Below are 67,781 nucleotides of genomic sequence, written 5' to 3' on the forward strand. Positions count from 1 at the left end.
AAATTTTATAAATTTTTACATAAAAAAATATAATTGATAATTTAACTTTTTTAAATTCTAATAAAATAATAATATTAAAACAAATATTCTAATAATATTTTATTCAATTTTTAACTTTCATTTAAAATCATCTCACCTCATCTTACTATATAAACTCCACCTTAATTTAATTATTTTCTAGGCATTGAAATTTCAAAAAAATTCAGGCTGTGAGATACAAAAATATTTCATTTCATCTCAGTTATAATTTTTTATAATATTTTATAATTATTATATAAAATATAATAAATAATTTAATTTTTTCTAATATTAAAATAATATTGTTATTAAAAAATAATATTCTAATAATATTTTATTTAACTTTTAACTTTCATTTCAATTCATCTCATCTTAACTCGACTCATTATTCAAAATACACCTCAATTTCTCTTTTTTTAACGTCTTAAATTTTAAAATAAATAAATGTATGTTTCGAAGAAAATCTTATAAAATAAAATAAATTTGATATAATTAATTGTGATATATTAAATTATCTTGGAACATTGAGTTATAAATTAACATAATTTTATATAATATATTAAATTTATTTTATAATAAAATTAATTTTATTATCTAATATATCATATCAAATTATGTAAATTTATAAATTTTTTTTTATAAAACGGTCAAATCATTTATACGTCAATAAACATACTATACAAGGCAATCTACCCATTAAGGCAAGGGGACATGGCACCAAGTCACCATCCATTTATATAGGTTTCATGTTAATCTGCATTATTCAACTCAAGCACTCACTCGTTGAATATACTTTGGCTAGGGACCTATTCAGCACACGAGCGGTCCACGGACCCATTGATTCCTTTATCTTTCGAGGGAAAAATGCTTTACCTAGTCATGCTATCGAGCTATATTTGACAAAATGGAGTTGAATTGTTCCATGGTTTGAAAAATTGAAGCCATTTGCAAAATGTATGAATGTTGGATGGAGAATTATTTATGTTAATTAAAAAAGAAATATAAAGAACTTCTCCCTCCAAGTGGTGGATAAAATCTTTTACTTTATTGATTATTCATGACGAAATTATTCTCATATCCCTAAGGTGCAGGAATTTTTTCCTTCAACAGCAAGCATTTTTTAATGCGTTATTTATTGAGTTTTTAAATGTAAATAGGAAAATTTGATTATTATTTTAAAATATTGAATAATGGGAAAACTTTATAACTGGTCGGGCTGTTTTTATCCAAAAAAAAGGCCTACCAATCACGTAATAACATATAAGCCTTCTACCACAATTCTTCTGAAGCAGTATTAGAGCATTAGCATTGGATTGGCTATCATATTCTTCAAATTTTGACTAATATATAACTTTTTCACCTTTAGCTAATCATTCAAAACTTGAAGTCTACATTGGATTAGTCATCACACTCTCTATAATAATAAAATATTATTATTTTTTATTATTTATATTTTTTTATTTATTTTTATTTATTTTCATAATCTTTAATAACTTCCAACAAATCATATTCATTTTTATTTTTCCAATCTAACAATCTATAATATAATAATCTCATATATATATATAGTAAAATCTCATATGAATAAAAATATCATATCTATAATATAATAATCTTAAAAAATACTTTTAGACTTGCTATAGTTCTTTTCATATTTAAAAAGAAAAATGGATTTACTGTACCTTATAGTTTGGATGAAAACAATTTAGCTAATTCAATGTGGAGTAAATATGGATGATGTTTGCTAAATTTGAAGATGAAAAGGTATTTGACTAATCCAATGCCAATGCTCTTACACCAGAAAAGGAAAATCCAAATCCTTCTAGGCTATTTCCAGCCCCTTACACCTCACACCCCGTCGAAGTTGATTTCAGCCCCACGAATCACACCCGAAGGAACCCCCCTTGGTCGAAGCTCAACCCGAAGGAACTCCCCCGCTAATTGCACCTGAGCGAACCCCTTTCATCGAAGCTCAACCCATCGATGTCGGCGTCAGCCCCCTTCAAAAACCCTCTTCGTCCAAGCTCAGCCCCTCCATCTTTTTTCTAGTGGAACTTGGACTCACATGCTATATTTCTTAGCAGCATGTTAAGTCATTTGAAAAAGAGCTCGTAATGACCTCAGATTTGGGTAGGCTCTGGTTAGGATAGAGAAATTTCAAAATTGTTGTATATTCATTGAGTAACTGTACAATGGGTGAGGGTTCATTTCGTTTACATGTATCAGAGCATTAGTATTGAATTGATTATTTTATTGTTTAAATTTTGATTAATATGTAACTTTTTTAACTTTAGCTAATCATTCAAAACTTGAACTCTACATTGGATTAGTCATCACACTCTCTATAATAATAAAATATTATTATTTTTATTATTTATATTTTTTTATTAATTTTTATTTTATTTTCATAATCTTCAATAACCTCCAACAAATCATATTCATTTTTATTTTCACAATCTAACAATCTATAATATAATAATCTCATATGTATATAGATGGTAAAATCTCATATGAATAAAAATCTCATATCTATAATATAATAATCTAATAAAATATTTTTAGACATGTTATAGTTCTTTTCATATTTGAAAATAAAAATTTAACTAATTTAATGTGGAATAAATATGGATAATATTTACTAAATTTAAAGATGAAAATATATTTCACTAATCCAATACCAATGCTCTTAAAAGAGCGTGCCTGTCGAAGAGGTGGTATGGAAGCTCTATTGTCTATTCTATGCGAGGGAATTAAAGAAAATCATATCACCTACTGTGTCTACTCAATAAAAGTTGGGTGTATATATTCCTTAAATATGGGATGGCGCTCTGCTACATATTGATTAGTGCATTTGTTTCAAAATGTTACCTTGTGTTTTTAGTTGGTTGATTGACTGCACTTTCTTCGTTTTGCTAACCTTGTTCCAAATATGACAGCTCTCTCTCTCTCTCTCACTCACTCTCACATGCAGGTTGCCATTGCAACTCCAAGAAGCAGATGTTGGGGATAACTTAGAAAGCTGGAGGAGGTATGGTTGTTGCATGTAATAATATATGGGTTGAAAAATGTATGTGGTCAAGGTCCCAAGGATTTCAACTCACTTGTTGCAGTGCAGATGAGGGTGGCTGCAGCGTAAAGGGAGTATGATAATCTAAAAAGGAGGGCCAGAGAAGGGCGGTGCGAGGAAGATGGTGTTGGCGTCGGCTTCGGACTGAGATGCTCGCGTCGGCATCTGGCGGTGCAAAGGGATGCAGCGAGGAAGAGAGGGGCAGAGACGGGCGGGCGGTGCAATTGAGAAGGCAAAAGGGCTAGCACGTGACCGTGATTCTCTGTGGTGGATTGTATTTCTCTTACAGTATATTTGCTTACGTGGAGTTAGCTGAATAGAGGGTTGTTTTTGTGGATTTTTCACCTAGACCGTTGGGAAGTGTTGCTGTTGAATAATAAGGTTAAAGGTGAATAGGTAGAGTTGATAAATTTATTTACTATAAATTTTTAATGGTAGTTATTGTTTTGGTTTTTATAAAAAAATATTTTTTTTTATGTTTTTTATTTTTTTACTTTTCATTCAAAATTATAAAAATAATTCGATGAAAAGTTGAAATAGAAGATTTGTTGAAGATTAAAAAATGTTGGGATTGGAGTTAGAAAACATTTTTGAAAAAGGATGTCAATGAAACATGGCCTTAGAATTTGACTCTTCACATAAGTAACATTAGTGGTGTTTGTGTGTTGGGTTTATGGAGCCTAATTTATTTTTATGGTGGTCTGATTTGATGACCTAACTTGACAATGGTTTGTTACTGCTTTTTAGTAGAGTTTCAATGAGGCTTGAGCTATGGAGTGCAGACTTGGGCTGATCCTCGTGCTCCCAGGAAAAACTTTTGACCTAATTTGTGATTCAAGAAACGAAAGACAAAAAATTGCTCAATGTTCGTTGGACAAATCGCTCAATCAAATTTTAGGTAAAGAGTTTGCTCGACATTCGCTTGAGCAAATAATCCATGAATCGTGAAATTGAGGTTTCCGCCGTACAATTATATAAAATATGTCATTATGAACAGCATGACTAGTTCTAGAAAAATGTATTTCGCCTCAAAGTATACTTTGACATTTCTTAAAATAATAAAATCTTTTACAATTTTGTGAATGTAAACATGTTGTCCAACCACGAAAATATTTTATGTCGTGTAATTGATCTCTTGTTTGACTTTACTTTCTTACATCGTTTTTCACACCAACGTGAACTAATCAAATTGACTATGAACATGTTAGAATTGCTCGGTGGATCATCAATCTAATAATTTAAGGTCCTTGTTATAAGTAACTCAATATTAAATTATATTTTATTTATTTAGATGTTTTTAGTTTTATTAAAAAAATGATTAAACGTTTATTTTTATCTTGTTTATAATTTAGATCAGGGTCACCCTTTTTTCTTGACTTATCGTTAATCCCACTTATTATAATGTTTCAGTATTTAGGATTTTTTTTGTAACAAAATTAGAGTAATATCCGTTTCTCAATCACCACTGCATTAAAAATAAATTAAGAATGCAGGAGGAGAGAGTGGGAATCCTGGTGTAAGATTTCTTTATAACATTTATTTATTGAAATTTAGGTGTATATAGTGAATTGGAATTAGATAAATTATGATGAAAGTTGAAAATTGACTAAAATATTATTTTTTAATATTATTATTATTATTTTAAAATTTAAAAAAGTTAAATTATTTATTATATTTTATGTAAAAATTTTAAAAATATGTAATAATAAGATGAGATGAGATAATTTCAAGTCTCGTTTGGTTACACAATTAAGATGAGATGAAATAAAATGTTTTGTTGAAAGTTGAATAAAATATTGTTATAATATAATTTTTATTTTGAAACTTGAAAAATTGAATTGTTTATTATATTTTATGTAAATATTTAAAAAATTATAATAATAAAATGAGATAAAATGATATAAGATGAGATAGTTTGATTTTGTAATAATTTTTTAATATTATTGCTGATTCTTAAAAAGAGAAATTCTACGTGGCAATTAGAAAATGAGGCCAACTGCGATTGAGTTGATGTGTGGGACTCACGTCCATGCAGGTGATGGAGTTAAGTGTTAGGTTACAACAGATTTAAGAGATTTGAGGTCAATGAAATCAATGGAACTATGCGTATTAATTGAGTAATTCTATATATAATCGTGTAATGTATAAATATCATATAATTATTTAAAAAAAAATAGAATCTATTATTAAAAAATTAATTTTTTTTATATAGATCCGATATTTTATTTATTTATTTTTAAATAATTAAGTAGCGGTTGCATAATTTACAGTTGTAAATCCTTTTTCTCATATTAATTAGGCTTGATTTGAACAGTCAATTGAGATGAGATAAATTTAAATGATTTATGAATAGTTGTGAGATATTTGAGTTTAGATGAGATGAGTAGAAATTGTTTAAATTAAAATGTTTTATGAGATTTTGAAAAAAAAAAGAGAGAAAATTGAATAAAGATATTATTTTTAATATTATTTTTATCTTGAGATTTGAAAATGTTGAATTGATTTTTGTGTTTTATTTGAAAGTTTTTAAAAGTTGTAATAGTCAGGTAATGATTATACGAAAAAGTTGAAAATTTGAAATTGAAAAGTGTATTTATGGTGTTTGGATATTTAGATTAAATGTGATATGATGAGATGAGATGGAAACATCTATCTATTCAAACTATGCCTTAGAAATTCATGGAAGCCTAACCACAACATGAGTCCCTAGTTTTGTGCTTAAGAGCAATGATATCATATTAGAATAATGTTAGATATAAGTTCTAAATATATAAATCTTGTCAAGTTTTTTTTATAAAAATGTGAATTCCATCAAGAAAAAAAAAAGATTTTGTACGAGATTTGTGCATTTGTGATATAATATATACAATAATACAAGTTTTAAATATATAAATTTCGTATAATTTTTTTATAAAAAAAGTGAATGTCATAATAAAAAAGTATAAAAAACTTTTTTTTTTTTTTATTGATGAGGCTAACATTTTTACAAAATATTTATACATTTAAAACTTATTACTTAGGATGACTCGTACAAGCATCTGCAGTCAAAGACGTTTACTGGTTCTGGCTTGTACGATCCGGACCGAATCGCAAGCTATCCATAGAAAATCCATAAACCTTATCAAAAGTATCTGCATGTTTTATTTTTATTTATTTAAGATATTCGCGATCAAAGTGGATATTGATTTGATGTCTAACAACCGGCCATTCGATTCAAAGGCAAAGCGTTGCAGAGATGACTGACCCGTTCACATGATTAGAGGGGGGCACCACGAAAATTGAAGTCCCCCTGCCCGAAGTAATTGAAATCGTAAATCCCAATGAAAGTTTCTGCGAATGTGAACGTCAATTAAAAAAGAAGAAGCGGTCGTATTGGCTTTTGTATGTAGTCGGAGGAGTTGATGGGGCAGGGGGTAGTTGCAAGCTAGGGGAGGGGGTATGTGGTAGAGGCTCAATGCCTTCTCCTTTTTTGCCCCTTTTTTTCTGAGCTTTTTTCAACTAGTCTTGTGAGTTGGATGGGTCAATTCCAGGGGTTGCATGATTCCTGTGGAGGTTTGGGGGGAGGTATGGTCAGGATTTGTCTGGTTTGGGGGGAGGTGGCTACTATTTCTTGGATTTGTAAATTAATTTTTTATTTATAAACAAAATGGGTGTGGTGGGATTACTTCCAAGATTGGTGGAGATTAGAAATTTTCATTTTGAGTTAGTTTAAAATTAGATATGAGATGAAATGATTTTAAATAAAATATAAAAATTAAAAAAAAATATTATTAGAATATTATTTTTTAATATTATTATTGTTTTAAAATTTAAAAAATTGAATTAAAATTTTAAAAAATTAAATTATTTATTATATTTTATATAAATTTAAGAAATTTATAATAATATGATAAGATAAAATAAAATAAATCAAACAACTTAACTTACAGTACTCCCTTAGATGTATGAAATAAATAAATAAGAGCATTGGCAATGGTCTAGTCATTGTCAAGTCTAAAGTTTAGCTAGAATCTTAATTTTTAGCTATAATATCAATTTTTGACTAGGTGAGTCCACATTGGACTAGCCATTATAAAGTTAAAATCATAATATAATATTATATTTTTTACTTTTTTTTATTTTTTTATTTGCAAATACAATTTATATATTTCTTAAATCTTCATGCTTTGTAGAAATAATGTGTCTACTCTATCAATCAGTAGAAATAATGTGCATGTCATGCATGTTTTACCATTCAAAGAGAGAGGGAAGTGATAAAATAATTAAATATTACTTTCCATTGTGAATAGTAGCTAGCCATATTTGAAGAGGACTTAAGATTTACTATTCATCAAGTCTTAAGCTTTGGACTATTGGCTAGTCCAATGTGGAGGCTTTTTCTCACATCTAGCTAAAGTTTGGACTTGCATTGGTATTTGGCTAGTCCATTGCCAATGCTCTAAAAGGGTGGCATCGTTCTCGAGCCTGGGGACAGGCATTGAAAGATGTAAATTTTGCTCAAATATTAAAAAATAAAATAAATTTTTTTCTCTCTAGTCTCACGTTGTTTTTTTTTTTTTTTTATATATATATATATAAAATTTTATTTTTAATGATGGATTCCATTGATTTTCAACGAGTGAGTATACAAAAGTTACATATTTAATAATTGTATCTAGTATTATTTATTAAAAAAAAAAGATAAATACAGCATATAAATCTTGAAGTATTAAAGGAAAACTGGAAATGGTATATATCCTAATATTAAAAAATATAAGATCTATATGCTATATATATCCAATCCAAAAGGCCTTGTATTTTTTTTTTTGCGGGTGGTTGGATGAAGTTAGTGTGTTTGGTATGCTGGCTTCATATTTTATATGAATGTGTAAAGAAAATGATTTATTTTTCTATCCTTCTTCTGCTGTGATTTGTTTGTGGGTAAATCATAATGTCAGATTTTATACTTTTTGGAACGGTTGTGTAGAGAAGATAAGCCGACCTGCATCTTTTTTCGCCCGTGGCCGGGTTTCACGTCAGTCTATATGAAAAGTTGAGATAAGACGAAGTCAGATAAAAATTAAAAATAAAATAAAATATTATTTTTTAATATTAATATTATTTTAAATTTTATTTAATGGTCTGAAAATGGTCAAATTCCGTGAGCTTTTAATAAATTCACCACGTTGAATGTTGACGTGGAAGATCTTTTGTTAAAAGGAAAAAAAAAAAAAAAAAAATCAAAATTGGAGACTTGGGATGTTACAAAAGAAGCTGTTCAAACTTCAATGTCAATGGGCGGTACTTGGGACTTGGGCTTCCATAACGTGCAAGAAGCTCATTGATGTAAGTAGTTCCCCTTTCAATTCCCATGACCAAACCCATCCTACAGGACCTCCCTTCCTCTGTTGTTACCTCTTTTTGTGGTGTTGATTCATGTGGTTACGAAGTTTCTCGCTGGTGTCCAATGTCCATCCACCTCAACCTACCATTTTTAGTTGTCGTTTAGAGCCGTATGTGAGTCTTGTTTGAACATTACTTAATATTTATATCCATCATTATTTGACAAAAAGAAATATTACATATAGTCATTGAGCGTACAAATACCGTACAATCATTTAAAAAAAAAAGAGTTTATTATTAAAAAATTAATTTTTTTTTATGTAAATCACGTATTTATTCACTTTTTTTAAATGATTGTACGGCACTTACATACTCATGACTGCAACTATAATTTCTTCCATGGATACGCATATGATCCAAAAAGAGTTGTAATCAAGTTTATTGCAGCCATGCACATATGGGTCTGGGAATTATGAAATGATATGCTAAACGACAGGGTGATTGATCTCACAGATCAATATGGAAGAGGGTTGTCCTGTACGATAGAAAAGAGAATTTCCAGGGTGGGAGTTCGGGGACCAACAGGAGGATGGCCGATGGTGTAGCGTCCGATTAATCTCAGTCTCACACGTGGAAAAGTGCTTACCATATTCATTCATGAATACGATATTTTGGTGGGGTTAGATTACGACTTTGATTTGTTTCAAAGGAGTAAGTTTGTGGATTTCCGCAGTGGTGGTACTGGGGACCAAATTTTTTTTACCTTATGACATATTTATATAAATAATAAAATATTTAAAATTATTTTTGTAATAACATATTTAAAATTTATTTTTTTATATAAACTATCAAGTGGTCTTTTAGAAGGTCATTTTATATTTTAGTATGTAATTTAGTTTATTAAATTTTATGTAAAATTTATATATTTTCGTGTTACGTTAAACATATAATTTTATAATTGAGACATTAAATAAATTCTTTATTGTTCAATAAAATCTAGAAAATAAAGTCTTTTAACTATTTTTCATACTTATCATTAACCTTAAATGACTTATAATGTTTTTTCATTTTGGATTTCATATTAAAAACTTAACATTGTGTAACAAAAAACTTTAAGATCCATATTAATAAGTTTATTATTTCTATTATTTAGTTTTAATTTAATTTTAGTGAGACTACATTCTTAAAAAGAGAAATTTTTTTTTTTTACTTCTATCATATTTAGTTGTACAAAATTTTAAAACTATAGAAAAAAAAAAATAGAGAGGGCCATTTTTAAGTATATTGAAATTTTAGGAAATCTTAGAAAGCATGTGAGGTTATAAATTTCTTAGGGCTAAGGCTAACGTGGGTCCGCCACTAGACTTCATTGGGTTAAATCTCTAGTTTGATTTTTATTTGATCATGAGTCAAACTTCAATTTACTGAATTATAGTTTATGCTTACGAATATATATAAACAATTTTAAACTTGTTTATAAATCACTTAATTTATAAAAAATATTAATTATATATATTACATATTTTAAAATTTTATTTACAAATTTTGATAAATCAACTTTGGAATTTTATAAGTATATTTCTATAGTTTATGTATATTATCAACTGTATTCATAAAAATATAGACATGTATCATATTAGGAACATAATTTCCTATCCTATATTTAATACTTGCAATATTCTCATAGTAAAGTTGATAATAATATTATAAAATCTATGAATAGGAACTAATTTAGACAAGTTGAATTGTGTTTTATAGGAGTTGCATTATTTAATAATGAGTAATTCTATATATAATCGTGAAATGTGTAAACGCCGCATAATCATTTTGAAAAAGAGTGGAGTTTACTATTAAAAAAATAATTTTTTTTATGTGAATCTCATGTTTTATTCATTTTTTTCAAAACGATTATGCGACGATTATATAATTCACGGTTGAAAATATATTTTTTCTTTAATAATTGAGCACAATTTTAGAGTCAAATTTCATCCTTCCCGAGGATTTATATTTTATCTAGTAGTCTTATTAATTTATCATTTTTAGTACAAGAGTTGGGCTTGGGTGTTTCTTTTGTCACCACTTTGCTTAAAACGTGGGTTGGGCTGGGTAACGTAATGGCTTAATTGGGCTGGGTAACCTAAGTCCAGCCCACTGTTTCCCCCGACAATCTTGATCAGCCAGTAGTGGCAATTTCCATGCTAAACACGGACTCCTCCAAACTGGTCAAACCCGGGTCTTCGATCTGAGCTGCCTGCCCGGCGAAGATGGAGTACGAGAACAAGCTCGTCCTCGCTCCCATGGTTCGCGTTGTGAGTTTCTAAACTCTTGGAGTTGTACTTTGTCGAAACTTTTGTTCAAATCAATTTCTTCATTTATTGCCTTCATCATGGTTTTATTGTTCACAATTACTCTTTCTCTTTGTCCTGTTACGGAGAAAACCTAGGAAACAGTTAGAGAAAGAAAATCTTGGAGTTCCAATTTTGAATGAGGAACTAATTGGGTTTGGTGGGATTTTTTTCCTAGGGAACGCTACCGTTCAGATTACTAGCCGCTCAGTATGGTGCTGATATCACATACGGGGAAGAGATTATTGACCATAAATTAGTCAAATGCGAGCGAAGAGTGAATGGTACGGCACCATTCTTACAGTTAATATATTCGTGGCTTTGGTTTCAAGTAACCCTGATCCTGCTGCCCGCAAAATATAGCTGTTAAACAATACAAGCTTTGTTTCTGGTTGTTTGCTTTGACTGATTTTGTTCTACTTCATTCCTTTGATTGTAGTTTTGTGATTATACTCGTACCATTAGAAGTAAAATTCATAATTTGCGGGTGTTTGATAGTGTAAGTTCAATAGTTTTGTGATTCAAATTTATTGCTTTTACATCTTAGGGCAGATATAAGGACAGTTGATCTGTAAAGAGCTGAGAATCATTTGTTTGTTGTTTGAGCCTAAGTATCTTCCTTTTTTATCCAAGAATGTTTCATTGAGATGTTATTAAAGACCTAACCATTGATCCAAAAGCCTTAGGACTGTTGGATACTAATTTGGTTAAGCTTTTAACCCTCAAGCTCATAACATTCCACCACGCTTCCGAATCCGACATCCACAGCAGCCCACTCTATCGACACTGACTCGGTGGTAGCCTTTTCCCTTTTGGCGGCTTTACTTATCTATCAATATTAAATGACTTAACACCATGCCCATACATAGTACCAAGATATTTTAATCCAGCCTATAGGTCTCCCCCTTCGTGACGTGAACTCGTGACGTAATCCCTGCTCCGATATCAATTGTTAAGATTTTGTAAGGAGCTTCTTTACCCAATAGACTATGGAGGATGAAGATGCAATAAAAATGGAAGATCAAAACATCATAAATTGCATAGAAAAGGAAATTACAGGATAAAGGATTGTTCGAGGCAATCCATCTCCAGGAAGTTCCAATGTTTACAAGATTCCAGAATGAATTCCTCTCTCACCTCACGCCCCCTTTTGGATTTCGCTCAACACCCACAACGTATAACCTCAACAGACCAAGACAACGATAAAATGACTAACGACAACAAAAGGAAAACAACAGACAAGTAAATAAAAGGCTTGCACAAAACGCACAGCTTGACCCAAACGAACCGTTTCAATAACATAAAACGCTGCATCTGATTAAACCTTCCCAAACGACATCTTCACGTTCCCAGCTTCAAACGACACTGTACTGAGATTTGACTTCATCTTCAGTTCAACTCTTCTCATTTCAACTTTTGCACATCTTCCATTCAACCTAGTTAGGTGCCTAATATTCTCCCCCCCTTAGAGCACCTTGCCCACAAGGTGCCGTTATTTCAACACTGCTTTTGTAGCTGAGATAAGTTTCTTGTCTTTAATGTTCTTGAATTGACCAACAACATAGTCATCGATAGCAGCACACTTCTTGATCCAACTCTTGTAGATAACACTGAAGACTTTGTTTTGGGGCAGCATTTCCTTGGAAATTTTCCATTGAACCACATGGTTATGGAGGTGCTTACACTTCTTGGTTTCCATGACCTTACTTTCTGCAGCAGTTGAGTGAAAGCCAACCAAGAGTTTGGCACAATCCATTATCTGCTCAGCAGAGTAGCCTGAGTAGTGCTTCAAAGTTTCATTCCAAAAAGATTCTTGTTGAGAGTGCAACGTGCAGCATAGACAGCTGCAACGACAATCATTGATGGGCAGTACAAAGCGGTTGTTGGATAATGCATTAGACCCAATTTAGCTAGAAAAAAGACCATATTCTCCATCTCTTGATCAGGTGCAATAGAAGCTTTGAGGTAATGAACCAGAAAAACATATGGTGTAGTAACTGTCAAATACCACTCCAAATTCTCCAAAATTGATTTCTCCATGACAAGTTTCTAATTACTTGTATAAGCATAGTTTGTTATGCAAACCAGGTTATAAACCTGTAGACAGTAACTTTCTTTGTAGTTGTAGGCTAAGAGCATGGAACTTAGGCCAACTAATTGAAGTTCTCTCTTCGATATAATCTTCATGGAAAGATACCGGTCAATTAAATTTATGGTGAGGTAGAGGGTTTCAGGCATGAGTTCAAATCTTCTATGAACCTCAATCAGCCAGACAAGGAGAATAGCCCGCATCTTGAAATTGATTTCAGGCTGTGAGCCCATGTAATCGTGCACTCGACTGTCATCTTTTGTGAGCTTGTAAAACTTGTAGATGTCATCTACATATTCGATTGTTGCCAAATCGTTATTTTCATCTCCTGCACTGATATTCACAATCAAACTTTCCGGCTTAAGCACAACTCCACAAGCAGCCTTGCTTCGAGCAATGAGGCTTGCAGTAAGGGTCTTGATTTCCTTCCTTGAGGACCTTTCTCTTGACTTTCTTCCATTGAGAGGTTTAACCTTTTCATCTTCATTGAAACTAACCACAACTTTAGTCTCAAGTTTGGGCCTATCAATTGCTTGCTTTTGAGCTTCCTCAACATTTTTAGGGCCGCTCTTTCTTTGAATAGCTACCTTATCGTCCATAACTGGTACAACTGGGTTTTTGTTCTTCTCAGCTTTGGCTTGTGCATTTTTCAATAGTTGTGCGTGGAAACTCCTTGTAATGGGGCCTGAAATTTGCTTGCCATCCGCAATAGGAAACACATCTAGATTACCAATGTCTCCAAGAACTCTCTAATTCCTTCTTTGTCCTTGCCCATTATTCACATCAAACCCACTCTTCACTCCACACTCCAAATTCTTTTCCAGCACATCCTTCTCCCATTCATTTATAGGCATAACATCCTTGCCACGGATACTAATTATAACAGCAATAACAGTACCATTCAAAATCAATTTGCAATCCTTGTGATTCCGAACCCACTTGAACACACCCAATGCCAAGTCACATATCTTGCAAAATTCTAAACCCTTAAGTCCCGGTTTGGATTGGAAACTTACACCAACTCATCTCATCTCATCATTACAAATTTTTCAAATTCTCACACAAAATATAATAAACAATTCAACTTTTTCAAATTTCAAAACAATAATAATATTAAAAAATAATATTCTAACAATATTTTATTCAACTCATTTTTGAATATAAAGACAATAATTCTGAGCTAGAACTCCTTTTTATTTCTAGGCATGGTTCACACTCTTGAAGCAAGAGTTCAACCATTTCAGCAAAATCAAACTGTGTAAATAAGAGATGGGAGAGTTCGCTGACCTTTGACACCACTTCTAATGGACATTTTCACAAACAACTAAGGCGCAATTGCAGCCCCTTTTGAGATGGTGAAGTGGTATGAGGGGAAGTGCCATATTACCCCTCCCATCTTTGAGAGCATGCCGAGCAACGATGGCATCAAGGACTGGTCATTGACTGTGGGTTGCTGGGATTTCTTGGCCTCAAAAGATTTCTGAACAATGTTGAAAGCATCCATTGGCAGCACCGACGCCACCTCAAGCTTGAGCATTGTTGCATTTGCTGCAAGCAGCCCATCCGAGGCGCCAAGAAATTCCTTCCTGGGATTCCAATGAACCAGAACGCCGATGTTGGAGAGCCTTTCTGACTCTGACTTTTACACCAAGAAATTTATGTACCGGTCGGAATCAAAGGAGGAGACAGTTAGGTCTTCCCAAGTGGTTCGGATGACGGGGACGTTGCATCGGAGGAGGAGAATCTCAAGAGCAGATCTCCCATCAGCTCGCCTTCAGAAGGTCATCATCGACCCCTATCGGGCATTTGGTTTGGAGGGACTTAAGACGATGTCGTTTGCCTATTATTTGGGTTGGTTTGGATATCAAAGGAGGCATATGGTGGTGATGAAGGATTCTCGGGTTAGGAATCAGAGGTTCGGCTGAGGTTCTAAGGTGATGGAGTCAGTTTTGGTGGGTGTTGGGATCATCCTCGGCTGCTCATTCTTCATTTTGCTTCACACTAACCTTGTCTTGTAGATGAATCTTCTATTCATCTTCTAAGTTCTCCTCTGCAACCTGGTCTTTAGACACCATGAAGGATTCCTTTACTTGTTGCATGAAACCCTTGTAATTTTCTTATGTTCGGTTGACTAAATCCTTGAGTTGCAGCATTGTGTCAAGAATCTTTTCCATCAACAACAAATTTTCTTGCTGTTTCTTGAAGCTTGTCCTGTCGGCCATGAAGGATCATAGGGCTCTAGTACCAATTGTTAAAGACCTAACCATTGATCCAAAAGCCCTTGAAACCCTTGTAATTTTCTTATGTTCGGTTGACTAAATCCTTGAGTTGCAGCATTGCGTCAAGAATCTTTTCCATCAACAACAAATTTTCTTGCTGTTTCTTGAAGCTTGTCCTGTCGGCCATGAAGGATCATAGGGCTCTAGTACTAATTGTTAAAGACCTAACCATTGATCCTAAAGCCCTAGGACTGTTGGATACTAATTTGGTTAAACTTTTAACCCACAAGATCATAACAAATGTTTAGGCTCCTTCTTTACTGCAGCTTGCTCCGAGTCTGGTTCTCCTTCTTTTAATACCATAAATGATAAAATAATAAGCTTCCAAGAGGATGATTTGTTACTTTTTTAGGTTCTGTGCTTTTCAGTTAGAAGAAACCCTAGTTTCTGGTTGAACAGTTTTCAGTTAGAAGAAACCCTAGATCTGATTCAACCAAAAGGATCAAGGCTTGTAACGGTATAAAAACCATTAAGATAACACAAAGTAGCATCTGCTTCCCCCTTTTTTCTTTTTTCTTTTTCCTCTCTTTTCTCTTTTACTTTTCTTTCAGTGGTTAATCTGAAGTTTATCTAGAAATTACTCATTTGTAGCAGAGCCAAATGTTAATTTTCTATTATGGGTTTCCTAGTTTGTTTTTGGCACTGAGCTCATTCAGGATTTAAATATTGAACCTAGTTTCATTTAGTCAACAAGTTAGCAGACTAGCAGGTTGATTGCAGATCTAGGCTCCTTAGCGGTTTCTTTTTTAAAAAAAAAAAAAACTTTTGATGATAAGCAACTTGCATGTAGAATTTGAGGTACTCTTCCATAGTGATTCAGTGTTGTTTTCATGCTCGCTGAATTTAATAATGTTGTTTTCATGTTTGATGAATTTAGGCCTCGTTTATTTTTAGAGATGAGATGAGATGAGTTGAGATTAAAGTTAAAAAGTTGAATAAAATATTGTTAGAATATATTTTTTAATATTATTTTTGTTTTGAGATTTGAAAAAATTGAATTGTTTATTTTATTTTGTATGGGGATTTGAGAAAGTTGTAATGATGAGATGGGAGGTTTTCAAAGTTTTGGGTTTTAGTTTTGAAAGCAAACCAGGCCTTAATGAAGTTCCAAAGTATTTTATTTGTAGGGCTAATGATGGATTTTTAGGTTACCTGCTCAATAAGGTGCCAATATTGTAGACGAGGAGTAGAGTATTGATCAGGGACTAGTCAAGTCGTGAGTGCAGATTATATGGTAAATTTGTCCTCTTATGTTTAAGATCAGTACAAAAATGCTGTGGGCACAGCTGATTGTACTGAATAGATGATGTATGTCATACGCTAGGTGACGATTGACATAAAGATTTATACAAACTTTCTGGGGAAGGAGAAATGAGGACCTTTTTTTTTATTGGCACCGGGTTTCTAATAACAAAGTCCAGACTATTTCCAGGGGTGCATAGGGCCTTGACAAGGAGTTTTTTGCAAGTGCACGTCTAGTAATTCAAGGGCAAATTCCCCCAATCCGATGGCCCGGGAAATTGTTTGCACCCAAGAAGTTTTGAACCTTAAATCTGGAGGAAGCATACCACCAAGACTACAGTTCTTACCACTTGAGCCGACTCCTAGGGGTTGAAGTGAGGGTTTTTTTTATTTTTTATTTGGCATCGGGTATTCGAGAACAAAGTTTTGACTAATCCTGGGGGTGTACAGACCCTCAGCTAGGAGTTTCTTACAAGTGCACTTTGGGTACTTTACACAAGCAACATTAATATTTTTATAAAAGTATTATTTTCTTAGGTACGCTAAATAATGCATGTGAGGTGAGGATTTGGAACTTTTTAAAAAGGCACTTTACACATTCTTTAGTTGGTCTTACATCCATAACTTCACCTTCCATCCAATTCTTATGGAGAGAGGAAGTATTATTTGAGTTAGAATTCATTAAAATGAGGATTTGAGGTTTTTCTTTTGAAGAGTGAATAAGAAAATCAGCTTTTTGTATATTTTCTTTGGTAAGCCTAACATAGGGGCGAGGTTTATGACTTAATTTTCTTATTGAGATAAGAAAACATGAATTTACAGGACTTTGGTTTAGAAGTTTTATTTTGCACATTTTTTACCTTTCAAAAAAAAAAAAAAAAAGAAAATAAAGAAAAAACTGCATCATTTGCCACACAAGGGTGAGCGTTACATTGGGATTTTTTTTTTTTTTTTTTAAACTTTGGAGATTGCACCTGTACCCCTGTGCTGTGTATTAGCAATTTGGTTCAACCTACATTGCTTATCAATGGTCTTTGTGTAAGCAATTTTTTCTCTTTACGTTTTCAACAGAAAAACAATACATAGAAAAAGTGTTTTTTTTTTTCCTTTTCGCTTTCATATTATTATAGCCTCTTGTCTTTTGATTGATGATTTGAATTTAAGGTGATTGGAGTATTATGCTGTTATTGGTCAACAAAAAGAATAAGTTTTTGATGGCAATTGTGGAAGGACATGATTTTTTTCTATAAACAAATGGGAGTACGTCTTGGAAGGAAATGATTCAGCCTATTTGTTGCGAACTTTTTTTTTTTGTTGCTTTGGGAAACTCATTTGTCTCAATCTTGGTCAGAATGTGTTGGGTGTATTGATTTTGTCGAGAAGGGGACAGAGAATGTTGTTTTCCGTACATGCAACCAAGAAAGAAACCGGGTGGTATTTCAGATTGGCACTTCCGATGCTGTGAGAGCTCTCACTGCTGCTCAAATAGTGTAAGTTAATTGTGCCTTGCCGTTCTTTATCATGAGATTAGGATAATTTAACTGGAATAATTACTCGCTTCTATGCTTTTGTTTTTATAATTTTCGATAGAAAGTATTACTTGTATAACAATGAACTTTTGGATAAAATTGTAAGATTTTAGTTCCATTTACATTTCTGCTATCTACCCTTTTGTTTCTTTAGATTCTCTATGTTTTACAAAGTACCTCTCCCCACTTTTAGTAGGTTCTCCAATTTTTTTTTCTGGGTCTGTACAATGTATCTGTTGAAAAATAAGTCTGGTTTGGCTTATAACTTTACCTTCATTCGCTGCGATGAGTGAACTACTGACACAGTATTCCTTCTTGTAGCTGTAAAGATGTAGCAGCAGTGGATATCAATATGGGTTGCCCTAAGTCATTTTCCATTAGTGGGGGCATGGGTGCTGCACTATTGACTAAACCAGAGCTAATTCATGATGTATGCAATGATTATCCTCTCAAAATGCTTTATTTCTCTTTTCTGTCTTTTCCCTCCCTTTCCCGTGAGCAACTTTTGTGGTTTTTCCTTGACCCTTGATTGCTTTAAAAACCAGATTCTGACGACATTAAGGAGGAACTTGGAGATACCAGTTACATGTAAGATTAGACTTTTAAGATCACCTCAGGATACCGTCGAACTAGCGAGGCGAATTGAGAAAACTGGTGTTTCTGCTCTTGCTGTCCATGGCAGGCAAGTCTTTAATTTTCACTTTTCTTTTTTGTCCTAGATCTCTATAATTTTCAGTAACCCTTCAAGGAGCATCCTAGGAGTTGAAGCACAGGCTTAGGATAATCTGTAAACTCAAACATCCTGAGTCTTTTTCCCTGCTAGGAGTTCCCCTGGACTACCCGATATATGGTTGTAGCAGATAGGGTTGTGTATTCACGGCGTTACTCTCTAGGAGTGGGTCCAAAGGGCCATGCCTTGGGGAGAGGTTCCACATCTTCGAAAAAAAAAAAAAAAGGTAGAAACCATTGGCTTTTACAGTCATGAAGGCTTTTATTATCATATCAACTTCCATGGTGCATCTTAACACTTCTATTTTTCAACACTAAAAGAAAGTAATAGAAACATGTCATCATATTCCTACTGGTATGTTTAGTTTGAAGGGGGAAGAAAACGGAAGTGAGGGAGGGAGGAAATAGATCCATTCATCTTTGCCCCACCATTTTGATTCCTGGAAAAGGAGAGAAATGGTGCATGAGAGCTTCTTGTTTCTTATTTTTCCCCCTTGAATTTTTGTTCCAGTGGTGTCCACTGGATAGTTCCCTTCCTTCTTTCTTATAGTTTGACAGCATGGAAAAGCAAAGTACAGAACAGAGGATACATATAGCCAACATTTTGGTCTAACTAGACAGAATGGGTCTTAACTGTGAATCGGGGAATGAGATGGACTAAGAGTGATCATGGAAGCTAAAAATGCTATGGGAAAAGGCTAGCAGTGGAAAAAAAGATGGTTTTGACGGCAGAAATTGTAAGTGTCTTAGGCCATGTCAAAGTTGCATTGAATGCCTCTCTCCAGAGTTTTCCGTGTATTATATATCAATATTCAATCCCTAATTACATCCCAGGAATTATATGTCCAGCTGTCCAACAGGAAAGAATATATGAATACCAATAAGGAAACTAAATATCGCCTATATATATCTACAGCTACTGCTATATTTACAGCCATCTATATATTTTCATATATGAATATCGTTGACATCCCCCCTCAAATTGATGCTGGTCGATCAAGAAGTATTAATTTTTCAAACATGAATTGATGACGGTGGCGAGACCTAGCCTTGGTAAAGACATCATGGTCTTCGGTGGAAATGTGAGGAAGTGTAATCACATGTTGATCAAGTGCTTCACGAATGGAATGACAATCTACTTCAATATGCTTGATGTGCTCATGAAACACTGGATCAGCAGCAATCTGAATAGCATTGGTGTTATCTGCATGAAGAGGAGTAGGAGTAAGTTGTGGAATACCAAGTTCACTCATCAAACCTTGAAGCCACACAATCTCTGAAGATGCGGAGGACATAGTACGATACTCAGATTCGGTAGAAGATTTTGATACTCAATCCTGCTTCTTACTTTTCCAAGAAATGAGAGCATTACCAAGAAACATACACCAACCAGTAACTGAACGATGAGTATCCATACAACCAGCCCAATCAACATCACTATAACCCACCCGTTAACTATAAGGAATTCCTAGTAGAGAAGAATAAACCTCTACCAGATGTACCTTTGAGATAACGAATGATCCGTCGTATTGCTGCTAGATGAGATTGACGTGGAGCCTGCATAAACTGCAAAGGAAATATCAGGTCGAGTAATAGTCAAGTAATTTAAGCTCCCTACTAACTGCCAATATAGAGATGGATCAGATAAGAGTACTCCCTCATCTCGACAAAGCTTTAAATTGACCTCCTAAGGTGTAAGTACAGAGTTCCTTGATTGGAGACCAGCCAAGGTGAGAATCTCTTGGATATACTTGTGCTGATGCAAAAGCATACCTTTGGGACAAGAATGTACCTCGAGACCAAGAAAATACTGAAGTGGGCTAAGGTCTTTCATATGAAAGGTAGTCTTGAGATGCTGTTGTAGACGCTCAATCAAGTAAGAACCAGAACCTGTGATAACTATGTCATCGACATATACTAAAAGAACAACAAGTCTAGTGGTAGTTCTCTGAAGAAAGAGAGAAGAATCAAACCGACTCTGAGTAAAATGAAAATCAGGAAGAGTGGTGCGAAACTTCTCAAACCATGTAGGTGGTGCCTGCTTTAATCCATATAAAGATCGCTTCAACTGACAAACCTCAGTGGACGATGAATGTCTCGTGTGCCTTCTAAAGTAGTTTTTTTTATTTGGAGTGTTGCTCTTGGGAAGATATTGACCCCGAATAAATTGAGGAAGAGAGGATGTGTAGTATTGGATTAGTGCTACATGTGCAAGAAGAATGGAGAATCTGTGGACCATCTCTTACTACACTGTGAGGTAACAAGAGAGTTGTGAGATGAAATCTTTCTAAGGGTTGATGTTGCTTGGGTTATGCCTATGAGGGTGGTGGATTTGTTGGGTTGTTGGTCAAAGATGCAAGGCTGCCATTAAGTGGCAGCAGTGTGGAAGATGATTATGTTGTGTATTATATAGTGTATTTGGACGGAAAGGAATGCGCATTGTTTTGAAGATAAGGAACGCACAATGACCGAGTTGAAGAATTTTTTTCTCCACACTCTAATGTGTTGGTTTTCCACTACTGTATTACATGGGGATAATGTTAAGGATTTCTTGTCTTTAATTTATCGCTTTTAGAATATATTTAAGAGTTCTTATGTATACTTCTTGTGTATAAGAGCTATGCCTATTTCATTCATATATATAATATCTATCTTTTACTGATAAAAAAAAAAAAAAAAACCAGGAAGAGGAGACATATTTCTTCCTTCAAGTCTCCATGTAAGAACGCATTCTTCACATCCATCTGTCTAAGAGACCAACCTTTGGAAGCAGCAATGGCCATAAGAGTACATACAGTAATCATCTTGGTGACGGGTGCAAAGGTTTCCTCATAATCAAGGCCATACTCCTGACAATTTTCAAGAGCCACTAAACGGGCCTTATATCTCTCAATAGTACCATCAGGTCGTAGCTTGATAGTATATACCCATTTGCAGCCAATGAGTTTGACTTCATTAGGACAGGGAACGATGTCCCAAGTGTGGTTATCCTAAAGAGCCTGAAGTTCATCTTGCATTGCTTGCCTCCAACAAGCTTGAGCAGCAACTTGAGAATAAAATTTGGGCACAGAAGTAGTATCAAGAGTAGCCTGATGGGCAGTATGTACGAACCCATACCTGTCTGGGGGATGTGAAACTCGAGATGATCATCGAGGTTTAGTTGGGATGGGATTAGATGTTGGTTCTATGATAGGAAGGGGCAGCGGAGACTGTGGGCGACGTCTTTGATACACAAGCCCTGGCTTAAAACGTTCAAGAGTACAAGACACATCATCAAAAATTGGCAGCTGAACAAAAGTAGAATCATGTGAAACGCAAGACTAGAAGAAATATTGGTTTTCAAAGAAAACCACATTTCGAGAGACACAGAGTTTGTTAGCATCCGCATCATAACACACAAACCCTTTATGAACATTACTATACCCAAGAAAGCACACTTAGCTGCCTGAGCAATAAGCTTGTGACATTCAGTAGATGGCCAGTAAACAAAACAAACACAACCAAATATATGAAGAGAATTATGCTCAGGAACAACACCAAATAGACGAGATTATGGAGAGTCAAAATGTAAATTTGGAGATGGTAAACTGTTAATCAAATACACAGCTGTAGATAAGGCTTCGATCCCAAAACCGAGGAGGCACAAAAGATTCAATCAACAACGTACGAACAACATCCAAAAGATGACTATTCTTACGCTCAACAACCCAATCTGTTGAGGGGTGTAAGGACATGATCGTTGGGAGAGAATACCCCGAGTTTTGAGATAATCTTGAAACTCATGGGACATATTCTCCCCGCCCCCCCCCAAAAAAAAAAAAAAAAGAGTCAGAAAGAAGGGTTTTAATATTTTAATACAAGCAGAAAATTGAGTCTCAACAAACACAACAAAAGCTTGAAAAATAGAAAATGCATCAGCTTTTGATTGAAGGAAATACACCCAAGTGAAACGACTATAGTCATCAATGAAAGTCACGGAATATTTGTATTGAGCATGAGACAGTACGAGACTCACTCCCCAGAAATCAGTATGAATAATCGCAAAACATGTGGAAGTGCGACTGCCATGTAAAGGAAAATGTAACGATTTGCTTTTACCAAGTTTACAAGAACTACAATCAGAAGACACATTAGAAACTGAATTTTTATTTCCCAAATAACCTTGTTTCATAAGATAATTCAAAACAAAAGAATTGGGATGTCCCAAATTTTTATGCCAAACATCACTATTATTAGTAACAGCAATACAAACAAAGGAATCAAAACTGGAAATGGAAAACTGAAGAGGAAATAGACGAACCACTTTAGGCCCTTTCGCGATCAGGTTCCCCGACACTCGATATTGCACACAACAACCATTACAATCAAAATGAATCTCACAATTATTATCTACAAGGTATCCAATTGAAATTAAATTCGTAGATAATTCTGGTGATACAAATACATTGTTGAAAGAGGATCCCAGAGTTCCAATTGCAGTGATAGGAAGAGTATTACCATTGGTGATTTGAATGTGCTGGTCACCCTTATATTTATGAACATTAGGGGTGATTAACGGTCCGGTCGGACCGAACGGACCGACCGGACCGGACCGAGACTTAGACCGGTCCGGTCCGGTCCATATTTTAGAGGACCGAAATCATTCGGTCCGGTCCACGGTCCACAGTTTTTTCGGACCGGACCGGACCGAATGAAAAATTAAAAAAAAAATATTTTTTATATATATTTTATATATAATAATTGTACAATTAACAATATAAATTTTTAAATATATTATTAATACTTGTTAATATTCTATAAATTAACAATATTTTATATATATCTTCATTTAACCTATCACTATTAACAATATAAAATTTTAAATATACTATTAACACTTGTTAATATTCTATGAATTAATAAATATATAATATCAATTAGTTAATTATATAGTAATTATATAAATTAATAATATAATTTTCATCTAATTTATTATCATTGACCATATAAAATATTTTTTTATTGAGTTTGTTACATAATCCACATTAATAAGTCACCTAATTTAATTTAGTATTTTAAATAAATTTTTTTATTAATTATTTAAAAAAAAAAGAAAAAAAAAAGGGCGGACCGACTGGACCGGACCAGTCCCTTTGGGTGTTCGGTCCGGTCCGGTCCGGAAAAATAATGGACCGAAAATTTTTGGTCCATCGCCGGACCGGACCGGACCGGACCGGCCCGTTTGTAGCCCTAATGAACATCATGTAAAGCATTGGCATTTCCAGTCATATGATTGGAAGCCGCAGAGTCAATCAACCAAGTAGAGGTGAGAAAAGTTCCCTTACCTTGAAGACCAAAAGCAGAGAAAGCGGAAACAATCATCTGTTGAACCATCTCGGGTGTAAGAGTGGACGAAGAACCAGCTGTAGGCTGCTGTCCCGGAGCAGAAACAAAGGGAACAACAGCTAAATTAGCCTGTGCAGCAGTGTGAAATACTTGGCCTTGTCGGTTTTGAGGTCGCACACGACAGTCTTTAATGATATCTCCCTCCTTGCAATAATTGCAAAATTTCCTGCTGTAATGTTTCGCAATATGCCCAAATTCTTTGCAACTATAGCACTGTATTTGTGTCTTGGATCTTCCTTTCCCTTGCGCAGCATATGCTACATTAACCATCTCAGTTGTCACAATTTCTTGCGTGAGACCATGTTGAGTAGCAAGACGCTGTTCTTCTCTCAATAATTCCCCCAAGCACACATCCAGGGAAGGAACAAGATTACGGTTTATGAAACTGGCTTGCGTAGTCTCAAATTCTGGTCTCAGTTTCATCAAAAATTGGCCTCTTTGACTCTTAGTATGAACAACTTGCAGTGCTTCCTTAGGAACTTTAGAATACACTATCCCAGAATATTCACTCCATAAATTCAGAAATCCAGCATATAACTGTTCAATAGAGAGATTACCTTGTCTGTAGTTGGAAATCTCTAACTCAAGTTGAAACTTGAGTGCAGTATTGTCCTGATAATATACTCGTCTAAAGTAGTCCCACATCTCCTTACCAGTAGTAAATGATCTAAAGATTGTCGACCATATGTGGTTCAACAGAATTTAATAGCCAAGAAACAATCTTGGCATCCTTGTTGGACCAAGAACTAAATTCTTTTGAGAGCAGTAGGGGTAACAGAAGACCCATCCAAGTGACCCCATAATTCCTTTCCTTTCACAAACATTCGAAACTGAAATTCCCAGTTTACATAATTCTTTCCATTAAATCGAATGATTGAATTTTCACCCGACATAATGACCACAAAATCAAAATGAGTGAAAAAAAATTCATTGTTGATAGACAACCCAAAGAACACTGACCTGAAAATGCCAAAATACCACTGCCAGAAAATACCGCCAGAAAATGCACCGAAAACCTGAGAAAATCTCTTTGCAAAAGCCTACACAGAGAGCCCGAGAAGAGTGCACCGAAAGAGCCCAAAAAAACACCTCTCTAATGAAATAGAAACTGCCGAAATTTCTAGTAGCCACTGACCCACTAACTGAAAGCTCAAAAAAAAAAGGCCAAAAAAACACTGCTCTGAAAAACAGAGAGTGCTGACAACTGTGTAGAAAGAATTGCCCAGAAAAAAATTAACCCTGAAAGTGAAGGCAGAGAGTGCCGACACAAGCCAAAGAACCAAGATAAAACACTAGTCTGTGCCAATGGACCCAGAAAGTACTAGTCTGAAAACAGACAGTGCTGACACAAGCAAAGGAAGTAATCTGCCGAAAAAATTGCCCAGAAAATTCTAGGGCTCTGGTACCATGTCAAAGTTGCATTGAATGCCTCTCTCCAGAGTTTTCCGTGTATCATATATCAATATTCAATCCCTAATTACATCCCAGGAATTATATGTCCAGCTGTCCAACAGGAAAGAATAAATGAATACCAATAAGGAAACTAAATATTGCCTATATATATCTACAGCTACTGCTATATTTACAGCCATTTATATATTGCCATATATGAATATCGTTGACAGGCCAGAGATAGACAAGGAGAGCTTAGTAGAATCCAGTAGTAGGTGAGGTAGCAGACCCTCAACTGTTGACTTGTTTAGCAGAACTCAAAATGAGGACACACTGAAGCTTCTAAAGTACTTTTGATAATCATGAATGGTTGAGGGAAAAAGTTTTACTCAATAAAGTGAGTTTAAAGATAAGGCTTTTGAAGTGTCATCAATTGTAAAGGCAATTCTTGACGGAGCACCAACGTATGTATAATGCTAAAGAGAGAAACATCATGATAAACAAAAAGAACAATAATAAACTGTAGGATTGTAATTGCAATGTCAAGTGGGATTGTAAGCTTACCATTCTTTTAGAGTTTGGGACCTCTAGTAAACTTAAATATACAAAATTATCTTAATTGTTTAGTAAAAGAACTTATGTTTTCCTGTTCAATTACTTGCAGAAGAGTTGCTGATAGGCCCAGGGATCCAGCCAAGTGGGATGAAATTGCTGATGTTGTAGCAGCCTTATCCATTCCAGTTATAGCAAATGGCGATGTCTTCAAGTATGATGATTTTCAATGCATAAAAGATGCTACAGGTAGTTAAGAGATTCTCTAATTTATTGTAAATGATGTTACTTTATACTTATGTGAGGTGATGCCTTTGAGTATGATCATTTTCAGTGCATCAAAGATGCTACATGTAGTTGAGAGATTCTCAATTTTATTATTGAAAAGGATTTTTACTATCAGTTGTAAACTCTAGTTAGGTATTTCTCACGTATACTCCTTGTGTACTTGGCTTTGCCTATTCTTATGAATAAAAAAAATGCCTTGATTACCGATCAAAAATTTTTTTTATTGAAAAGGATGTTACTTGAAACCTAACTGATGCTGTTACAATCTTTTTTTTGTAAGGAAATATTTTATTAATGATATCTGGTGCTGTTACCATCAGGCATTTAATGGACATATTTCTGATGGATTGGAGCTTATCTGAATAGGATCTCAAGAGACTATCTGAATCTAATCAATCCATTGTACATGGTGCAGAGATGCTGTTGTTGCCTTTTTGTCTTATTTTCATATAACTTTTTATCTGAAAGTGTAGGGAGGGCTACTTCATCTTGTCTGAGTTTGGTGTTTGGAGAATGTTGCCTCTGTTCAATTTGCAAGCATTGTTCCAATCTTTTAAGTAGACAGATTCTTAAAGTCAATGGCCACCTCAACTTAGTGTTGTTTTATGTCTTCTCATATTAAGTGAGGAGGAACGAGTTGCAGCAAAAGGGCACATTTGAAACAGGCCAAGAAGATAGTAGAGAAATTCCGGAGGAATTAAAACTGAGATTGGCATATAGAGAAGCAGCAGTTGCTGTTCTTGCATGCTACTTCCCAGATTCCTATCGGCCTTTCACTGAGGTCATTTTCATGTCATCTCATTTGGTCAAAGGTTCCCCATCTTGATAGAGTTTAAAATAAAGTTTGCAAATGGCTTTTGCAGACAGATATAAAATCCATCCGTAACAACTTTCAGATGACCATTTTTTAGATTCTACATTTAAGGATGTGGTATAGAAAGGCAGTCCTCATAGAAACGAAGTTATTTGAGATAGTGCATGCAAGAAGTAGAGCATTACGTATCATAGAGAGGGGAAGGAAGGTGACTAAAGAGTTGGTAATCAGTTTCACCACTGCGAGATGGGTTGTGCAGTCTCTTGAAGGATTTGGTCAAGCGGATGCCAAGAAGGATTACATTAAAACCTTTAGTTATGGCAATAGTGCCTATATTGCTCAGAGGTCCTCTAAGGCTTTCGGTCATTTGGCCATTGTGGAGTATAGAGGTGGTGGCAGGAGAAGCATCATCATTGTCTCAGAAGATGTTGGAGGCCTAGGCTGGAAAAGGCTGGCGTTGGAGCTTCGTGAGATGAGTGGTGGTGGGGTGAATGCTACAGGGGAGAAGTATGGGAGGGAGGTTCCCAGCCATCTTTCTGTGCAGACTACCACCTCTGCCAAGACCTATGCTAAGGCCGTAGTTGGAGTTGTTCCAGCCATGAGAGGAGCTGCCAGTAGTCCAAATTTTGATTTAGAGGGCAATGATGGAATTTTGAAGGAGAAGGGCAGAGAGGAAAGCCAAGGCAAAGGTGTTTACACAAGAAGGGATGAAGGCTCTCTGATCAAGGGGAGAGTAGCTGAGAAGGTTTCCTTACTTAGAATAAAGGAGGAACTTATAGATGAGAGGGAGAGGCTCACGAGGTTAATTGACAGTATTGACTTGGATCTGGGCATGGATTAGGGACTTGAAATAGCCTGTGGTGCCCATGAGGTTTTGAGCACACAAGTGGCTGGGCCTAAGCCTTTGGGCCCATAGAAAGACACGAGGGGAGATGGTGTATTAGACAAGATACGGGGAGGGCCAAGCTTTCAGGCCCATCAATGTATGAGTTTATGAGTTTGGGTCCTCGTCCGACGTTTCTCTATCGGAGACTGACACCCACCTGACCCCCTCACCACAGACTTGGTCAACGGGGGTAGGCGAACAGGTGGCTGGCCTCCCGGACGGGCGGAGGGGGGGCGACGGCTCCGTCGCTGTTAGACACTAGGGAAACTGGTGTGGCTTTTGAGGCAGTAAATGCCGGCAACTCTGGTCCAACAATCACGGAATCACCCCAGACCGAGCTATTAGCTGAAATGATGGCCCTCTCGAGTTTGGAAAAGGACCCTACAAAGGTGAGGGGTGGTGAGGCTGACACAGAGGCAACATGAAGACCTTTGGCGTTGGTTCCTTTTGATTCTTTTAGGATTGAAGGAGAATTTGATAGTGTGGGGATGGCAGATACAGTCCCCTTGGCATGTGAAGATGTCTGCTGCTGGGAAGACCCATTCCCACTGGTATCCCTACATTCGTTCAAGAACAGTAATCCTCAGGCTTCAAACTGGGTCCTGAACAAGGCAAAGGAGATGCAATTCAGTGTAGGGATTTTATGTGATGGTTTTAAGGACCAGCTCATTGCCCTCCTTGCAACTATAGAAGCTAGAAAGAACAGTTCGGGATCACTTAGGGAGCTCGCATCAACTAAAAAGCGAGCAAGAGAACTCCAAAGACTTGACTGGATGGTAAATGATGGAGCAAGTGGAAAGAGCTCTAACTGGGGAAAAGTGAGGGGAAGGGCAAAGGATGTGGTTTTATGAAACCAAAAATTGTTTCTTGGAACGTAAGGAGGTTGAATGAGAAAGATAAATGCCTTATAGTTAGAAATCAGCTTCGTAAATGGAAGGTTGACGTTGTATGTTTGCAAGAAACAAAACTTGCAGTTATTTCCCTTCGTATCATTAGAAGTTTGTGGGGTTGTAGTCAAGTGGGATGGCATTATTTACTGTCCATTGGAGCATCCGGGGGCATACTAGTAATGTGGGACAGGAGAGTGGTGGAGAAAGTGGAAGATTTTCTAGGAGATTACGTGGCAGCATACTCGTTTAAGAATGTCATGGATGGGTATTAGTGGGCTTTCACCAGAGTTTATGGGCCTAATCTTGATCGGTCTTCCAGAAGTTTACTATGGGATGAGTTGGCCGGTATTGGCAGCGTATGGGACCTACCTTAGTGTATCGGAGGTGACTTCAATGTCACTCGTTTTCTGAGTGAGAGATCGGGTGGTTCGGGTTTCTACCCACCCATGGTAGATTTCTCTAACTTCATCTCTGAACAAAATTTACAAGATATTCCTCTCGCAGGTGGCTCTTTCACTTGGTCTAGAGACCGAGATCTTACATCTTGCTCAAGGCTTGAACCTCACTGGATTGGGAGGCTCATTATCTGGATCTCATTTAGAAGAGTTTACCCAGGTTATGTTCGGACCACTTTCCCATCCTTTTGAACTGAGGAGGCATTCGAAGAGGTCCAAGGTACATCAAATTTGAGAACATGTGGTTGAAGTCTGATGGTTTTTTGGACAGAATACGTCAATGGTGGTCATCTTACCATTTCATGGCAATTCTAGTTATACTCTTGTAAATTAAAGTCTTTGATAAAATATATGAAGGAGTGGAATGCGCAAGAGTTTGGTAATGTGGAAAGCCAAAAAATTGTTCTCTTGGAGGGGCTTAAGGGTTTGGAGGGTGTGCAAGAGGAGAGGGTACTATCTGAAACCGAGCGGGCTCGCAAAACTCAAGTGACTGCGGACATTGAACGAATCTCTCTTTTGGAAGAAATATCTTGGAGACAAAAATCACGAGCTTTATGGTTGAAGGAAGGGGATAGATGCACCAAGTTCTTCCACCAGGTGGCCAACTCGCATAGGCAGAACAATGCTATAGAAACTCTGATGATAGACAGGCCTTATCCAACCAAACCGAGATCTCAGATCACATGGTCGATTACTATGATAAGTTGTTTTCGGAACAGTTTTCGTGGAGGCTGAGACTTGATGGGCTGGTTTTTGATGTTCTCTGCAGGCTTTGGAACAACTTGAAAGGCCGTTTGAGGAGGTAGAGGTCAGATTGGTAGTTAAAGGAATGGCGGGAGACAAAGCCCCAGGTCCTTATGGCTTTTCCATGGCCTTGTTTCAGACTTGTTGGGATGTACTTAAAGAAGATATCATGGGGGGTTTTCCATGAATTTCATGGAAGTGGGCGGTTCGAGAAAAGTCTCAATACAACCTTTTTAGCACTCATTCCTAAAAAGACCGGCGCAATAGAGGTGAAAGATTTTCGTCCCATTAGCCTGGTGAGTGGGTTATACAAAATTTTATCCAAAGTATTGGCGAACAGGCTGAGCAAGGTGGCTTCGAAATGCCTTTGTTCAAGGTAGGCAAATCCTTGACTCGGTACTTATTGCCAATGAATGCCTGGAGAGTCGTATTAAGTCGGGAGAGCCAGGACTTCTATGCAAGTTGGACATGGAGAAAGCTTATGATCACGTCAGTTGGGGATTCTTACTTTATATACTTGAGATATGTGGCTTTGGCACTAAATGGCATACTTGGATCCATCACTGTATCTCTACGACTTGTTTTTCTGTATTGGTGAATGGCACGTCAAAAGGCTTTTTCAAAAGCTCCCGAGGATTGCAACAAGGGGATCCCTTTTCTCCACTTCTCTTTGTTTTTGTAATGGAAGCTTTCAGTAAGATGATTTCAGGGGCAGTGGCGGGTGGGTTCCTATCAGGATTCTCAGTTGGTGAGGCAGCCTCTGGTTTGCTCAACATCTCTCATTTATTGTTTCCTGATGATACTCTAATCTTTTGTGAGGCCAGACATGAGCAAATTTGAGCTTTGAGGGCTCTCTTATTGTGCTTCAAGGCCGTGTCAGGGTTGAAGGTGAATTTGGCCAAATTTGAGGTAGTGCTAGTGGGGCTTGTACCCAATGTGGAGAGTTTGGCGTCAATCTTGGACTGCAAGATATCTCAGCTGCCCATGAAATATCTTAGTCTTCCGTTGGGCGCGACTTTTAAATCAAAATCCATGTGGGATGATGTGCTAGAAAAAATGCAGAGGAAATTAGCCGGTTGAAAGCGGATATACTTATCCAAAGGGGGTTGAGTGACTCTCATCAAGAGCACTCTTTCTAACTTACCAACGTACTTCCTCTCATTATTCCCACTCCCTGCCAAGGTGGCTCATCGCATGGAGAAACTTCAATGTGATTTCCTATGGAGAGGGATAAAGGATAAGTTTAAATTCCATCGCTTTGAAGCATGGAGAATTATGGGGAGGTTGGTGTTCCAATGAGGTGAGTGGGCCTCATGGAGTTGGGCTTTGGAAACATATTAGAAAATGTTGGGACACATATGCAGCACATACTTGTTTCAAAGTCGGAAATGGAGTGAAAATAAAATTTTGGCATGATTTATGGTGTGGTGATCGGGCACTCAAGGAAGTTTTTCTTCTAGTCTATGGCTTAGCAAGAAGGAAAGGCATCAATAGCGGATTTAGTTATCATCTCCAATGGCCTTCCCCAATGGAACATTACTTTCCTTAGAGATGCACAAGACTGGGAAATGGATGAATTTTTAGTGTTCTTTGACCAGGTGTACTCCACTTGTGTGTCGGGGGAAGGTGAAGACAAGATTTATTGACGCCCTTCTAAGAAGGGAGTTTTCACAGCCCGTTCTTTCTACCATTCTTTGACCATGCACAAATAAGATTTTTCCCATGGAAGAGCATATGGAGGACAAAGGCACCTCTAAAGGTAGCCTTTTTTGTTTGAACAGCCTCTTTGAGGAAGATTCCTACTATAGACAACTTGAGGAAACGTGGCATCATAATTATGGACTAGTGTTATATGTACAAGAAGAGGGACGAGTCCACTGACCATCTATTACTACATTGTGAAATTGCCATGATCTTGTGGAATGAAGTTTTTGCTCGATTGGGTTTAGCTTGGGTTATGCCGGAAAGGATACGTGACTTTCTAACCTTTTGGAGAGGTATCCGGGGCAACTCTCAAATTGCATCCATATGGAAGATGATACCTATATGTTTATGGTGGTGCATTTGGAGGGAGCGGAACACAATAAGCTTAATTTGAAGATCAAGAGTGATCGATGGAAGAGCTTAGAAATTTGTTTTCCATGGCATGCCTTTTCATGAATTCCTTGCATCTCTAAACTAGCACGCATAGGCGTCGCTCTTGTATATGTCCTGTATACTTGGGCATTTGCCTTCTTCTTTTGATCAATAAAAATTTGTTTACCGATCAAAAAGAAATATTAAGTGAGGATATCTGGTCTTTTATAATTCCAGCATCTTGAAGCAATAGGAAAGTGTGTGAAAACATAAGTGGTTTAGCAAAACAGTGGTGGTTATATCATACCAGCTACAGCAGCCCCCCCCAAATAAAAAGAAACGTAAGAAAACTTGAGACCATCTTTGCTCTCCTTACACTTAATCTTCTCTTTGTCCCTGATGATGGAATGTATAAAGTCATAGGCACAAGGAAGGTATGTGTTTAGTGGAAATTTATTAGCGAGAGTAGGCATGCATAATAATAGTGAAGAGACAGTCACTTTGGAGATACAAGAATAATGAAAAGAAACTTGTTTGCTTTCTGAATTCAATTTATTGTTGTGATTGTGGGCAAGTTTAGAGATTGTGGCCAGTAGGAACCCTGACTTATATGGAAGAAGGGATATTTTGAAGATGTGGTGGGTTGGCCAGTATACTAAGGTGTAGAGATGTCAATTTGAAGGAAAGGCAGGGATAAAGAGAGCATGTGGTATCATCAAAACCCTTCAGCCTAAAGATTGCAAATATGGGTTGTTGCTATCTGTCTGAGGGATTACTTACCAGGAAAAAAAGCTATCTGTTTGAGGAATATTTCAAACTTTTTTGGCTTGTATTATCTTTTTTCCCTTGTTATTGATTTTTTTGCCTTTAAGTTCATAAATTTTTTATTGTTTTCTTGGTTATAATATTTATTAATAGATACAATTTCTAACTAATACCGGTTTTCTTTAGGTGCTTCATCGGTGATGGTTGCCAGAGGAGCTCTTTGGAATGCTTCAATTTTCTCTCCCCTAGGCAAAGTACCATGGGAAGATGTGAAAAGAGAATATATTAGGAAGGTAAATTTCTCCTTGTGACATTTCTTGTTATACGTGAATGGGTTTCAAAACTTTTGATGAAATTGATAATGTACTGATGATTCCTTTATATCATTTGTAGAATTGTTTTATTTTTTTGAATTCCTTAACACTCAACTCCTTCTATCTAGCCTTCTCAACTATGAGCTAACTATTTATCCTCAAAATGCATCTGTTTTCCTGCTTCAACTCTGATCGGTAAAGCGGTTGTAAGATGTACTTTAAGGGGAGGTTTGGATAGTGAGTTGAGATGAGATGAAAGTTGAATAAAATATTGTTAGGATATTATTTTTGTTTTGGGATTTGAAAAAGTTGAATTGTTTATTGTATTTGTGTGAGTTTGGGAAAGTTGTAATGATTAGATAAGATGAGCTGAGAGGCTTCTTGTATCCAAACAACCCCTAAGAGAGATTGAAATAGCCTGATCCTACACCTGATTAAGAGAGAGCTTACCCTTCTCTGGAACAACCCTGAATAGGTTATGATATATATATATATATATGATGATTTCTTTTTGTCATAAGTAGAGTTTCTCATTTTTTTGAGAGATTTGAAGAGAAATTTATTTCTTGAAAGGACGTTTACTTTTGGAGTATATTCATTCTTAACTTAGTCTATATTTATAGAAGTGATAATGGCCAAGTAGAATAGGATTGCATTCTAGTAGGTCATGTTGAAGTTTGGGTGGGCTAACTGGTTCTCCACATATGATTTCAGAGCATCTTTTGGGATAATGACATTAAAAGCACAAAGCACACGTTGAAGGAAATGATCATGCATTATTCTTCCCTTGAACTCCCAGAGGGAAAAGCTGTGATCAAATCAGAATCCTTGGCAGATTTAGCGTAAGTTCAATATGTTAAGCACCCAACAAAAACTACTTTCATTTTATTTGATGGGCACATATTCCATTGTCCAGGATTACTTTCAGCAGAAGTACCCAAGGGTTTGTGATAATCAATGGATTTAGAATATCCATTAAGCACCTTTGCCTTTTTGTTTTTACATTTATGTAATTTAAAACTCGTGGTGAAGAAGTGCTCTTTGGCTTAGTTGATGGAATCATAGAATATATCATGTTTGTTGGTTTTCAATTACAGTTTGTATGGAATTTAAAATTCTTGTGGTGAGGAAATGCTCTTTGGCCGAGTTGATGGAGCCTTACCAATATACCAAGTTTGTTGGCTTTAAACTCATTGAAATCCGATGTACCTCGAATGTTGATATTATAGTTTTTATACACTTTTTCTTGACTTCAACCCAATTTTTAGTACCTGACCTTGATAGTTGTTTAGATGCCACAGCTTTAAGATATGTGCTTTGTGTGGTTGCAAAGTAATATGAAGACCATTAACAAGTAAGGATCAAATAAACTATTAATGAAGCATGAATAGATCAAAAGATATGCTGCATAAGCATATGAAAATCCCAACAACTTGAGATATTGTGAAAGGACCAAGACATATAAGAACATATAATATCCCAAAAATCTAGTTCTTTTATTCTATTATATCAAAAAATGATTTATGGATAGTGAAGATTCCTGCAAATAAGAACTTCAATTAACTTAGTGCATTGCATTTGTTCTATTTGATCTTTATTTGGGAGCTGATGTTGTTTTCTTTGATCCTTCAGGAAACTCTATGGGGTGGCGAGCTACTATCAGTTTGTCAATGAAAATAGATTCTTGGTCAATGGGATTAGATGAACTTTTGTGGTTTTTTTACAGAGTTTTTTCTGTCAACAAAATGAAGACAAGCACGTGAGTTTGGCATTTTTTTTCCCATTATATCTAGACATCCTTATCTAGATCATACCCACTGAAGTTACCTAGGCATATTTCTTCTAGTTCATTTTATCTAGGTAAAATTGGAACTCAACAAATAATGGCCACGATCCCAAAAATGACAAATTGAGTCTCTTGTTCTAAATTCTAATGCAATATTAGCTGGAGTAAGCCAATCACCTTAACCACACCCAAAACCCGGTAATATAGTTACATGTGATCGGATTGGAACATATATTCCCTCTTTAGTTTAGATTTTTTTTTTCATGAACATGTTTGTTGTTCTGAAATTGTAGCATTCACTTTTGAATGTTTGGAATTTTCCTTCAGTTCCTCGACCCCATTTCATTTATGCTAGAAGTCCGTCCATTTCTTGCTATAGCTCGTTACTTCGGCACCTTTCTGTATTTAAGAGAAGAAGACGTGTTCTTATGCAGATAATCATGCACTATTCTTTAGAAAGTACCTCTCCTGTGTTCAGGACTGAAGCAGGAAAACAATGCCAGCTTCAATTAACCAAAGCTGATGGGGATTCGTCTATTACCTGGGTCCCCGCAGCCAAACATGGGTGGGTTGTAGCCTGTTGGGGCATCTACTTCTGCATTCTTCAAAAATTGCTGGGCATCTACAACGAAGATTTTGCTTAAATTTTGATCCTTAATATTCACAATCACTCGATGGACGAGTAGTTATTCACTAATATCTGAATATGAGCACGTGGTACATTTATTCTATGATAGGATGTCATGTATTTTGATGTCGTGCCACTGCCATTGTATGATAAGATGAGAGTAACACATCATTCATAATTCCAAACTATCTAATCATTGGCTTGATGTGATATATTATTTTAACTTTACAATAAAGGAGTTTTATGCATATCAAGCATGCCAGTTTGTAAAATTGTTTTTAGAATTTTCTTTACAAACCTAGCATTTTTTTAATAATCTTCCTCATCCATTTCCCATTGATGTAGTCTACCCATTTATTTTTTAGGAAAATTTGGATGAAAATCTCCTGTATTTGATCGTATTTGAATTAGTCCTTGTGTCTATAGGGCTTCCAAATCTATACTAGAAGAGGTAGTGAAACTAAATTTCGTCTATCCTAATGAATGGAAAACGTGTCATCCTATAAGGCAGCCACGTGTTGAATATTTTTGGAAGTATCTCTCTCCTTCAACCACCATGAGTGGCTGAATATGACCCTGGTTCGGTCTCCAAGGGAGCTGAACACCTTGTGGCAACCAAACTCACTTGGTTCGACCCACTCACGCTTTGTAGGATTTGGCCATCCATGAGGTCATGGGGTGGCCAATGGGGGTGAAGGACTATCCTCCCTGCCAAACCTCTTTATTTATTTATTTCTTTTTTCTTTTTATTTTTGAATTTTTTGTAAAACAAATTATTATAATTCTACTTTTTTTTTTTATTAGAAGTTTTGAAAAATAAGAGAAAAAAAAAAAAACTCAAGATGTAATAACTTTACAAAGACAATTTGTGATGTAATAGGTTCATGCGTAAATTCTAAAAAATAGTTGCACAATGGTTGAATCTCAAATATGGAAAATGAAAAATTCTCTTCATCAGTTGCTATTCATCATTCTACACTTTATGAAAAACACTTCCACATCCTATATTAAATATCCTCACACCCTATGAAAAAGTTATAGTTGTGGGGTGTGAGAGTAAATAGTAGTTGATGCATAGCATTCTTTATGGAAAGTTTATCTAAATTTTCTTATTTTCATTATGTAGACTGATCTTTGTGTATTTCTCACTTTCTTATTAAATCTTATTTGACAAAAAAAGAGAATTAATAAATTTTTTTACAAGGTATAAAATTACGGAATTGAATAATCTCAAATGAAGTATTTCCTTTTAAATAAAAAACAAGAAGACTTGTTTGGATAGTAAGTTAAGATAATATGAATTGAGATGATTTGTGAATAGTAATAAAATTATTAATTAAAATTAGATGAGATGAAATGATGTGAGACCCTGTATCCAAACCGGCCCATTTATTAAGACTTTCATTTTCTGTAAAAAATAAAAATAAAAATAAAAGGCCACAATTAGGGGTATAAATTTAAACCGAGAAACCGGAAAATCGGATCAGACCGAACCAGTTGGTCCGGTTTTGAACCGGTTCGGTCGGGAACCGGTTCTTATATTATGAAAACCGGCCGGAATCGGTCCGGTTTCGATTCCGTAGTTTCTGGAACCGAACTAGACCGGACCGAACCGATTGGAAAAAATATATATATAAAAGTTAATTTTATATATAATATATAATCATATATCATATATGAAATAATTTCATATTATAATTTATAAATTATAACATAAAATGTTAATCTTAAATATGAACATTTGTAATTTGTTTGATCATATATTATTAATATAATTATATATAAGATAATGTTATTATAATTTATAAAATAAAAATTTAATCTTAAAAATGAAATTTAATTGATCATATGCTTTAAACATAATATATATATTAAATTATTAATAATATTTTATCATAAGAATTAATATTTTATTAAATATTTTTTACATTTAAAAAAAATTGAAAAATTGAACCGAACCGGATCGAAAACCGATAAAACCAGATGTATCTGTTTAGGAGGATAACTTGGGCGTAATCGGTTTTGAAAAATGAAAAACTAGTACATATTAATTCGATTTTAAATTTTATCTAAAACTGAACCGAACTGAATCGGTTATACCCTAGCCACAATCATTTGATAACCTGGTTGACTGAGGAAAGAAATGGATAAAATATAGAAAGAGAAATAAATTTCTATTTTGTACGATAAACTTGTCAATAATTTATACGAATTTTTAGTGCGCTTTCACGTATCCGTTAATTGTTTTTTAGATTCAATCGTATGGGCCCCAGCCCATATACTAGGCGGTCCAAATTATATCTTGGGATAAAAATAATCTGACGTGATTTGTGAAGAAAATTATAAAAATGTAGGAAATATAATATTAAGTGTCACATGCATCAATATATATTATATTATATATATAATAGACGTGCAGACTCACATTACAATTATTTTATATAAAAATTAGTTTTTAAATGAAATACAATTATGAGATGCATTAATAAAGATTTTACTGTTTCTATAAAATAAAAATAAATAAATAACGATTTTAGTAAATCCACGGAACAAATCTCTCTTGCGTCTAGGGCGTTGCTTTCTCCAAAGGTTTCTCTCCCAGATACCCTCCGATCAACTTGCCCGTATCGGTTTTCTCCACCTCGCTTCTCCGCTCTCCGGTACTGCTCTCTCTCTCTCTTTCTCTCTCTCTCTCTTTCTCTCTCTCTCAGAATATTTGGTAGAATTTGTTGCAGAGAAATTTATTTCTTAGAACATTTGCGTCTACACAGTTATTCAAATCTTGGAATTTCAAGTGGCATTCTCCTGAATCTCATATTTCCATACTTTGCTTTCGTTTCCAACTTACTTGAATTTGAATTCAATATTTCGTTTTGGTTTCTTGATTCTTTAAACTTGATTCGTTTTATTTCTTGGTTTTTTTTTTTGCCAGGTTGAAAATCTTATTGATCTGTTAGTCCAATAAGATTTTGATCAATTATTAGTAAACATATGATTAATTTTTCAGTTATTTTTGGCGGTGCGATGAATATGATTTTTTTTTAAAAAAATACGACTCAGTTAAAAGCAATTGACGACGGAACTCTTTTAATCAGTTTAGAAAGTGGATTTTTTTTTCTTTTTTTTCCTTTTAATTCCGAAGTTTGAGTGAACGAGTAAAGGATTTGACTTTTCTTGCAAATATAAACCGTGAATAGCTTTTGAAATTTAAAATCTAGGATTGTAAAATGAATACATTCTGAAACTAAGATAGTTATTGGAATGTTTCTTCTAATTTAGAGTATTGGATCGGAAAGCAGGCAACTGGTTTAATTGATATGCACGTGCTTTACATGTCATGGCTTTGTAATTAAATCTACATTGCGAATGACAAGTAAATTTATGTAGTCTGTCATTAATATAGTTGAGATTAGTTTGTTTTGAAATTTGGGTAATCTTAAGATTCTTTGAATTTCCACTGTAGGTTTAGTTTTTTGAGTTTTCAGAGAACACCTAATTGATGAGTGTTAGAATAATTTTATTTTGAACTCCTACAGTGTTTAAGACAACTTATATTTTGTTGAGCATCTTTGGGTTTCCACTATAGGGTTGGTTTGATTCCGTATAATGCGTGTTTGCTCTTAGGAGCTTTTCCAGATGCTCTTCTGATTATTTTGTGTGGGACCTGTGACTGTGTGGAAAGTAATCTAAAGGAAGAACAAATGAACCTAAAAAAGAAAACTTTATTCGAGTCTGCACATCATATATCTGCAATCATTGGATGGTTTAGATGCTTCAGATATTTGTGTTTACCGATGGATAACTATGTGGAGTTTTGTTGGGCTGTAAGCGGCTCTATCTTTCAAAAGGAGGGAGATTAACTCTCATCAAAAGTACCATTTCCAATCTTCCCATGTACTTTCTTTCCTTATTTCCTTTACCAGTGGGGGTGGCTAATCAGATTGAAAAATTATTTAGAGCTTTTTTGTTGGGTGGCATGGGTGAGGAAAATAAATTTCATCTTGTGAATTGGCAAAAAGTGTGCAGTCCGAAGAAGTTGGGAGGTTTGGGGGTGCGTAACTTGATCACTTTTAATAAAACTCTATTAGGAAAGTGGTTGTGGAGATTCCAATTGGAAGGGACTTGGTTGTGGAGAATGGTTGTGGGTCGGAAGTATGGTTATGATTGGGGGGGTTGGTGTTCCGAGGAGTGTAGGGGGTCTTATGGTGTGAGTCTTTGGAAATTTATTAGAAAGGGGTGGAAGGTGTTTGCAACACATCAATTTTGAGGTTGGAGAGGGCACAAGAATTAGGTTTTGGTTTGATGAATGGTGTGGTGAGAGAACTCTATTTTCTGTTTTTCCAGGTGTTTTCAGATTGGCTGGAAATCAGCAGGCTGCTGTCTCAGATGTGCTGTGTCGAGCCAATGATACAGTGCATTGGAATATGATCTTTTGCGCAGGATTCAGAAGTTGAGGAGATAGCAGGTTTTTTCAGCTTGCTTTATTCCAAGAGGATAGGAGGTAATGGGAGTGATAGAATGCTGTGGAAACCTTCGAGGAGTAAAATTTTTTCTGTTAAATCTTTCTATAAGGTGTTGACAAATTATCAGCCCATTGCGTTTCCATGGAAGGGTATTTGGAGAGTTCCTATGCCTCCCAAAGTTGCATTTTTTACTTGGACAACAGCTTTAGGAAAGATTTTGACGGCTGACAATTTAAGGAAACGGGAGATGATCGTAACGGAGTGGTTTTATATGTGTAAGAACAATGGTGAATCGATTGACCACCTTTTTCTACATTGCAAGGTGGCAAGGGATGGGATGACATATTTAGTAGAGCCGGGTTGACTTGGGTTATGCCCAAGAGTGTGGTGGAGCTCCTAGCATGTTGGGATAGGCATCATCATAGCCCTCCACTGGCTGCAACGTGGAGGATGGCTCCTTTGTGCTTATTGTGGTGTATATGGATGGAAAGAAATGAGAGGTGCTTCAACAACAAGCAGAGAGCTGTGGGGGAATTATGGAATTTTTTTGTACTTTCTTTGGTTCAATGGCTTTCTGCTATAGTTTTAAAGGGAGGGAATCTTCATGAGTTTTTGCTATCTTTTCAGCTTTCTAGAATGTAACTAGGTGTCTCTTGTATACTTCCTGTGTACATGGGCTTTTCCTAGTTTTGTTCGATCAATGAAATTTCTTACTTATAAAAAAAAAAAAAATACTGGTGAGAATAATATGGGTAAAATACACCAATGTTTAATTTTATTTATCCTTGCAGCTGGAGTTATTTTAGTTATAAAACTTAGTAAGTGAGGAGCTGTAGCTTTATAAATGTTCTCATAGGTGGGGGCCTGCATTATCTACATCTGAGTCATAGGATTTTCTTCTATGAAATATGGTAGAAAATCCGTTGAGTTCTAGCATGCCATGAGGTTTATGCAGAATGCATTATGTAGTCGATATTAGGGAAAGGTGATTGGTGTACGAGAAAAAAGAAAAGAAACGAAAAAGGGTAATGAAAAGTGATAAATAGATTGAAGCACTCTAAGGCTTGTGTTGCTTTTGATCTGGCCAATGCATAATGTTGTAATTAGGAATGAAGGGAATTCTGGAAAAATGAATGACAAAAAAAAAAAGGGGGGACAATAAAAGTAGTAGTGTTTTTGCTGTCATTGGGAATTGCAGTGAACATGCCTACATGAATGGGACTTGAATTGTCAATCCGAGCATGGCGCTATCTCCCAGCCCAGCCCGGCCCATGGAAGCTTCTTTTTTTCAGATTTGAAACATGTCTGTTGAATGTCCCACAATCGGAATCAAAGTTATAAGCTAATATTGTTGCCTTATTTTTAACCTAATATGGAAAATCAGCAGGGAAGGGGACCTTGTTGGCCTTTAGTGCAATCACATCCTTAATTTAAAACCACAATCACACACCTACTGATGGACCTCGTGGCTGAGTTACTCCATATCATGAAGTTTTTATAAATGATTAATCATTACCTATTGTTGATGTTATGCTTACTAATAAGTGAATCTATAAGGGTATTGTTAGAAGCCCCAAATGACAAATAGGGGTTGGAGTCTGATTGCTTTCATGGCATTCATATTGAATCTCTTTTTCTTTATGTCTGGTTTGTTTATTATTCCATGAAATGACTGCTGTAACTTTGTCTTCATTCATGACCACTTCTGTTGTAGTTTTTCTTTGGCAGTAGATATGTTCTTTAATGATTTGATTAACATGATACATTTAATTGGAGATAGTGACCATCATCATTCCTCTCCTTTGTGGCAGAAATGACTGCAAGTTACTGCCATCTTCGTTTCTTCTGAAAGTTGCTTGAAAAGTTTTTCGATGTAATTATTTCTCTCATGTTGGTACTGGCCCTAAAACTTTCAATCAATTAGGGTTTGATACAGTACAGGCCCTCTAAGAAGCAAAATATTTTCTTCTGAAATTACTTTTGCAAAGCTTCTAGTCTCCTCATTTTATGCACTGGAGTAGTATATCCTGAATCTCTGATTGATACATTGATATTACAATCATATGAATCCTTGTATCTTTCCTACAGGTGTTCTGCAGCACAAATTTCTGATAGGGTGATTAACAGGAAGATGGAACTGAATAGTATTAAAGATGCTTTTGACCGTGTTGCCAAGAAACAAAAGCTGTCCTGTTCTAAAAGTCAAGAAGTGATTGACCAGATTATCCAAGAAATTGAGAAGGCATTAGGGAAAATACAGCCGTCCCTTTCTGATTATAAACATGTCCTTTCTGATCTTCGAACCACACTAAAAGATATTGCTCCACTCAGTCAGCTGGAGGGTACCCAAAAGGAGCTGAACATAGCACTAAGCAAGTATGCAAAGGTTATTGAGAAATCTTTCAATCCAGACATAGCTAAGGCTTATCGAAACATCGAATTCGATGTGCACACGGTGAACCAGATAATTGCCATCCATTTTTATCGACAGGGTTTTTTTGACATTGGTGACTGCTTCATAAGCGAGGCCAGGGAACTAGAATCTGCTGCTTCTATAAAATCCTCATTTTTGGAAATGTTTCAGATACTTGAAGCTATGAAGCATTGGAACCTAGAGCCAGCACTGAACTGGGCAGCAAACAACTCTGATAAACTTAAACAAAATGGATCAGACCTTGTTCTGAGACTTCACAGCATGCAGTTTCTGGAAATACTGAAGAAGGGAAGTAGAAATGAAGCTCTGAAGTACGCCAGAAATCACCTCACTCCCTTCTCTTCCGACCACATGGCTGAATTACAGAAGCTCATGGCCTGTCTTCTCTTCACTGGAAGACTTGATAGCTCCCCATACTCTGCATTAATATCGCCAACTAACTGGGAGAAATTAGCTGAGGAGCTGAGCAAACAGTTCTGCAATATTCTTGGGTACTCTTTTGAGAGCCCGTTGAGTGTGACTATAGCAGCAGGGGTCCAGGGGTTGCCACCTCTTTTGAAGTTTATGAATGTGATGGCAGGGAAGAAGCAGGAATGGCAAACCATGAAGCAGTTGCCTGTGCCAGTGGAGTTGGACAAGGAATTTCAGTTCCATTCCGTCTTTGTATGTCCGGTGTCCAAGGAGCAATCGACTGACGATAACCCACCAATGTTGATGCCTTGTGGCCATGTGCTGTGCAAGCAATCAATTATGAAGATGTCGAAGAACAGCACAAAATCTTTCAAGTGCCCTTACTGTCCATCCGATGTTGAAGCAACAAAATGTAGGCAACTTTATTTGTGATGCACACCCCAATATGCACATGAATCATGGGGTGGTATTCCTCTCTTTTTCTCTTCCCCTCCCCCACAACCTCTCTCTCTCTCTCTATCTCTCTCATGTACTAAAATCATGTTGTGTAGAAACCAGTTGTGTTCAGTAGCGGGAATGTGTTGTGATGGTGGCAAAAGTTTACGGTCTAATGCCTGTTGTTGCATTGTTGTAAATAGATATTCCTTCACTGTTGGTAATGAAACTGTCTTCTCAGTCTGATCATTTACATACCACGTCAGTTGGAGGTTTTTTTTTTTTTTTCATTTCCCGCACCCCCGTCTCCCTCCCCCTCTTTCCCAACCCGAACCCTCCAGGCAGATAGTCGTTTGCCTGCACAACCCCGCTTGCTGCTAGGTATGCCTCTCTCTCTCTCTCTCTCTCTCTCGCCCAACCTTGCCAATTTTAGCCATCTGTGTAGACCATTTTGGACGAATAAATGGAGAACAATGAAAACCTCAGGTGCGATTCCCATTCTCTTGTTTCAGTATAGGAAATGAAAGGTTGATGATGGTTGAAGAACAATGCAAATTACATTGTCGAGAAAGAGGAAAAAGTAAATGAAGGGTAGTAGTTGACATAGAGAGAGAGCCATGTCAACGATGATGGTGGAGCTACAGATGGATGGTGAGCGAGCGAAAAAATGGAGTAAAGAAATTGGGAGAAGAAATGGGTATTGAGAGAAGATGAGGGACTGGGGGCTTCAATGTCGAGGACGGGAATGGCATGGAGGGATGTCATGAGCTAGATCTAGGGTTTCACAAAGAAGATTGGAAGAGGGAGGGAGCTTTGGGATAGAGGGGATAGAAGGGTTCTGTGTACTTGAGATTAACTACTGAGGGTTAGTCAACTTAGTTCAACTGAAGTACGTGGCAGGTGAGTTGGGCCAAGCTGATTCCAACTACTTCATTTCCTTTGTTACATTTTTATTCTATGTTTGTCTTAGCAGGCCGGGAGCTTGTTCCTTGGGACGGGGTTATGATGTAAAGACTCACGTTTATTTGCTTTAGCCTTTTTATTTTCAAACTGGCCAATGGAGTTATGATTGTTTTTCGTTTATGGATGCGTGAGAGTATATATACTGGAGGCAGTGGTTTGTAAGGATTATTCTGGAATGTTATAGATGTTTTATTGTCTTCTTTTCTCCCATTTTTCTTTTCTCTATCATTTGGAGGAGCTACCATCAAAGAGAGCATTTTTGTGATTTTGGTATCAGAGAGACATTGGTCTCTGTGTTTACTAATTGCATGCAATGCCAGAGGGCACTAGACTGAACCAGCTACAAGATGGGCTCAATGCCCTAAAAAAATCTACAGATTCTCCAGTATCAAAACTTGGAAACCGAAATGCTAGCACTGAAAAGGAAAACTGATTCCATTGTAAATCAATTATAAGCTTTAACAGTGGAGTTGCAGGGGAGAAATCAGAACAATAGCCCTAGTGGGTCTTCATCAGATGTCCATACTAGGGAGGAACATGTCAATCAAAGGCATGGAGGTGTGGTGCAAGCCAGAACAGTACGACTGGGCTTCCCAGTCTTCCATGGAGAAGATCAAGCTGGTTGGATCTATAAAGTACATCAGTTTTTTGCCATTCACGATATCTTGTCTCAACATCGAATCAAGTTAGCATTATTTCATATTGACGGTAGAGCCTTAATATGGTTTCAAGACCTAGAGCAGTCAGTGCAAATGGCTTACTAGGATTCATTTATTAAGGCATTGTTGGTTAGATTTGGATCAAAAGCCTACGATGATTAAATGAAATCTCTTACTTAGTTAAGGCAAAATGGGACTGTAAAGAAGTACAAAGATAGGTTTGAATAGGGGTGCTACCTGCATCCCCTGGATAGGGGGTACCGCTCCCCACCCCCCGCATGGTTGGGGGCAGGGGGTGGAGTTTTGCCCCGAGACTCCGACCCCACCCCCCGTCCGCATGTCAGGGAGCAGATTGGCCCCGGTCTTCCATAATCAACCAAACAAAATGTCAAAAATCATTGGTAATTCGACCATGGCTCAATAAACTAGTGAACAAACACCAACCAAAGAGAGAGATATCGACTGGAGTTGACGGAGAGAGAGAGAGAGAGAGGTCGACGACGTTGCCATCAAACTAGGAGAGAGAGAGAGACACGAGGATTCGATTGACCAAGGAAGGGCTGTGGGGATTTTTATTCAGAATCTTATAAAAAAACGACTTCGTTTTGGGGAAAACCCCAAAACAAAATCTTCTTATTAAAAGAAATATATATATATATATATATATGTTAAGCGAATGAATGGGGCCCAATGCGGGTGAACTTGTCACTGTGTCTATGGTCAGGTGCGGGCGGGGGGGCCCGCCCCCCGCATCTGACAGCTGGGATTGCTTGGCGAGCGGAGGGGGGAAAAAAGGGTGCGGGGCCCCGTCGCCCACCCCTAGGTTTGAAATACTATCCAATAGACGAAGGCGATTATCTGACCCTTATAAATTAAGTGGCTTCCTTAGTGGGTTGAGGGATGACAATAGACTCCCAATTAGGATATTTAACCCACCAAACTTGACGGCTGTCTATAGTTTAGCCAAAATACAAGAGGAAAATGTAAACCTATCCAATAAAAACAATAGATTTGGTCTTACTTACTCTCAAGATCCATGAACACTTAAGAAACCCAACTTACCCTTGGGGAAATCAGCAAGAGTGTACCCAAACCCAACATGCAAATTCAGAAAATAAACCTACACTAAATGAAGGAGAGAAGGGAAAAAGGGCTATGTTATACTGTGAGGCTAAATGGAGTCCTGGTTACAAATGTCAGAACTGTAAGCTTTATCTTTTAGAATAGGTCTTGATGGAAAAGGAAAGGGAGGGCGGCACAGAAGATCTTCCAGCTAATAGGGGGGAATAAGTAGGAGCAGTGGATGGAAAAGATAATCCAATGGAACCTTGAAATATCTCTGCATGCTCTAAAATGTTCTTAAAACCCAAAAACCATGAGGGTAGTAGGAAAGATTGGGGCTCAATGGGTGACTATCCTAATTGATACTGGATCTACTCACAATTTTTTGAATCCAGCAATGTTAGAGAAGGTTAAATTGCCACTTAACTTTGTTGAGAAGGTTAGAGTGAGGGTAGCAAGTGGAGAGTTGATTCTCAGTGAAGGGAAGTGCATTAAGGTCCAAGTTGAAATTCAAGGTACTACCTTCACAGTGGAGGTACATGTGTTGGTATTAGCTGACTGTGACATGGTACTTGGAATCAATGGCTCTAAGAGTTGGGGTCTGTTTTATGGAATTTTCCTTGGTTGACTGAGGTTTTCTTTTGCTGGAAAAACAGTTGAAATGCAAGGTCTAGTAGCATTCAAGCTGATTGACGAGGCTCTTACGAGTTTAGTAACAGGAATGAGTAATGCATAAGCTAACATGCTAAGGATCATCATAGTAAATGGTGATGCTAAGATATGATTGTAATGCACAAGCTAACATGCTAAGGATCATCTCTGCCACTGCATGAGTAACAAGAATACGTGTCCACATCAACAAAAACATAAGGGCATTACTCACAGAATGACTATATATTACAATGGGCTTATAAGGGCATTATATATTGTGTTGGATTGGTGCTAGTGCAGAGAATATATCTTAGAATTTAAAGCATCACTTTAGATAGGTGTTGGGTGAAACAATGGCATGCATCTTTGCACTAGCAAAAAATTGAAAGTCTTACATATCACACATGTATAATGGAAAGCAAATGTTTAATACGGAAACTGGCCATACAACAAATTATACAGAAACTGGCCCTACAAATAAAATTACACAGAAACTAGCCATACAACAAATTCCATAGAAACTCCTATTAGAAACAAATGCCCAAGACACCCAAGACAAGAAAATACATCCACACAAAACAGATACCCAAGACGCCCAAGACAACAAAATATATCCATAGAAACTTACACATAAACAAATGCCCAAGTCGCAAAATATATCCATAGAAAATTACACATAAACAGATGCCCAAGAAGCATATATCCACAGAAAACAAAAACAATTAACAACAAATGCCCAATATTAGTACGCCGGTGGGAGAAAACTACCTTCATTGTAATCGAGGGAATGAGGGTTAGGAGTCGAGGGAGGGAGGGTTAGGCTTAGGGTTTTATGTGTTTCGGTTTCATTGTAGTCAAGGAGAGAGAGAGATCTGAGGGGAGGAGAGAATCGAGGGTGAAGCAGGATGTAGAAGAGAGAGAGAGAGAGAGAGAGAGAGGGTGGGTGGGGGTGCAGGAGGAGGATTTCTTCAAAGGTTGGGGAAGAAGAAAATGATACAAAGAGAAGGGTTTCGAGAGAAGAAAAAAAATGAGAAAGAGATTGGGGGACGCTAGAGGAAGAGAATAGTTTCAGTGAGAGAAAGGGGGAATGCAGGAGAAGTCCTTCGAGGGTGGGGAAGAAGTAGGGCTGTAATCGACCCGAGCCGAGCCGGTCTTTGGCTTGCTGAGTTCGGCTCGACTCAAAATACTTGAGCTCGAGCTTGAACCCGCGTTCGAGCTCGACTCGATAAGCTAAACTCTTGACTCAAGTTTGAGCTCGAGCTCGTCCCACAAACGAGTTCGAGTCAAATCGAGCTGAGCTCGAGCTCGTGCTCAAATTGTTTATTTTTTAATTTTTTGAATAAGATTTAATAATTAGTAAATTAAATAAAGAAAAAATAAAAGGTCTAATATTGAATTTATACAACTAACAAGTAGAACATCTATTGAATTATAAAATTTTAAAAAATTTATAAATAACTAATATCTAACTAGTTGATATTTATACAAAATAAAAATATATTATATGCCTACATATATTATTAATACATACACTTAATATGATAGCATATATCTATTTCATATATGGTTCCCACATATTAGTATATGAAATTATAAAATTTTATCGACTAATTATTTACAAATTATAAAATATACCTATGAAGTATATTCGCTATATAGACTTAAGTAATTAGATTACATATTATATATTTAATCATAAAAGTGGTATGCTTATATTATTAGCTAATATATATATATGTATATATGTATGTATGTATGTATGTATGTATACATATGTATGTGTATATATTTATCAATATATGAATGAGTTTTAATCTAGTTGAGCTAACGAGTCAACTCGAGCATAAACGAACAGGTCTTAACGAGCCTTAGTTGAGTCGAGTCGAGTTTTGTCGGGTATGTGTCATTTACAAATCGAGCGGGTATCTGTTTTCACGAATGAACGTTTTTTTTTTCATGAGTCGATTTCGATTTGAGTTTAATCGAGAGAGTACTAAGCGGGTACTAAGCGGGCTATCGAACAAACTAGTTCATTTACAGCCCTAGGAAGAAGAAACAGAGGGAAAAAATGAGAGAGAAAGAGGGAAAGTTGATTCGGGCTGAGAGGAAAAAATAATTCCTTTGAAATGCATCACACAATTTATTCCGTGTATGGCATATGTGGCAGCTTCTGGTTGGACTCTATTAAAGGGAGAAAAGCGAGTTGGCCTGCGTGAAGGTTTTCTCTATTCAATATAATCGGCATAAGTAATTAGGTTACATATTTACACATTATATATTTAGTTATAAAAGTGCTATGCTTATATTATTAGCTAATATATATATATATAAGTGTATATATATATATATTTATCAATATATGAATGAGCTTTAATTGAGTCAAGCTAACAAGTTGAGTCGAATTTTTTTGGATATGTGTCATTTACTAATCGAGCGAGTATATACTTCTACAAAATGAGCTTTTTCTTCATGAGTCGAGTTTGATTCGAGTTTAACTAGGCGAATATCGAGCGAGCTATTGAACAAACTGGTTCATTTACAGACCTAAAATGGATCATCAGATTGAAACCATAAGAAATCTTAGCATGTCGCATGACCAAGGCAAGGAACCGAGCCAAAGTAGAGTTGTTGGTCCACCTGCAAGGGCAAGATATTGATGATGCAATGTGGGAAACTTATTCAAGGTTGAAGGAGTCCTTCCTCCACCTTGCGGGGAAGGTGTATTGAAGAGAGATGGAATTGTCACGAGCTAGATTTAGGATTTCAAATAGAAGATTGAAAGAGGGAGAAAGCTTCGGGACAGAGGAGATAGAAGGGTTCTGTGTACTTGAGATTAACCACTGAGGGTTAGTCAACTTAGGTGAGCTAGGTCGGGCCAATGGGCCTACTTCGTGGGTCCATTGGCCCGACCACCTTGCTTGTCTTAGTGGGTTGGGAGCTTGTTCCTTGGGTTGGAGTTATGATGTAGAGATTAACATTTGGATGTTAAATTGAGTTGAGTTGAGTTGAGTTGAGTTGAGTTGAGTTGAGATGAGATAATAAAATATTGTTAGAATATTATTTTTTAATATTATTAGTATTTTAGAATTTGAAAAAGTTGAATTGTTTATTATATTTTGTGTTGAGATTTGAAAAATTTATAATGATGAGTTAAGATAAGTTGAGGTGAGTTTGGTAACCAAATATACTCTTATGTTTATTTACTTAAGCCTTCTTATTTTCAAATTGGCCCATGACCTTATGGTTGTTTTCTGACAATAAATGTAGTGGAGACAGTGGTTTGTAAGGATTATTCTAAAATGTTATAGACATTTTCTTGTCTCTTTTCCTCCAATTTTCTTTCCTCAAGGGGGAAATGAAACCAATTGCAAGGGAGGGGAAAATGAAATCAAGAAAAATAAAATACATTAATTTGTGAAATCTCTTTATATCTCTAGTACTTTTCATATTCTTTTCTTATTAACAAATTGTACGGCAATGTCAGAGTAGTAAAAAGTTTGAACGAAGGCCCGGGCCCAATCTAAAGGGGAGATGCCCATGCCAATGGACCAGATCGACCGGGTTGGGTCTTGAATTACTATGGATACAATGCATACCTTAGAAACCAAACTGAACCGAATTGTTTGGTTCAACCGCTCGATTGGACCATGCTTTTGGGTTTCGTTTGCCGACATGGATCCATCATTCGGAGTGACCCAATTTGGCTTATTTAGAATTTTGTATGATTTTGATGTGCTCACTGCTCAGCTTTGAGTTAGTTCAAACTTTTAGTGTAAAAAAAATTAAAAAAAAAATGCATGTCCTTTGGAACGCACAATAAATAATAGCACCTAAAGTTGGCCACTCAATGACATGAACACCGCTTAGAAGTGTTTCGCAATTTAAGGAAAACATCAGCATCAACTGCAAAAGGCGTTTCAGTAGAAAAAGAGTACCCTCCCGAGGCAATATCCAATTGTCTCTCACCCCAAACCTTTTTTATACGCTTAAAGTTACTGTCAACACCCTTTGTATCTTTTTCACGCAGATTCAAGGCTCCGGGAGGCTCCACTACTCCCTTTTCTCTGTTTTCCTCTCATTCTTCACAGAAAAGCTCAACCAAACTCATGCTAACCTCGAGTGAAGGCTTCTTCTTCTTCTTCTTCTTATTTTCCATGAAAATTGGCAACAATGATTCAGACATAGCATGACACTTGAAGGACATTAGCTTTGAAAATTACGAGGTTAAAATACATGAGGACAAAAATACAACACTTGCAAGTTTTCAACAAAACTCACGTTATGTCAATTTGCTTTTGCGTATAAATCTCAACAAATCATAGAAGACCAAAAGAAAAGGACTTATCACCTTTAGGTTTTGCAATAATCGCACATCAACTCACCAACTTGTAAATATGGTGTTGACAATATAGGAAAGGATGCTTTTATCTTGAATAACAAGATAATATTAATGTATAAACTATTCTTAAATTATATATCATGACTTGATGGGGGGCATGCATCCCTTCCATTCACCTTCTCTGCGCATGACTTTTGTTTGTTTCTCTGAAGGCTACAGGACTAACATGACAACGACCACTGCAACATAAACAAAAATCCTAGAAAGAAGCATACAAAAAAATCTATAAAACTAAGATGCCTGTGTACAGAAACAAACATGGGGATGGTCTTACTTTGTGTGCATAAGACATAAAATAAAGGAGATGAAACAATCAGATTACTTCTATTTAAGTTATTCATTGTGACCAAATACTATAATAATGGCCTCATTTGTCGTGGCATTGAACTTAAAAGAATGTCACCGAATGGGCAAAGGTACGTACAAAATCATATGACTATATTATTAAAACCACGAACATTACATAATTTAGGACAAAAACCCTCCAACCAAACCCCCCAAAATTCTTAAACCGATCAACAACAAACCCAAAACTCAAAATATCCACAAGCATTTGGCATCATCCACATGTGTCTTTAACTTCAAAGACACCCACTTTGGCATTAACCCCAAAAGAAAGAAACAAAACAAAACAACTTACAGCTCATAAAATGGACCCCATTTCATCATTTGCTACTACCCAAATGTACATTTTCTTTCTTCTATTATCTATTAGGCCCCCAAAACCAAACAACCAATATTCAATAATGCAAACAGAGGGAGACATATTATAGAGATACCTTCCTACTCCCTACTAAATTCCTTACCATATCTTTCTTTGGGTTTTTTTTTTTTTGCCAAAAACATTTAAAAAGGAAACAAATAAGAGAGCCTAAAGCCCTCCAATTAATTCATGTGGGGTTGTCCTTTCACTATCCGTTACTTTCCCACTGCTCAAAAGGGCCTAGCCGTCGGGTACTTCTTGTCGCCATCATGGGCCTGGGCCCTCTCCAATCATAATTTTCCTTGCCTTTTTCTTTTTTTTCATGAAAATTATTTATATTTAGAATTTTCTCTGTATTAAATACTACAAATATTAAAAAAAATAAAAAAAAAGAACACAACTAAACTTAAAATCTCGCATTTTCAAAGCCGTGCAAATCGCTGACTCTGTTCATTGACTTCCTCATAATCGCCACTTTAGCCAATCTCTCGGCCGCTCTCCAAGCCGAAGTCGGCGTAAGCGGCTCCGGCTTCTCTTCCACTCGACTGAGTTCCCGTCCGTTGTTTCCTCCCTGTCTTTGGCTCTGCAGCTGCTGATGTTGCTGCTGCCGCCTCTGAAGCTCGGCTAGCTCCGCTTCCAAGCCGCGCAAGAACTCCTCGGCCGACTGGGACTGCATCAGCAAGGCTCGAGCCGAGGACAGCAAGTGGTGGGCTCCGGAGAGATTGTTGTGCTCGATCAACCGCCGAGACTCGGCCACGGCGCGAGTGGTGACGTGGAGATTTCTCAGCCGTTGGATGTTGGGAGACGAGGATCGGACGGAGTGGGGACGCGGGACGAGGAACGTCTGTTCTTTCAAATACACGAGCTCTTGGGTCGAAGGGTCTCTGTAAGAGGGTCGTACGGACAGCAGGAGGTGGGACCCGATGGAAGAAGCCGGTCTTTTCAATTCCACGAGCAGTTCCCTCTCTTCCTCGGCGTAGAGATCGCCCAGCCGTGCCCAACAGGATCCGAGCGACGCCGGCCGACCCGTTAAAGAATATACCGCCGCAATCTCCGCCGGTGCCGACCCGGAAACGAACCCGAGTTGAAACCTTAGATCCTGAACCACAACGCTTAACAGACCACCAACACACTTGGCAAATGCGTCTTCTGGATGCGCGTGTCCGTACGCGCCGCTATCGTTAAACCCCACGGTATGGATAGGGATTTCCCAGTGAGCGAATCGGGTGGAAGACACAACTGCTGGAGAGGAGCGCTTCCGATTGGCAGAGCTCATTGACTCGCGTTCGTCGTTACCGTTGGATAGAAGAATAATGCTGGCTACGGGGTTCCTCTCCCGTCGATCTTCGAGTACTTTAGCGGCCTTCACGAGCGCATCGTTCGGACAAGTTCCGTCACCGATACAACCGATAGCCTCGACGATCTTTCTCGCCGATCTCCGCCCTTTCGCAGTCATCCTCGTCAGAGGCAACAACCGCTTGGAGCTCGCGGAGAAGGCAACGATCGAGAGACGGTCCGTCGTAGAGAGCGAAGATATGACCAATCTCATAGCACGTTTCATCATCTGTAACTTGAACCCGCTCATGCTCCGACTCACATCAAGCACCGTCACCAAGTCAATAGGAGCCCGACGCGACGGTTTCAGAACTGGAGAAGGTGGGGCTTTGACCTTCAGAACGACGACGTAGGTCTCGTAGCTTTTACCGACGGCCACTACCGCGGCATCCGGTAACAACCTCACTTCGACGTTTCTGACTACGTGATCACTCGTCGCTCTTCCATCAAGTCTCGGGGAAGACGAGGGACCAGAATTTACAAAAAATCCTTGGAACTCAACAGCGCCGTTTTCGTCCTCTTCGTTCTCATCGGATTCCGGTATGGGATTGAACCGAGCACCCAAAGTGGGAGACATCAAAGGCTCATCGTCATTGTATACTTTCACCCACTTCGTATTGACATCTCTGACTTTGAATGCTCTATTACAGTTGTCATCACAAGTATTATCTGCTTGGCTATTATCTGGGTTCTGGGTCTGGTGGAAAGCGAGTACAGGAAGATCCTTCCAGGTTGCGCTGCAGACAGGGCAAATCAAAAGTTGGTGCTTTTTTATGTGCGAAGATATGCAATGGAAGTGAAAAGTGTGCGAGCATTCGGCAGTGAAAATAGCTGTTCCTTGACCGGTCTTCACGCCCTGTAAGCAGATTCCGCATCTACTCTGCAATAAATATAAACCCAAAACGTCACGGAAAGTAATAGGAATAAAGAACATTCATGATTCACTTGAGAGGTGTCGATGGGAATCGAACATAAATGTACGAAGGGACAAAAAGAAAAGAAAAATGCTTACTTTGGAGAGTCGTAAGCTGGCTTTGAGGAGTGAGAGGCTGGAGGGTGATTTGGGGGAGAGATGATTGGAGTGCTGGAACAATCCGGGGCTGTTGTTCTTTGTGGTAGTTGCCGTTTTGCATTGAAGTTTCGGGCTATTGGTTACCGACGAAGTGGGTGTGGGTGTGGTGGTGGTGGAGGTGGTTCGGCATCGGAGGCTGGAGCTCGAGACCGGTTGAGACTGCAACCGAGGCGTGGATGGGCTGGAGAAAAAGCCGAACTTGGAGCTGAGTTTTGGACTTTGGACGACGTTGTTATTCTCGCAATGCTGCTGTTGTTGCTGACGATGATGCTTCTCTGATAATACTTTGGTTTCTCTATCTTTGGGGATGGATGTGCAGAACGCTCGTCTCCACCCAGTCACCATTTTCACTCTCCCAGTCCCTACTCTGCAAAAGGTGTTTTTCTAAAAGGAAATAAATTGATGTGGTATTATGAAGAGGGACAAAACGGGCTGGGAATGGAAGTGATTAAAAAGACAAACGAAATGGATTAGATAGAGACACCCTTTCCATCTTCCCTTTTTTCCATGTTCCTATTTCTCTGCTTCTTCACAATCCCTGATGTTTCTTTCTCTTTCCCTCTTTCGAAATCCCCAAAAAGAGTTCTGCAATGAAAAGGCCTCACTGTTCCTTCCAAATAGAAATCCCTCTCTCTCTCTATGGCCGTGGGACATGAGTTATGCAAATAGAATACATGATACAGAAGTTCAATCCCATATGGGAATCAGTATATATTTAAGATGAAAGTTAGAGGGTATTGGGATTAACAAAGGTGGGGGATGACTGGCAACTGGAGGTTTCCACGTACTGTAACAAGTCAACGGGGCCGTCTCTTGAAATTTGGTATCACTGTCCCATTCCCACGTTATGGTCAGTTGGTCACCGACCCTCTATCTCTCTCTCTATCTGCAACGTGATTTCAAATCTCATTGGGGTGGCCATGGTGCCCTCGTTAAGGGCACATTTGATTCACCCTTTCGCCGATTCACCCTTTCGCCTTACTCTTCGGGACCTTCCCTTTTTCTCACAAAGCAAAATTTGCTTTTTCTGGGTATGTATAATATTTGTTTTTTGCAGTCTCATAATTAATAAATCTGACATATTATGGTGCATGGAGCTACTGACATCTGTGGGGTCATGGGAATTCACTGCTCTCTGCAAAATTTAGCTGACTCAGCAGCTGAGTTGATCTCTGAAGTCTGATCCATTTCTGATCTGGTCCGTTCATGGAGGTGGGGTCAATTCCGTTGCAAGTGAATTTAATGGGTGGGATCTTCAATGTAATGTCAATATGGCTGGCTTCTTTTCTGTGGTTGGGAAGGGAGGAGTTAATCGTCATTTTCTCTCTCTAAAGCTGATTGTGATTGATAATTACTCTCTCCCCATTTCCTATTTAATTTACAATAAATAAATAATAAAAACAGCCATTATTTTTTTTTTCTTGAGGGTTACATCAATCCCTAGAGATACCACGACCCCCCTATAAGCAACAAATTTCAAACCCCCAAATCTGTGGGTCTTGCTTAGCACAATGTTTACTTTTTGAGCTTTGCTGAAAATCAACGTTTACATCACAGACTTCAATAGTTTTTTTATAGTGTTTATATATTTTTCATAGAATGTATGAGTATTTTTTATAAAATGTAGGGTGTGAGATGGTGAGTAGTAGCTGATAAGAATAATTTTTCTAATTTTTTACCAATTATTTTCGATAATCAAACACATTTAGGCCCAGTTTAGATATAAAAACATTCTCAATTCATTTTATTTCATCATTATAATTTTTTTAAATTTTTATATAAAATATAATAAATAATTTAATTTTAAAAAATCTCAAAACAATAATAATATTAAAAAATAATATTCTAACAATATTTTATTTAATTATTTAAAATCATTTCATTTTATCTTTCATCTTCATCTTATACTTTAATTGTCTCCAACACAAATCCGGATACCTACATCTTTTGTGCCAGCCAACTAGCTAGCTAGCTAGGACCTTATTTTTGTAAGTTTCTCGTCTGCATTATAGATAGTAGCTTCGGCCTTTCCAGCATTAAAGCATAGAAGACGTCCTTGATTTTTTTTTTTTTTTTTTATTTAGACGTTCTTGAATTTTATTTATATAATTTTTATTTCATTTAATTAACTTAAAAAAAACTTAAAATTTTCGTATTAATTGATACGATCAGATTTTATAGTTATATTAAAATATTGCATCTATTATTAATGTGATTAAGAATAATAAAATTAAATATGACAATGATGCTTGTCATTACAAAGTTAGAAGATAAAAATTTAAGGTACATTAAAGTTATGTTTGGATATTGAAGTGAGTTGAGTTGAGTTGAATTGAGATGATAAAATATTGTTAGAATATTATTTTTTAATATTATTATTATTTTGAGATTTAAAAAAATTGAATTGTTTATTATATTTTGTGTTGGAATTTAAAAAAGTTTTAATGATGAGTTGAGATGAGTTAATCAACCAAACGAAGCCTAATTCTACTAGTTACCATTATCTTTTTGGTTGTAATTATGAAGCTACATCTTTGTGTGACTTGAGAGAGATGCAAACCTAACCTAACATGATTGGTTGGCTGCAAAATGTGTCTCCTCGTGTATTTTAATTTTTTTAATGATTAAATAAGTGATTATTAATAAATTTATAGTTTTTTTTTAATAATTAGGGATGTTAAAAAATATTTGAAATAAAATAAAATATATATATATATATATATAATTACACTAGGGGCATATTGGGATGCACATATGGAAGTCATCCTAGCATTATATATTAAATTTGAAAAGAAATTTCCTGATTTTGTAATCTTGAGTAAAATCCCAAAAACACACTCAAGTTGTGCAAGCAATAACTTCCAAACTTGATGATAAGAACTTGTTTAATAGTACAATACTCGATTGCATTATTATGGTACTACAGCTGCATATATATTCATGGGCCACCTATTTTATGAAAATAATTGATTACGGACGTACGGACTGGATGCAAAATTTTAAGGATGGAGTAAATATTAGCGGCGTTGGATAAAAAACTATCTCATTTCGTAATATAAATTTTATTAAATTTATATATAAAATATAATAAACAATTTAATTTTTTAAAATTTTAAAATTTTAAAATAATAATAATATTAAAAATAATATTTTATTTAACTTTCATCTTTCATTTAAAATCAATTATATATGATCTTTCTAATTATATTCAATTATATATGGTCTTACTTCATTACTAATAAATAATGCCATGTTTTTTACATACGGTGTTTCGTATTACTAAAGTTATTTGAATTTTTATCATATTCTTATTGGAGTTATAGTTCATTAATTTGTATTTTAAACTCCCTCGTACATTAGTTTGAGTTGTTTAAAATTTCTATGATACATGTGTTTTATAACTTTTGTAACACTTAAATATCAATTAAGAATTAATTTTGGTAAAAAATCGTCCCATTTCAATGATATCTTTCTTACTCAATTCCGAATTTGATTATATTTAATTTGTAGCGCCTTACTAGCGACACTCCCACCCATACAAGGAGAATTTATATTCTCAATCTAATGTGTAAAATACATTTAGTAAAATATTTATATGTTATAATTTAATTTGAAAGATAAATATTAAAATTTGAATCTTACAAATCAAATCATATGATTTAAATAATACGAATTGTGTGTTTTACATACCGACCTGATAATAACATAACTCTAAAAGAAGAATGCAATTGATTGAGTTAGCTTCGTTTGGTTACTGAACTCATCATTATAATTTTTTTAAAATTTCAATACAAAATATAATAAATAATAAATAATATTATAAACTCAATTCAACTCTCAAATGAAGCCTAATAACATATCCCTAGTCCCAATTGAATCGAGAATCAACTAACTTTCATTTTCATAATAAAAAATAAATAAAGTTCTGATAATAAAAGAAAATTGCTACCCCATATTTCTTCAGCAAATACGTATATATATTTTAAGAAGGGCTTGCAAATATTTCTCATGCATATTGAAAAAAAAAATCATATATATATATATATATATTGCTATGAATTTATGGAGGAAAATGAGTTATTGGTTATGACAAATTAATGATTTGCATGCATTGTGAGTATGTTATTCATGTGGGCCATCTATTATCTAATACGGTCAGATTATTGCATGCATGGTGGTGGTAGGCAGCTAGCTAGCGGCCAGCACAGTACGTAAATATTGTGATCGCCCCTCTCAAAAATATCTTTTCACTTGAAAACACCAATCAATACGTCAATCGTAACGAGTACGGTTGGCTGTCACGTAGTGATTTTTGGAGATTCGTATAAATTACTCTTCAATTATCATGAAAAATTATCATGTGTGATATATATATATATATATATGTACGTGTGTACTTGTCCCGAATCTTTGCTTGTCTATTCTAAAAATTAGTTTGAACTTTATTTCGATATATTCATTACAAATAAAGAAAGAAAAATGATCATATTTATCATTTTCGTGAGAATTTATTATTTTTATCATTCTATTTAAATATATATATATAACTATACGTTGTTGTGTGGTATTGGAGATTATAAGTATAATTTAAAAAAAAAAAAATTTGAGATTAAATGATATGAGATGATAAATCTAAAAATAATAGTGAAATGATTTGATTTAAGATGTTTTATAAAATTTTAAAAAATAAGATTAAAAAATTAAATAAAAATATTATAAAATTAAAATATTATTATAATATAATTTTTTAAAATTATATTTATTTTGAAATTTGTAAAAACTCAACATCCAAACGGGGCTGAGATGCAACATTTTTGTAAAAGACTTCAAATTAATGCAAATCTGCCGAGCAAATACATTTTTCACATAGTTAATACAAGAAAAATTAATTTATTAGAGAACTTTAAAATCTAACATTTAAATTATAAATATGACATATGAACAATGTGGAGAGAATGGCACTAACTTGCAGATAAATGTTTTTAATTATCACTTATCTTTTAAAATTACTAGGAAGATAGTGCAGCTTGCTTGCTTGCAATTATACAGCCATGGTGATCGGTGAAGGATGTTTATATCGAATCATTCATCCTGGCTGGCCCCAAAGATATATTGTTGCTAATTAATCAAGCACTAGCTGGCAATCAGACCTCTACCCCACTAGATAATAGAGACTTTTTTTTTTTTTTACAATTGTTTAATTTATAGGCCTTTTTAATTTTTATGTTATAAATATAGATTCATTTAATTGAGGTGGTCTTATTAATTTATGGTCTCTAAGTAGTATACATAGGGTCTGCTTAAAAAGATCACCAACAATAATGAAAATGTCTAGCAATTAAATTTGTGCTAGCTGTCTAAAATACATAGCAAAAAGAGAAAGATATTGATAATGCCAACTAGCATTATGCATGGGATAATTGAGTTTCATCGACAATAATGTAAAATAGTCTCTAGATTCTAGAGCCATATACCTTTTTGGTTTACCACGAAATGATTCAAATCCTCATAATCAAGTGCACTTTCTAATTTAAATAAATAAAATATGAAAATGATTATTGAATAAAACACTTTGTAATAATTCTTATAAAGAAAGATATTATATATCATCCTATCGTATCTTTTTATTATTTCAAAAAATGATATTTATAGTTTTAAAAATTAATATTTATAATTTTAGAGTGTATAAATTATTTTTTAATTGTAGATCTTATTTTTTTTTTTAAATGAAGGCATAGAACTTGCATATCTCAATATTCTATCTAGTATTACTCTATTATTTATCTTATTGTCTAATCATTTTTGAATTTAATTTGAAAAAATATGTAGTATTAGGGGTGGGCAGCGGGGTCCCGCCCCCGCTACCCCGCCCCAGCAAGGCGGGGAGGGCAACCCCGCTCCGCCCATGCGGGGGCGGGGCCCCCCGCCTCGCATCTAGGGGCCCTAGCGGGGGCAGGTGACGGGGAGGGCCCAACCCCGGCCCGCCCCCATCCCCATTTATATATATATATATTATATACATATATATAAACATAAATATTATTTATATTTTACAAATTTTATATATATAAATATATATTACAATTTATTAGACTTGTTCACAAAATATGCATTAATAAATTTAAAAACTACATAATTTAAAAACTAATATACTACAATTTACACAAAATATGTACTAACAAATTTAAAATTATATAATTTTTAAATTATAGTCATATTTACAAAATTTAAATTTATAATTTGGATCTAAAAATGTATTTTTAATTATTTTTACATTTATAAATAATTTTTAAATAAAATAAATATTGTTTTTTTTTTTAAATGAAAAGAAGCGGGACGGATTCTCAATCCACTCTACCCAACGGGGTGGGGGACGGAGGTGAAAATCCCATCTCCCATCCCATGCAAGGCGGGGTGCGGCGAAGGGATGCCCCCGCCTTGTACCCCTATGTAATATGAGTGTATTTGGAGCAATGATACGATGGCAACTAAATTACAACTATATTATTATTACATAATAGAATAATGTTTTTTTTTTTAAATCAAACACATGAATATAAAAGTAAAAAATTCAAGAATTTTAATATTTTATTAATAAGTCAAAAATATATATATATAATTTTGAAGTATAAATGTCCACGTAGGAAATGATTATATATTTGAGCCATAATAATAGTAATAGTGGTAGTAAACAATTATTTGCTAAAAAGTCATAAAGTTGTATTTTTACCATCAAATTCCGTGTAGGGAGAAAATCATAACAGATAAAAAGAGAAAAGAAAAACAAAAATACCAAAGAAAAATGTAAAACAAAAGCCCTTTTGGAAGAGAAAACCGAAGCTGCAGAGGAAGAAGTACGCACCCTTCCCCATAAAAGCAACAAAAAATAAAAATAAAGGAAATACCAATTGGGGTTAAGAGTATGACTGATTTGACATACTCACACTATTTCACACTCAATTATTCTCTCTCCAAGACTCACGTGCTACTGTACATTCGTATAACGCCGTTAGCTCTTCATCGGAAAATGCAACCATGTCGGACGGCGTTAGTCAACTCTGTCGTTCTTATTTCCTTTTTAACCTCGAAACTCGTTTTCTTACTGTCATCATCAAGTCAAGGTAAAAAATTAAAAAAAAAACAACTAAAACTCGATGACGTAATTAGTGACAAATAACATCGGTTTAACTTTAACCTCGTTAAGTGGGTCCTTAATCATTTTTACTTTCTCCCGGTTTACTCTGTTTTTTCTTTTTCTTTTCTTTTACTACATTTTACTTAGAGTATACATTTCTTTTTTTTTTTACAAATGAAAAATGTTACCGTTATATAAAAAATAATAATAATAAATTTTGTTTATAATTAACGGACACGAGTTTAGGTTATATATTAAATGTATTGTATAATATTAAATTACATCAATTTATAAATTTATATAATGTGAATATTACGTTCTACTCACTGATTTGAGAATATAAATTTTTCTTTTGTTATCGATACCCCATGTTCAATTGAATTGTAAAATATGAAGAAGTCAAAAAATAACTCAGCCGATCATAATTAATTTGCAATGAGAGTATGATATATAATTCACTAGTTTCATGATATTCTAATATATTTAAATTGGTAGCATTAATAATTTGAGATGCAATAATCTTCTAAAATAAAATTAGAGACTAATTTACAACATCATATATAAATCAGCTGTTGTGGGAAGGAGATTCCTTTGTTGTAACGACAACATTAATCCTGAACCCATCAACAACTGAAGATTGGCGCAATAGAGTGTTACCAACAACTAATCGTACATATGAAGAAGTCAGATCTAGAAAACGTTTGACTAAAATTGTATATATTGGCCTCACTAAAATAAGATGGCCAGTCACCTCTTTCGATTTTGGTGTATGAAAAGGTGGTAGGTTAGCAAATTAACTTATTAGATAGTTGAGAGGTCATTTCGATGAGGTGGAAAATAATAAATATTTTGAAGAGAGATAGACATTGATCGCCAATTTACTATATATGCTCAGATAGTAAAGCAAGGGTGCAGTCAAAACTGTTGGGTAAAAGTTGTAGATCTCTCGTTTGCTTCAAGAGTTCGTTTGTTTTCACATATGAGATGAGATGATATTAAAATTAAAATATTAAATAAAATATTATTAAAATATATTTTTTAATATTATTTTTATTTTAAAATTTGAAAAAATTAAATTATTTATTTTATTTTATATTGGAAGTTAGAAAAATTGTAATAATTAGATGAGATTAGATAAGATGTTTTCTGATAACAAACGAGACTATATCTACATGGGGTTAAGGTGACAAAGCCAAAAACAGAGAAAACTAAGAGAGAAGACAAATGCTTTAAATATAAAGAGATCTCATCAAATTAAACTCATAATTAACTAAAATTGATTGATTTAGTACGTTATATTATAAAGCTAATTTTATAGTATAATATAGTTAACGTATCATATGAAGTCATATTAGTTGATGAGTTTACTTTTGACCTGTTTTGTACAAATGGATTGAGTTGACTATTGTATATATTTATTTTAACTCTTTTAACATATATAATTTCATATATATAAAACAATCATAACTATACAAATCATTCACAATTAAAACTAGATTCATGATAAGTTATTTCAAATCAATATCTAAACCACTAATATCTACATAAGGAAACTAATTATATTCATAATTTTTAGTTGTCACGTTATAGCGTTAATACTTTGGAGATATTAAGCTGTCAAATAATAATATCAATATTATTACACCTAATCAATAGCAACATAGACAAAAATCCAAGCATTTTATAGAATTGAAAGATAGAAGTGGAGTGTCATCCTTGATCTTGTTGAAAATATAACAAATTTAGGTTATACGGGTTAATTACGTGTTTAGCTAGTTGACTCAAAATTGACTTATTTATAAATTATGTTTTTATCAAATTTATATAAAAATCTAAATTCTATATTTCATATCGAATTCACATGTTGTGTAATATGTTGTCACACCTAAAAAGAAGATTGAGAGAAGGTACGAGAGCGAGAATCACAAAAGGGTTGGTCAGGCATTGCCAATATTGGACGAATTTGCCAATGCTTGATCGCAACACAAGGTGGCAGCGAAGAGATCATGGATTCTCAGGAGAACATCAGATGAACTCTCAGCAAACTGTAAGCTTACTAATCTAAAGATGTAAACCTAGATGGTCCACAAACTAACTTATGTTTATCTAAATCTATTTGAGAAGGATTTCAAGAAGAAAAATTCTACTCATAATCCAATAATCCATATATCATACACGTACTTTTATTTATTTATTTATTTTTAGCAAGTGTGTGCATGATATATGGATTGTGAGTAGAAGTACCCTGTTGTGCTACGTGCGGCAATTATGAACAATACGTTAAAAGAGAAAGCAAAAAAAATACACAGATTTAATATGGTTCGGCAGTATGCCTACATCTACAAGAGTGAGGGTTGAATTTTCACTAACTGTCAAAAGTAGGGTTACATCATATGTATTTATACTTACCCTACACTCCCCTCATTCCATTCCACTTCACTCCTGGCATCAGTCTGCTTTCTTTGTATATGTGTTCCTCTTGATATGAGCCACATACTACAACATACCCTTTCAAGAATTCTTTGGAAACAAGCAGCTTGTGAGAGGGGATAAAAAAAACTCATTCTTTCTCAATAGTCAATCTTCTCACTAAATATTTTACTCCATCACAAAGGAACTTTTAATTAATTCTCAGTCTAAATATGAACTAAATGTATTAAATTGGCATCACGTACCACGTTGTGGATTATTTATTGCAAAAATAAATATGTAGTGGAACTTAACACATGGCAAGTTGAAAATCTAAAAAAATATATATATTTTTTATTTATTGGCATCAATAGATTCAGTACACTACGTTGTAGAATAAAAAATAGTTTCTTCTAGAAAATTACAAAGATATTATATATTTTTGTGGGAGTGTTGATGTCCTGATCTCCTACATTTAAGAGGCAATTCGGATCCATTAGCCTAACTCCTAGATGCGTGGAGTTGATCAAGCTGGGTTTTTAGTCAAAAGTTCTTTTAAAAAAAGTGAACGTTATCTTAAAGAAGCACCTAGCTAGCTGATGCGGAATAATCCGATTTCACCGAGACATTGTAGCAAGATCAGTAGTATTAGGTATATTTATAAGATGAGCAAGTTACACATATTTAATTTGAAAAATGTAGAGTCTAGTCTACCATTTAAAAAATAATTTATTCATATAAGTATATATTTATCTACTTTTTTTAAAGAGAGTGTATGAAACTTTGCATGGTCAGGACAGTAAATATTATTTCTCTTGTAATAAACATTAATTTAACATATATAATTTTTTTTTGGGTTTTATTTTCTTAAAATTTGGATAGGAGATTTAGGACTTGTTTGGATAATAAGAATATCTCAGAATATCTATGAAATAATTTGTAAATAATTGTGAATAGTTTGAGTTAAGATATTTTATCGAGTTTTAGAAAAGTAGAGATGAAAACTTGAATAAAAATATTATTTAAGTTAAAAATATTTTTAAATATAATTTTTATTTAAAAGTTTAGAAAAATTGTAATGATTAAATAAAAAAATTAAAAATTATTTTTTGTTTAAATAATATTTGAAAATAAAATATATGAAAATTCCTGAGAATATATGAGAAGAGCACTTTGTTCCCAGACAGAGGCCTAATAGAAAATTTCAAATACAACAGTATGAGCTCACTCATGTATAGCATTCATGTTCTCACACACGATACACGGACGTACGTGCTGAGGATTCTTATATTCTCGTGAGACACACGATTGCAATAATACTACTATGATTTCTGTGTTTTTTTTCCTTGGAAATATGCAAACTGCATTATATACATAAATGAAAAAAAGTAACACAACAGGCCGTGGGATCGAATCCGAGATGCAAACAACAATTGAAAATATTATAATTGATCATCTATTTTACACTATTAATATAGGATTTTATAATAGAGTAATGTTAGAGAGAAGCCACTATAGCAGTGCACATTTTGCACTCACTGCGTAACTGCTTCTAGTTGATTGTTCCCAATACTTATTTGAAGAGATGTGTGGTCTACATGATGCCACATCATGTATACAAAATGAATGCTTACAATATTGATTTCTATCTATATTTATCCTTTACAATAATATAATCCAAAGACTCAAATTAGCAATTGATTCTCGCTTGAGCGAGACTGATGTGTACATGATGCAAAGTTACACTCCAATTAATTAGAATGGTTTGTCTTGTCTCGATCTTTAGCTAGCATTCCTTTTCTTGTTAAATATTTTTTAAACAAAACTCGATAATAAAAAAATATTTCTATTTATCATAATTTTTATTTTCACTTGGTTTTGCAAAGTTATGACAACAATTATAATTCAAAGATAATAACATGTTATGGTTTCCAGCGCGCTCAACAACATTAAATAATTAAATGGAAGTATGATTTAATAACTAGCAGTCTAGCTCACAAAACATACGCATTTGTATACTCTAAACACCACCAGTACTATACACGCATCCATCAAAGTATCATTCTCTTCTATATTACTTTGAGAAGGAAAAAAAAACTCTCGCTAGAAGGCACGTCAGCAAGACGATGACAGAACTAGTACAGGCCTATTCACCATGATTTTTCATATCTCAGTCATTTAACACCCTTCTCCATCAGGAGATTGACAAATGCATTTTCATCCATCATATTCAGTGACTGTTACCGATCCCTGATCTTTCTCCTAATGGCACATCCACAAGATCAAGTAACCATCGCATGCAGCTCAATGACTTGTGCCAGATCATGGGCCCTCTCTATTGACTCTGATGGCTCTGTCTCACCAATCTTTCCTTCCCCATCTATTTGAATCTCTCTCATCCCTAACTCTGATGTCACGTCTCCTTCCATCATTTTTCTTTATGAAAGCCTTTCATACCGGCTGATGAAGATCAAAACAAAAAGGGCCTATTCAAAAAATCAAGCAACATGCAGTACTATCGAACACAACCACATGAATTCCACAGGGTAGGAAGCCCATTTGTAGTGCGAGGTGTCATGTTGTGTCTAAACATCCTTACCTGTCCCTTTAATCCTTAATCATGTATCTAAAGGGACAAATGCAATATCTCCTAATTTGACCACTCTCCATTTATAGATTCTAAAAATTATTTTGTAAAAACAATTTGAAAGGGTAATTTGGTACGTAGACAGATATAATAAAGCTAGAGTTATATATAGATGAATATACTATCATGTTTAATTTCATTCCACCTTCTGTAATATCGTGTTGATTTAACACTCTCTATCAACCACGATTGTAAATGCCACATCGATCAATATATTAAGATGGGAGTCATGAGGTATATGAGTGCATAGCATATGATCATAAATTTGATCTATATGTAATATTTAATAAATAGTTTCAAATTTAATCAACATGACCACCATTAAAACCTAATCCCATCTTCCTTTTGGGTATACAATTTTTTATTCGAAAGTTGAACTAGTCATGCATGCTAGCTAGCTAGCTAGCAAGGAAGGATTATACAAAAACTGTGACAATCATTTAGCGCACATTAATTTGGACTAATTACATAGGTATCGGATGAAGTGGTTGCAAGCATCTAGCTAGCTAGCCCACGATAGCCAAATAGTTTCTTAAGAGGACAAATGTGTCCTTATACAAGGAGGTTAACCAATCAATTAAGTGGTCACCCTTATTAATTATTATGCCTTTTAGATAATTAACAAAGTTGAAAGGTACAGTCTTCCACATGGAATCGCTACAACCCCCCCATATGGTAGATCCTCATAAACGTATATTTTTCCAACACGTGGTTAAGGAAAGTCTACACCCTCATGATCTTTTCTTAGATCTAAGGAAAGCAAGCATATCAAATTACAAATAGTTGCTTTTAGAGCATATGAGAGTATATTAATATATTATACTTCCTTGGCAAAATTATGTATCTCTCTCTCTCTCTCTCTCTCTCTCTCTCTCTCTCTCTTATGTGAAATATTTAAGAATCCTGCAGAATGTTGGGACTTCATGATAAGCACGTTTAGGAATAAAATATATGGCCACTCATATATATAGCTATCAATTAAGAAGTGGGATTTTCTCAAGTTTCCACTAAAGTTGGAGCTTTTGAGCGTATAAATGGTGAAATGTGGGTAGAGAGAAGACATCCCCACATCACCATGCACCCTGGTGCAAAGTGCTAATTGCCAAGAGTCTGAAAACCTTTCCCATAATGACAGATGCCAATGATGGGCTAACCATATTGCTTGCCTTCACATCATGTCCAACTATAAGGAATGCATGAACAGACATAATAATCACCAAAAGATCAGATAAATCAATTGTTTAATATTCCTATATATATTGATTTAAAAGTGAATGATGATTTAGTTTCAAGAAGATTCGTCTGAACTGCCATTGGAACAAGGTAATAAAAGTAACTTGGATAAGCACTAGTATAGGGAAGGCGGGAAGGAGGGATAATTAATCCCACAAATCTAATGTTGAGAGGA

General features: G+C 35.5%; 3 protein-coding genes across 3 annotated transcripts; 2 read left to right on the forward strand and 1 right to left on the reverse strand.

The window, feature by feature from the left end:
* The first annotated feature begins 10,484 nt into the window (after positions 1-10,484).
* LOC108984024 (tRNA-dihydrouridine(20) synthase [NAD(P)+]-like) lies at positions 10,485-35,857 on the forward strand. Its single transcript, XM_018955851.2, has 10 exons — positions 10,485-10,716; positions 10,931-11,036; positions 17,714-17,852; positions 18,213-18,321; positions 18,437-18,573; positions 26,062-26,198; positions 33,054-33,160; positions 33,896-34,023; positions 34,814-34,940; positions 35,402-35,857. The coding sequence occupies exons 1-9, from the start codon at positions 10,672-10,674 to the stop codon at positions 34,884-34,886; spliced, it is 981 nt and encodes a 326-aa protein (XP_018811396.1). The 5' UTR covers positions 10,485-10,671; the 3' UTR covers positions 34,887-34,940; positions 35,402-35,857.
* Positions 35,858-38,139: 2,282 nt separating this feature from the next.
* Positions 38,140-43,591, forward strand: LOC108984023 (protein RMD5 homolog). Its single transcript, XM_018955850.2, has 2 exons — positions 38,140-38,255; positions 42,147-43,591. The coding sequence occupies exon 2, from the start codon at positions 42,190-42,192 to the stop codon at positions 43,333-43,335; it is 1,146 nt and encodes a 381-aa protein (XP_018811395.1). The 5' UTR covers positions 38,140-38,255; positions 42,147-42,189; the 3' UTR covers positions 43,336-43,591.
* An 8,303-nt stretch (positions 43,592-51,894) lies between these two features.
* On the reverse strand, positions 51,895-55,258 carry LOC108984022 (E3 ubiquitin-protein ligase WAVH1-like). Its single transcript, XM_018955849.2, has 2 exons — positions 54,123-55,258; positions 51,895-53,990 (listed from the first exon to the last, which is right to left on the reverse strand). The coding sequence occupies exons 1-2, from the start codon at positions 54,525-54,527 to the stop codon at positions 52,182-52,184; spliced, it is 2,214 nt and encodes a 737-aa protein (XP_018811394.2). The 5' UTR covers positions 54,528-55,258; the 3' UTR covers positions 51,895-52,181.
* Positions 55,259-67,781: the final 12,523 nt, after the last annotated feature.

The sequence above is a fragment of the Juglans regia genome, chromosome 11 (genome assembly GCF_001411555.2).
Source record: "Juglans regia cultivar Chandler chromosome 11, Walnut 2.0, whole genome shotgun sequence".
NCBI classification, from domain to species: Eukaryota; Viridiplantae; Streptophyta; class Magnoliopsida; order Fagales; family Juglandaceae; genus Juglans; species Juglans regia.

Bases quoted from the DNA above. Each gene is read 5' to 3' on its own strand.
- LOC108984024 (XM_018955851.2), top strand. From the start codon at position 10,672: ATGGAGTACGAGAACAAGCTCGTCCTCGCTCCCATGGTTCGCGTT. The intron at 17,853-18,212 runs GTAAGTTAATTG...TCCTTCTTGTAG, and splicing joins CTCACTGCTGCTCAAATAGT to CTGTAAAGATGTAGCAGCAG. The intron at 34,024-34,813 runs GTAAGTTCAATA...TTGATCCTTCAG, and splicing joins GAATCCTTGGCAGATTTAGC to GAAACTCTATGGGGTGGCGA.
- LOC108984022 (XM_018955849.2), bottom strand. From the start codon at position 54,527: ATGGTGACTGGGTGGAGACGAGCGTTCTGCACATCCATCCCCAAAGAT. The intron at 53,991-54,122 runs GTAAGCATTTTT...TATTTATTGCAG, and splicing joins CCAGCTTACGACTCTCCAAA to AGTAGATGCGGAATCTGCTT.
- LOC108984023 (XM_018955850.2), top strand. From the start codon at position 42,190: ATGGAACTGAATAGTATTAAAGATGCTTTTGACCGTGTTGCCAAGAAA.